This window comes from Ascaphus truei, unplaced genomic scaffold, assembly GCF_040206685.1.
Source record: "Ascaphus truei isolate aAscTru1 unplaced genomic scaffold, aAscTru1.hap1 HAP1_SCAFFOLD_338, whole genome shotgun sequence".
In the NCBI taxonomy this organism is placed as follows: Eukaryota; Metazoa; Chordata; class Amphibia; order Anura; family Ascaphidae; genus Ascaphus; species Ascaphus truei.
Window position 1 is genome coordinate 76,208 of NW_027456377.1, and position 72,089 is coordinate 148,296.

A 72,089-nucleotide genomic window follows, 5' to 3' on the forward strand; every position below is an offset into this window, starting at 1 on the left:
GCACAGATGATGCCTTGGAATGTGTTGTTTTGTTTGGCTTTTTAGAATGGTTTTGTGCCTTTGGGTTGGTTTTTGTCTTGGCAATATAAGGATTGTATAGTGATGTTTTCGGTTTATTATTTTCTGTAAAATGATACTAAATGGTTGTTAATATGTGAACCGTAAAAAAAAAAAAATGTCTGTGAGTGGGTTTAATGGCTTTGCATCTCATCCCAGCCTCTGTCTAAAAGCTGTGTTTAAAACAGCATGCATTGGCTTGAAGATTGGCTTGTGTAATACGAGCTTGAGACAAAAGGTGGCACTGAGTGCTCATTTGCATGTCATTTCCCAGAATCCCTTGCTGCAGTGGAAGCGCTGTATGCTGGGTGATAATGGGGAAAGACAGGGTTGCAGACCTGTCTAAGACATGCAAATGAACATACAGTAATATTTACAGTTGCTATATATATATACATATATATGTACCCCTCAGTTTTATACAGTCATGGTGTTCATCATGTGTGGGACGCAGAGCCCAGAACCTAATGTCATGTTAGCATCAGAGAGTCACAGTAATAACTCAGCACTCACCCATGTAACACCTTCTCTGGTAGCTCTCTGTCTGTGTCTCTATCTACCTTTCTGTCTCCTGCATGACCAGGGAGGCTGCGAGGGACCCCCTCCCCCTCCCACTTGGAACCGGTACCCACATATAACAGACGAGTAATGACAGACTCAGTTTGGAGGTATAAAAGGCCGCGGCTTTGTTTATTAACAATCATAATACTGGAGTAAGCGCTAGTCCAAGCCAGAGTGGGGTCAGAGGGTCAGCCAGGCCTTGGCCTTCTGCCCCCGTACCCGGCCGACCCCTAAAGAGCCGGCCGTTGTCGCGAGTGGGTTCCCGGGTGTCACGTTAGCTTGACCCCGCCCAATCGTTCCTACCCCCGGGCGACGCCCGCCCCGAGCCCATCTGGCAAGGACAAGCACTTACCCCCGAACTGCCGCCGCGACAGTGGTAAAATGACCAACTGGAGCCTCCTGAAGGAACTTCAGTCCTTTGTTTCTCGGGAGATCTTCGGACACTGCCCTGTAAAATATGATGGTACATGTTACAGCTTACAGGTAGTGCAGACAGCTTATCACCAAGGGAATTGTAAATACTCCACGGAGTGGCCGGGGGCAAGCGTCTGCCCCCGACTGTCTTGCTAATGGGGTGGGTGGGTTGGATACTTCGCAGCAGACCGGGAGCAGAATGGAAGATTCAGCTCCCGGCTGTCTCTTTTGTACTGCCCTAGGCCTGTCCCCTCCCCCCCCCAGGGGGGGCCGCGACGGCGGCCCAGAGATCCCAGCGAGGTGAGGGGGGAGGGGGGCTTGCCCCCTGGTCATGGGCTTCCCTTGCCTAATTGGCTGGAGGGATTGCTTGACCAGGGAGGCTGCGAGGGACCCCCTCCCACTTGGAAACGGTACCCACATATAACAGACAAGTAATGACAGACTCAGTTTGGAGGTATAAAAGGCTGCGGCTTTGTTTATTAACAATCATAATACTGGAGTAAGCGCTAGTCCAAGCCAGAGTGGGGTCAGAGGGTCAGCCAGGCCTTGGCCTGCCACCCCCGTACCCGGCCGACCCCTAAAGAGCCGGCCGTTGTCGCGAGTGGGTTCCCGGGTGTCACGTTAGCTTGACCCCGCCCAATCGCTCCTACCCCCGGGCGACGCCCGCCCCGAGCCCATCTGGCAAGGACAAGCACTTACCCCCGAACTGCCGCCACTCACGGCTCTATTTAAACCTCCTTAAATTAGACCGTGCCGCCAACCCCGCAAGGACCCTCTCCAGCCCCTCCTGCAATTCGTTATTGAACAAGTCCGCCCCTATCTCGGATAAGTGTGTGCCGTCGGCCGGGAACAGGCCAGTTGACTTGTTGTCGAACTCGGGATGGGTGATCTGCCATCCCCCACACTGCGTCACAAACTTCCCCACCATCTTGTTCAGTTTGACCCGCGCTCAGTCGATGGCGCCCGGTGCCCTTGCGCCCCTCCACACTCTCCTGCACAATATGTCCGACCAAACGATCTGTACTTCTGGCCAACGGGCGAGCATGAGGGCTAGGTCGTGTTTTATTGAATTAACCAGCTCGAAGTAGCGTCGAGCGGCCAGGTCGTTGCCCCCGACGTGGAGGAGCAAGATCTGCGGCGCCCTCCTATCCCTGCCCATCACCATTAGCCGCGGGAGCAACTGAGCCCACCGCAGCCCCCTACCTCCCCCCCATACCACATTTGCCTCCTCCGTTCGCAACCCGAGGTTAGCCCCGCATGGGCGTTTGACGGCCCGCTTCTCTGCCCAGTGTATAAGCGAGTCTCCGATTATCCAAGTGGGTGCGGCGTCTGTGAAGGCATAAAGAGGATGAGGGGGTTTATCCAAGCACGCTAAATCCCAGATAATGCGGGCCTGATATAGGACCGGTATCTGTTAGACTTCCTTCGCCCTATCTTTTGTACAAAAAATGTAATGACCCGGCGCTTCAGGCTACAACAATACCCCAGTCCAATGATTAGTCCATATAGATATGGAAAGTTCTTTTCAATATTCCAGCTGATGGAGCGATGGTGATCCAATTGCTGGCTGCTGGTTCCGAACTCCTCCTAGTATGTAATGGACAAAAAGGAAAAGACCATTGCGCAGCCACAAGAATCCATAAATAACTCCACAACAGATTAAAGTAATGAACTTACAGACTTGCTGTGTTATTGTTCCTTTGAGACAATCTGTGCTTTTAACCTCTTCTCTTCCAGATATCACGAATGCCACGTGTTGTATGTCTATCCTCCAGGTTTTCTGTCTGTTCACAGCATTACCACTTGGTCATAGTTCCCATGTGTTCCCAGAAAGGAAATAACATGGAAGATGATGGTGCAGATTGATAAAAATTTATTACAATAAAAATAAAAAACAGCCAAGGGCTTACTCACATAAACCAGGCTGTGTAAAAACAGCTGACAACGTGCTGTCCGCAGCTTGATACAATCAGGTAGGCAGGCTTCTGGGAGGATGGCGCTATTGTTGTTTGCAAACCCTGAAGTGGCGTCTAACTCTCAGTAGTTACTCTGCGAGATTCGCCCCCTCTATTTGCTATAGCTTCCTCTATCTCAGCTTGAGGTGGCCAGCACTGCAGAATGTGCTCTGCTCACCTCTCTGGGTAACTGCCGTCAGCCCGCGCTACGCCTCGTGATGTCACACTCTGATGTCACACTCTGGCGTCTCTCCTGATCGCTATGCTCCTGCTTCTGAAGACCGTGTCAGTTCTAGCTCCTCCCTCTCCATACGCGTTTCGTGACGCAATGTGGTCACTTCATCAGTGGATGAGGGGGGATAAGTATATACACCATATAATCCAAACCCGTCATGTAACCGCGCATGTGGTCTATAAACATTATATTCAGAACCCAGCACGTAACCATGATCGCAGTGTATACCATATAATCCAAATACAGCACGCCACCACCACTGCGGTACCGTATACACCCCTGTAACCCAAATACCGCACATTATAACCCTGACTGTAGCATATATACCCGTTATAATCCAATACGGCGCGTAACCTTGAATGCAGTATATCCACTATACCCGCCATGTAACCCACTTAAAGCACATTATAACACTGAATGCAGCATATATACACCTTATACTCCACATGCCGCACGTAACCGTGAATGCAGTATATACTCTATAAACGACTTTATAACCCTGAATGAAGCATATATACACTTTATAATCCACATACAGCACTTACCCTGAATGCGGTATATACACTATGTACGCCATGTAACCCAATTACAGCACATTACAACACTGAATGCAGCATAAATACATAGGGTGACCAGATTTCGAAAATGAAAAACCGGGACACCTTAAAAAATAATTTATTAAACAAATTACATCACGTGACACCCCCCGTTGCCATGACAATGAGACACTTTGATGCCCCTGCAGTGTTAGTGTGTATAGAGGTGGGGGCTTTGCTTGGGCCCTTCAACTCTTACAGCCAGGGCATTATTGGCCAGGAATGCCCAGTTCGGAGGGGATTACTACTTCAAAATGTACTTGATTCGTAACAACATCAAAAAACTCTAATACCAATAACTAACAACCACAGACAATGGTAATCTAAACCATCAAATAAAATGTCTACGGCCCTAAATACCAGATAAATCAGTGCCTGCAATCCACGACTGTATCCGCCTCTCCGAGCGTCTGAAAGCAATCCAGCGTTCCTGGTGTGTGGCTGAAGAGGTGAGGGACTCCCTCCTCTCAAACGGAAAAGAAGAGCAAAAAATAGAGTTGGAACATACCTATCATACAGGGATGAGAGAGAGAGACAGAGAATGAGAGAGAGACAGAGAATGAGAGAGAGACAGAGAATGAGAGAGAGACAGACAATGAGAGAGACACAGAGAATGAGAGAGACACAGAGAATGAGAGAGACACAGAGAATGAGAGAGAGACAGACACAGAGGGCCTCATGCAGAGAGCATAGAATTTTCAAATTGGCGAATTTCATAAAAAGTAGCTTTTTTGGAGAGTTTTATTCTCCATATGCAGAAAAGTGCGAATTCTGCTATGTTTAACATGGATGCGTGTGGCGAGTTTGAATGGGAAAGATGCGCGCTTCAGAAATGTGTAAAAAAAAAATCGCGGCTTTTTCCCCCCCTTTGCTATAGGCGGCGAGCGCCATTTTATTGCCAACTTTTCCTGGCGCGGCAAAAATGAGAAAATCGCGCCATTTCCCTGGCGCGAACAGCCGCTACATGCCGTTCGTACCTCTCTGCATTCGGAGAGTTTTAAAAATGGCGAGACGGAGGTTCTCGCCAGCCGCGAGGCGAGTTTTAGCAATAGAAAAAACAAAATGGCGCGTTTTTCGTAACTCGCCATTTTCTGCCGGTTTCTGCGCGAAATTGTACAAAAAATGGCGAATTTTGAAATAACGATGCTCTCTGCATGAGGCCCAGAGAGAGAGAGACAAAAGTAATGTACTGTAACCATTATACCGTACCCCCTAGTATTCGTGTAATCATTGTCCCACACCCCCTATTACTCACGCTTTGGCAATACTGAAATGTTCTTTTGACATGCCAATCAAGCTGATTTGATTTGAGAGACACAGAGACACACACAGAGACACAGAGAGAGACAGAGATACAGAGACACACACAGAGACACACAGAGAGAAACAGAGACACACAGAGACACACACAGAGACACAGAGACACACAGAGAGAGACAGAGACACACAGAGAGAGACAGAGACACACAGAGAGAGACAGAGACACAGAGAGAGAGAGAGAGACACAGAGAGACACACAGAGAGAGACAGACAGAGAGAGACAGAGACACACAGAGAGAGACAGAGACACACAGAGAGAGACAGAGACACAGAGAGACACAGAGAGAGAGAGAGACACGGGCCTATTTAGTAAGCGTCGATAAGGCTGCGTCTATAGTATTTCAGACGGAGGGAAGGCGCACACGCTGCAATACACTTGCTGAAGTCTGAGCTTTTTTATGGCTTTGCAGGGTATGCTTCGGGCGCGATTTGGGGGTGTGGCAATGAATATTTGGAGGCGTGGCAATAACGTTCCGGCGCGGACGTCACTTCCCTACCTCACATCCCGATCCACCGGCATTTTTTCAGATGCAGCATCTGAAGCACTGTGCAGGCAAGAAGAAAAATGCACACAATGCGCACCAGAGATTAAAATATAGTAAATTATTTATTAATAAAACAAGAAATAACCGTGGGGGATCCAACCCCACCTCAGTACATATGCGTCACAGATCCGGGTTCGGTTACAGAGTGACCTGACGTGTCACGACAGGTCACTCTGCGCGTATTCTGACAGGCTAAGACGGCGTTTGCAGGTAGGAATTTATATATACACTATATCTTCATCTCCTTCATAGTAATGACATTAAAAACACATTTATTCACAGAATTAAGTAGTCACTGTGTGGGATTAGTTTAAGATTTATTTATTAGATAATTTATCACTATGTAACACACTTTAAATCACAAATAAATAGGTATCACATTATTGCAATGTATTCAGTTGTAAGATATTAATGTTATTTGTAACACACAGTAGATTAGAAACATCACAATAATTAAGTATTAAATGTAATATTTATTGATCCCTGTAGCACTATTACAATTTGTTGGCATGGTAATCTATAACAGGGGAGCGCAAACTTCTGAAGCTGCGTCCCCCTGCCTGGCCTCCCCCGGTCTTGCGCCCCCTCTCCTACCTGCCAGCACACTCCGGGGTCGAGTGACGTCACATGACCGCGGTGTCATTTGATGCCACGTTGCCATGGAGACGTGTCTGAATCCCGGTCAGTGTTACTGTTGCAGAGGCCTCACGTGATCCCCGGCATTTCATTTAAATGCCTTGGGGAGGAGCGCGGGACCTATGCACCCGCCCGCGCACCCCCAGACAAATCTCCCGCCCCCCAGTTCACGCACCGCTAACCTATAACATTATGTGTGTGTATATGTGTGTGTAAATATATATATACACATATACACACACATATATATATGTATATATATATATATATATACATATATATATCTTCTTCTCTCCGAAGAAGACCGTTTTATATGTATGTATGTATGTGTGTGTGTGTAAATAGATGTATGTGTGTGTGTATATATATATATATATATATATTATATATATATATATATATATATACATACATACGTATGTGTGTATATATATATATATATGTGTGTGTGTGTGTGTCATACAAGAATCTATTACTGTATTATCTAAAATCAGTAACACATGTGATCTATTATGCCATTACCAATTGGACTGTAGGACTATAAAACCATTACGAGTGAGTTGTAGCATTATCCCCTGATGAAATCGGCCGTGTGCTGAAGAAACGCGTAGGTACTTTGTTCTCGTTATTGCCACACTATCCGTCTTGACGCCGGGAAGGGAAGTTGGTACGCAACCAAGACGAGACACCGGAATTACAGAGTGGAATCACAACTGCATACTACAGATTGCCGGAGGACCACACTGCGAGGGGCGCAGCCTATCGAGTTTCCCGGTCATCGTCCAAAGTCTGGAGCTGCGGATTGACCACCGGATTACCACGGAGCCCGAGCCTGTCTCACACAATGCTTTTACCAAACGGGCGTTTGTGAGTTTGTTATTTTTATCTTGTCCAGGAAATGAAATTGTTAAACCAAATTTACACATGGAGCGGGCGCTTTCTCTTCTTTTTGTTTTGTTTAGATATCTATCGAGGAGGTGGTTGTTTCCCTGAAGAGAGCTGCCAGGGCTCCAGAGGACGCCCGAATTGGATCCTTTTATGATTGAGTTATAACATAGCTATTAGAGCTAGGTTTCTGGACTTTTATTGTGTTTAGGCATAGTGTTTATTATTATTTTATTACAACTACTTTTTAGTAATTGCACTGTTATTAATTCTGGCCACTATTTCTCACTGCCATTATAATCTCTCTCTAGCGACAACCAGATTGCTATATCAGCTATATTATTTATTGGTTATACCAGGGGAGCACAAACTTTTGCAGCTCGCCCCCCTGCCTTCCCTCTGTTGGTGCTCGCGCCCCCCCCCCCTTACCTTGATGCGGCGTTACGTGACCTGCAGCGGCATTTGACGAGGGTGACGTCACATGACCCCGCGGCGTAATTTAACACCGCGTTGCCATGGACACGAGTGACGCCGGCAGAGTCAAGGTAAGTAATAGCATTGCAGAGGCCTCACGTGATCCCCCGGCATTTAATTTTAATGCCTCGAGGAAGTGCGCGGGGCCTCTGCAACCGCCCGCGCCACCCCCCCCCGAAAAATCTCCCCCTCCCCACTTTGCGCACCTCTGGGTTATACCATATATATATATATATATATATATATATATATACACACACACACATATACACACACACACACACACAATTGTTATTAATTCTGGCCACTATTTCTCACTGCCATTATAATCTCTCTCTAGACTATATATATACATTTAGGGGCCTATGCAGAGAGCAGCGAATTTTAAAATTGGCGAATTTATTAAAAAGTAGCTTTTTTGGAGAGTTTTAATCTCCATATGCAGAAAAGTGCGAATTCTGCTATGTTTAACATGGATGCGTGTGGCGAGTTTAAATTGGCGAGATGCGCGCTTCAGAAATGTGTTAAAACAAATTCGCACCTTTTTTTTCCCCTTTGCAATGGCCGCGAGCGGCAGTTTTTTTTGGCGAGGCAAAACGGAGACAATCGCGCCTTTTTATTGGCGCGAACAGCCGCTAGATGCCGTTCGCGCCTCTCTGCATACGGATATTTTTTAAACTGGCGAGATTGAGGTTCTCGCCAGCCGCGAGGCGAGTTTTACAAATAGAAAAGAAAAATTGGCACGTTTTTCGGAACTCGCCATTTTCTGCTGCTTTCTGCGCGATTTTCTCCAAAAAATGGCGAATTTCGAAATAGCGCTGCTCTCTGCATAGGCCCCATAGTATGATATATATATATACATACTATATGTGTATGTATATATATATATAAATATATATATATATGTATATATATATATACTGTATGTATATATATATATATATATATATATATATACGACTATTAAGGTTAAAGATAATGGTGAAAGACAGGGTTGCAGACCTGTCTAAGACATGCAAATGAATATACAGGAATATTTACAGTATATATATATATATATATATATATATATATATATATATATATGTTCAAATAACGGGGGAAAAAAGGGGGGGAAGGTGGGGAAAAAAACCCTGCATCTACTTTTGCAATATTAATGCCACCATAAACCAATAAATAACATCAGTAAGATGTAAGAACAGTAAGGCATTGAACTACACTGTGAGGGGAAAGTGAAGCACCCAACAGCAGCCTGCTTCTATCGGCGGTTCTCTCCACCACCCACTTTATTATGGAAAATGTGAGTTTCCTAATTACCTGTGCGTAATACATTTGTATAGTTCATACTATTTGCACTATTTGTGGTTTTCTTTATTTTCATATCATCCACTTCACTGAGAGGATACAGACTCCAGTAACATAAAGGGCTCCAGTCAGAGAGAGAAGGATCTCTGACATGCAGTGATTTTATACGTTTTTTGTGAGTTCATTTCTTATGTTTTACATCTTTTAAAGCAGTGAATTACCATCTGCACTATATATATTTATATTTTTTCACATATCACGAGATCCAGCGCTCCTCCTCAACCCCAAGAAAAGAATACAGGAATATTTACAGTATATATATATATATATATATATATATATATATATATATATAAATATATATGTTCAAATAACAAGGGGAAAAGGGGGGGGAAGGTGGGGAAAAAAACCTCGCATCTACTTTTGCAATATTAATGCCACCATAAGCCAATAAATAACTTTACATCAGTAAGAATTGGCGGTGCTCACGGGTTGTAAATAGTATGAGTGAAAAGAGAAAAAAGTAACCCGTATGGGAGCACTCAGGTATGCAGATTAACATATAGTATTTTATTTATTTGACACAGTGCAAAAAAGGATAAGTAAACAGTACATGATTAAAAACACTTAAAAAAGGCTAGGACCCCTGTCACGGGTACTACCCATAGACACAAGTGGGCAAAACTAGGGAATGACTCAAATTGTCAACCCTTAACATGAAAATGGATAGTGACTCAAGAAACACTTGGATCGGTCAGAATAAATCACAACAGGTTAATGGGTTCACAGGCACCTATACAAAGCTAAAGATAATACGTACTACACACCAATGAAGTGACTAGTCAAAATATAAATGACAATCTTAAACCATCATGAATCTGCTTGAGCATACAATTATGTAACCAATACCAACAGCACAAATAAATCACTTGAAGGAAAAAGGTGGCATGATGGGATGAAGTCACTAGATGTGTAGAGCAATGAAGTGTGTGAATAGCATGGACGCGTTTCGTCCAGAGACTTAGACTTGGAGTGGGGGTGCGTCGGAGTGGGGGTGCTAGGCAGGACCCCTGACAGATGTTCACGTAACTATGCTACCCAGCACTGGTGCAACTAATCTTTGGACTGTGACACTCTATTTTTTCATTATGGATACTGACAACACACACAAGGTTATCTAATAGGTGTTCATCAGGTAATTTTCCATACATGCTATTCACACACTTCATTGCTCTACACATCTAGTGACTTCATCCCATCATGCCACCTTTTTCCTTCAAGTGATTTATTTGTGCTGTTGGTATTGGTTACATAATTGTATGCTCAAGCAGATTCATGATGGTTTAAGATTGTCATTTATATTTTGACTAGTCACTTCATTGGTGTGTAGTACGTATTATCTTTAGCTTTGTATAGGTGCCTGTGAACCCATTAAGCTGTTGTGATTTATTCTGACCTATCCAAGTGTTTCTTGAGTCACTATCCATTTTCATGTTAAGGGTTGACAATTTGAGTCATTCCCTAGTTTTGCCCACTTGTGTCTATGGGTAGTACCCGTGACAGGGGTCCTAGCCTTTTTTAAGTGTTTTTAATCATGTACTGTTTACTTATCCTTTTTTGCACTGTGTCAAATAAATAAAATACTATATGTTAATCTGCATACCTGAGTGCTCCCATACGGGTTACTTTTTTCTCTTTTCACTCATATATATATATATATATATATATTGCGCGCGCACACACACATATAACGTTTTATCCAACTTTTTCATTTATCATTTGTAGAGAAAATGAACATTGTCGCCAGAAGCGCTATTTTTTCAAAATGTAACATCTCTACTAGTGTAAAATGATACTTCATATAAAGCAGGTTATGGGACCCAGTATAAAATGACTATAATGTCTCTTATCACATCCCAGTATATGGATACTTTCTATTATCACAAGCTGCTAACATGTGACAGGGCTCAGTGTCTGAGCCCAGAATGTGACATACTGAACATTCTCATTCTAAATTTCAAAAAATATTGTGTTGATTTCTGACCTGACTGCCGTGGTTACAGCTCAACCACTCTGTTCTACTGCATGTCACCACTTTCTGCCACAACCAGCTGACGGTGGATCTGCAAGGAGTTCAACGCTCATTGGCATCACATCTGTGGCTTGGTTAACGTATCATTTCTCCAGCTTTTTATTGTATTGTTTTGAAGTAGATTATATTTATTTAGTTGAATAGATATTTATTTAGTTTAATAGATATTTATTTAGTTAAATAGATTATATTTGTAAGTTTAATAAGTTATATTTCTTAGTTTAATAAGTTATATTTCTTAGTTTAATAAATTATATTTCTTAGTTTAATAAGATATATTTGTTAGTTTAATAAGTTATATTTCTTAGTTTAATAAATTATATTTCTTAGTTTAATAAGTTATATTTCTTAGTTTAATAAATTATATTTCTTAGTTTAATAAGTTATATTTCTTAGTTTAATAAGTTATATTTGTTAGTTAATAGATTATATTTGTTAGCACAGTAGATTATATTTACTAGTATTTAAGTCTCCCCCTCAGTGCCCCATTAGGACCCTTGGGCATATTTCACATCTTTTCGGAGTCGCTTATTTTTTAGACCCTCGAAGCCGAAACCTAAAGGGGTCAGCTAAGAAAGTCCGGATCAAGAGGAGCCGCACAGTTTAAAGACAGAACATTTCCAAGGGAGATGGAGACAATTTGGGTAAGATCTGATTAAATGACAACCTTTGGGGAAGGAAAGGGTGACGCGGGAGTGTAAGAGGGGGGTGAGAGAGCAAGGTGCTGTGTCAGATTGGGGCAGAGCAAGAGAACGCAAAAATGATGGGGATTTGCTGCACACTAAAAAAAACAATTAGTCATACTTTTACCGGTGCCCCTTAGTCTCAGGGAAGACCGGCATTTCGTCCAATGGATACAATATGATTGATGGAAAAGGGCACACGGATTTGAATAAAAAAAGATAATTTATTGTGCCACAGACTACAATGTTTCGGCTGCTGGCCTTTCTTTATTGGCTTTAGTGGGTTTAGCCACTTTACCTGAGAAAGGCCAGCAGGCTGAAATGTTGTTGTCTATGGCAATGCAAGAGAAAACAGGTTGGGGGGGTGGGTTCTCGCAAGGTCGCCGACCCATGGGTGAGTGTCCCCGGTGGCAACTAGTCCTGGACCCCGGGAAAGCTGTCTGTGGCCCATACAAGCTGAGTAACATGTAGAAAGGACACATGTATGTTCAGAATGAGTTAGCATGGTATTTTGAGAGGCATCATAGCAGGTCAGTGCAAGTCAGTGCAGAGCACTGCAAGGTCAGTCAATATGAGGAAGGGTCCGATGGAGGAGTTGGAGGGTCCCAGAATATCTCTTAAAGCAGGGGTGCGCAAATCGAGGGGTGCGACATTTTCTTGGGGAGGGGCTCGGCGCTTACAGTGGCCCCTCGCTCTTCCCCACAGCATTTAAATTAAATGCCGGAAATCGCGCGCAAGGCCTCTGTAAGTTCCCTTTCCTTGTCTCCGGCGGCTTCTGGAGACAGCAACGTGGCGTCACATGATGTGGCATTGCCATAGCAACGTGATATCACATGACGTCGTTACATCAGAACGTCGGAGACAAGGTGGGGAGGGTGGAGGGGGGAGCAGGGGAAAAAGGTTGCGCAACCCTGTCTTAAAGCATTGTCTTGCATACAGATCAGAGGCGAAGAATGGATATGGATATCCGATGTTAAGGAGGAAATAATACTGAGATCACTACCGCTAAGACCGATTCGATGGAAGAAGGTGAGTGATGAAATAGCCGTCACTGTGTAACTCTTCCAATTACCTGCAACTTCATGCAAAGAAATAGCAACGCTTGTTTTTAACGCATTAAGCGCCTAATGGGGAATTCAACTGCTGAGAGTTTAAGGGAGTTACTCACCAAACTCAGCGACGTTTCTGTGTCTCTGTGATAACTCCCCCAGGACATGCTTGAAAACCAGAGGTAACTCAATGTATTTTTGATAAATAGAAACATGACCTTCTGGGGAAGGGTATATAATGGGTACTGGGCCTGGTGAGGTGGGTATAACGGGTTCTGGGCCTGGTGAGGTGGGTATAACGGGTACTGGGCCTGGGGAGGGGCGTATAGCAGGGTACTGGGCCTTGGGAGGGTTGTATAACTGGGTACTGAGCCTGGGGAGGGTTGTATAACTGGGTACTGGGCTTGGGGAGGTGGGTATAACGGGTATTTGCCCTGTGGAGGGCGGTATAATGTGGTATTGGGGAGGGGGTATAAGTGGCACAGGAGCTCTTGTGATACAGAGTATCACTGTCCCTGGTTACAAACACTTCATGTCTCCTGCAGATCAGGACACGCACGAAGGTGGTGCCCTTTGTGCCACCAGACGACGAGGCGGGCTACGAGGCGGACGACGAGGCATACGATAAAGCGGGCGTCAAGTGGTGCGAAGAGGTGGGCTACAAGGCGGCCGATGAGGCAGACGACGAAGCGGATGTCAAGTCTGGCGACGTGGTGGACGATGGCCTAGGAGAATACGAGAGGTGTGGACGGATCTGCTGCTTCACCTTTTTTAGGCGGAGGAGAAGACCCCGGGAGCAGGTAGCAGAATACGAGAGGTGCGGACAGATCTGCTGCTTCACCTTTTTTAGGCGGAGCAGCAGACCCCGGGAGCAGGTAGCAGAGGAGCCAGGGCGTAGATCCAGGGGTATTCTAGGGGCCCTGAGAAGTTGGTTTGACCGCAGGAGAGGCAGATAAGATCAGGAAGGCTGCGGGAGGGGCAGGTACTAGAGGGAGATTGGGATATTGGGCGTGAGAGGGTGAGAGAGAACAAGGAGCAGGGCCGGAGCACGGGTTTCATGCGCCCCAGGCGAAACTTAAAATTTGTGCCCCAGTTGTATAAAAAATAATAAGATAAATAAAATAATAAAATAAACAGTGGCGTAGCTATCGGGGCTGCAGGGGGTGCGACCGCACCCCAGCGCGACGCAAAATAAAAATAAAAGGGCGCCAAAATACTGGATAAAAAAAAGAATAATAATTTTTAAAAAAAGATAAATAAATTAGAAATAATAAGAGGAAAAAATAATAATGATTATTAATGCGCCCCTAGGACCTTTGCGCGCTAGGCGACCGCCTAATGGCCGGCCGGCCCTGCGAGGTATGCGGGAGGAAAAGGGGTGAATGGGATAGATATGTAGGGGCATGGGGGAGCAGGTGAGTTATACACAGGGGCACAAGGGCCCCATCACCCGCATCTCTATATACTGAGTGTGCCCCTGTGTATAACAACGCTGATCTGTGCTGCTCCATCTGATCTCACTGCGCAGTGATCCAGGGACCATCCGATCGCCATTTAATGGGGTCAGGAAGGAATTTTTTTCCCCCATTGCACAGCAGGGGTTATGTTTCGCCTTCCTCTGGATCACAGCAACAAACAGCCCTTTGTGCATGAATTATCAGTGAGATCTTTATACACCCTGCATTGGTCTTCACTCCTTTGCTGCCGGAGGGGCCTGCAGTGCATTGCTCTGCATGTTACTATATCGCTCTGCAATGTGCTGCAGGCCCCTCCCAGCAAAGAGATTAATTATTTCAATAAAATACTCTCTTTAATCCAACCTATGTGTAGTGTCTTTTCTATCCGTTGTATCTATTGCTAACAGCTCAGTGATTCTTCCCCAGGTCGCTGCACTAGTGTCACACTGCCAAGCCGGGTGTGAGGGAGATTTATAGGGTCACATATACACTTCTGCCAAAACACGAGTGCAAACAGGGAGCCCCTCTGATCTCATATCTTTTATTACACAAAACGGTATCTAAAAAGGTAAAAAGAACATACATGGGATTCTGCTACAAATATCTCTCTAATTACAAACCAATTAGCAAATCATTCAGATTAGAGTCGAGCGAAAAGAAAGGGTTAAGTATCTCATGTACAGTATATGCAGTGCAGGCTGTTCTGCGCATTACATGCAGGGGGCAAAGGTTAGGAGATATAAGTAATGCTGATCTCAGAGCTGACCGGCTGACCTGCTCTACCGGCTGACCGGCTGATCTGCTCTACTGGCTGACCGGCTGACCTGCTCTTCTGGCTGACCGGCTGACCGGCTCTACCGGCTGACCGGCTTCCCTTCTTCCAGCTAACTGACCTGAATTGTGGCCCCTGTATCTCCCAATTAAACGTTTTATTGGCATATTCTTGTTTGACTCGTTCTATACAGACATTTTCTATACATTCATTGTGGGATTTGATAACATCTGTAAGATCTCTCAGAACATCACATTCTGTACGTTTGTGCTGAATATTTTTCCATTCTCAATTTACTTAGGGGCCTTTGCAGAGAGCAGCGCTGGAAATAATTGGAATTGGTAATAAATTGTACCTGTAATGGCGTGATTTTATCTCCATATGCAGAAAGGTCAGAAAACTGCATTTAAAATCATGCTTGATTATGGAGAGTTTCAACCGGCGAGATGCGCGCTGGTGAAACATGTTTGAAAAAAAGAGCGTTTTTTTTTTTTCTTTTCACTCTCGCCGGTGAGCTCCAGTTTCCTGCCAACTTTTGTTGGCGGAGCTAATTGTAGAATTTCTCTCCATTTTAATGGCGCGAACAGCCCCTAGATGGCGATCATACCTTTCTGCATACGGCCCTTTTCAAAACGGGCGAGATTTTGGTTCTCGCCAGCCGTGCGGCGAGTTCTACTAAAAAAAAATAAAAAATGGCGCTTTTTACTCAACTCGCCATTTCCAACCTTATTATAGCCATATAGCGCTAAAAAACGCCGAAATTTCCGTTCGCGCTGCTCTCTGCATAGGCCCCTTAATATTAGTTTTTGGCTTCAATTATTTATATCGAGCCCAAAATACCTTTATACAGAATGCTGATCCCTTTATCCCACAAATGCTGCTTCATTAAAGCCCAGGGGTGGCACTTTGTGCATTCTCAAACTTTTAGGCAACATCCCTAATTTCCAAAAGTGGGATAAAATCTGTGCATATTTAAATGGTTAATTTTTCCATTGTGACAAAATATCAATTTTCTCACTCAGACTACAAAATCCCTCCCCAAATATATCCGTTTCACATAAAAGTGTGTGCGCTTCTCCTTCCGCCTAACTGGCACGTCGTCCTTACGGGCGCCACTCCGTGTAACTCCACGCTGCCCTCCAGTGGCAAAAGAAATAAGATACATTTACTACTGCACCGACACACTTTATTCGAGCAAATACCCAGTATGTACCTGGCAGATACCTGGAATGCGCCGCTCCTCACCTCTGACAAGCCCCGTTCCGTTTGCCTTCCCAGCCTGGGTTCATGCCTGGCTGACGGGCGGCTGATCTGTTAAATGATAATGATTAGGATTTAATAGGCTGCAATGCTTCGCGTGTCTACCAGATGGCATAAATTCATGAATTGTAATGCAGCATATATATATATACTGTGCAGTATTGCAGCCAGCGGGAATAAAATGCTTCAATCCCTGTCTGGAAAATAACCCAATGCACTCGGGCAGAAAACAGTCACAAACCTCAATACACCCGGGTATACCCGAGTTCGTGGGACTAGCCGAGCTCGAATAAAGTGTGTCGCCAGTGTATACTCGTCTGGCAGCTGCTCCCGTATAAGGTGGGTAACTCTGTATTAGGGGTCTAGGTAGAGTATATTTTATACTTATGTCGGATAGATGAGGAATTTATATTCCTAACGGGTTATTGTGAGAGGCCTTAGATCTTATCCTATATGCACGCAGCCCTCGCCTCTCTGACCTTGAACACATACTTCAATCTGATTTTTTGAGACTTGAAACTGGATTTCCCAAAACAAACTGATTTTAAACACTGACAAGACTGTAACAATGGTATTTGGGACCAGAGCTAAATTGCTAAAGCTACCAATGACAGAGCTTCAGATAAAAACCAGCTCTAATACCATCCTAGCCCCTGTTACTGGTTTGAAATATCTGGGCATATAGTTCAACTCCCATTTAACATTTGGGTTGCACATTGATACCCTGACATCCAAATCCTATGCCAAACTAGGTGTACTTTACAGGAACAAATCCTCCCTAAGGCCCTCATGCAGTAATCGCCTACAGCGATTCAGTAAGCCCAGAGAAGCTGGCGATTAGAGCAAAAATAACCGTTTTTTTTTTTGCCGGAAAATAAATAAATAAATAAAATCTGCAGATGCGCGGTGATAAGCCACTTTTCGGCACTGATCGCCAGTTTTTCAAACACGCTCAATTCTATAAGCCCTGATCAGCTTATTGCGGCTGATCGCCACTTTAAAATTGCTGTTTCTTCTCCAAATTGTCCAGCCACAAAAGTAGGCAAGAAGGTGGGGTGAAGCTGCGATGAAAATAAAATGCATGTATCCCGGAGCTGATATCCATTAATATCAGCATCAGAGACCCCCGGCATGAATCCCATGCATAAAAAATGCATTTACAGGCAACTTCATTACCGCCAAGGCAATGAAGGGGTTATACACCCGTGCCAGGCTTATTGTGGGTAGCGGGGGTGGGAGAAGGTGGTATTTGGCCCTGGCTGGGTGTTTAGGCCTTGCCAGGGGGTTGGGGGATGACTTAACCTCTTCTTTAACTTAGCGGTTAATACCGCTAAGGTAATGAAGGGGTTAACCCCTCCCACTACCCCCCCACCCGGTAGGCCTAAACACCCATCCTTGGGGCCAATACCCGGTTCACCCACCCCCGCTACCCACAATAAACACAAATACACATAACAGCCCCACTGGCCACCTCCTAGGTCCCTAATAAACCATTACAATATTCATAAAACCATTATTTTGTTTACACCCAGGATTATTACATGGGGTTAGGGCTATGTTATTCAGTGAGGGGTTGTATGTTTGTATTCGTAGGGACAGGCAAGGCCGGAGCCAGATGGGGTTCTCCTGCCTCTGTCCTCCCTGTCTCCTGACCCTTCCTGTAGCCGGACAAAGAAGAAGAAGCAGGCACACGGTCTTACTCAAAGGAGGTTTAATATGCCATAAAGTCCAACGTTTCGGCAGTCAAATACAGCCTTTCTCAAGGTGAAGGCTACCAAACACAAGAAAACAGTCACAATATATACCACCCCCCCTGATACTCACCCCTCCCGGCTCTGCCACATAACCAGGATGCTGACGCCCACCTGATGACGTCAGAGCTACCACATGGCGCCCCCTAGTGACGTCAGACGTCTAAATCCCTGGCAATACAGCATAGAGCTGTCTTGGAGGACTGCAGCCTCAGCCACACCTCTCCCCAGACTGAACACTCCCCCATGTGTGGCTGTGGCTGCAGTCCTCCAAGGCAGCTCTATGCTGTATTGCCAGGGATTTAGACCTAGACGTCTGACGTCACTAGGGGGCGCCATATGGTAGCACTGACGTCATCAGGTGGGTGTCAGCATCCTGGTTATGTGGCAGAGTGGGGTGGGGTTGCATCCCTTGTTTTTATGACTTTCTAATAAAGATAGATTTTTGCCAGACCTGCCTCTTCTCTGGATCATGGTGCGCTGCACTTTCTCTAGGGCAGGCCTGCACAACTCCAGTCCTCGAGGGCCGCACACAGGCCAGGTTTTTAGGATATCCCTACTTCAGCACAGCTGGCTCAATTAGTGGCTCAGTACGACTGCCTGAAACTTGGGGGGGTGGGTGGGAGACTGCCTGACACTTGGGTGGGTGACTGCCTGACACTTGGGTTGACTGCCTGACACGTGGGTGACTGACTGCCTGACACGTGGGTGGGTGACTGACTGACACGTGGGTGGGTGACTGACTGACAAGTTAGACTGCCTGACACGTGGGTGGGTGGGTGACTGACTGCCTGACATATGGGTGGGTGACTGACTGACACGTGGGTGACTGACTGACACGTGGGTGAGTGGGTGAGTGGGTTGGTGTCTGTATACATTCTGTCACTGATACACACAGACACTGGGAGGGGGCAGTCACACACACACTGGGGGGGGGGCAGTCACACACAAACACAGAATGGGAGGGGGGCAGACACACACACACACAGAATGGGAGGGGGGCAGACACACACACACACAGAGAATGGGAGGGGGCAGACACACACACACACAGACTTGGAGGGGGCACTTACACACACTGGGAGAGGGGCATCACACAGTGGCAGGGGGCAGACAGACACACACACAGACTGGGAGGGGGCAGTCACACATACACACAGACTGGGAGGGGGGCAGTCAAACATACACTGGGAGGGGGGCAGTCACACACACACAGACTGGGAGGGGGCAGTCACACATACACACAGACTGGGAGGGGGGCAGTCAAACATACACTGGGAGGGGGGCAGTCACACACACACAGACTGGGAGAGGGGCAGTCACACACACACAGACTGGGAGGGGGGAGGGCAGTCACACACACACAGACTGGGAGGGGGAGGGCAGTCACACACACAAACAGACTGGGAGGGGGGGCAGTCACACATACACTGGGAGGGAGGGGCAGTCACACATACACACAGACTGGGAGCGGGGCAGTCAAACATACACTGGGAGGGGGGGCAGTCACACACACACAGACTGGGAGAGGGGCAGTCACACACACACAGACTGGGAGGGGGAGGGCAGTCACACACGCACAGACTGGGAGGGGGGGCAGTCACACACACATAGACTGGGAGGGGGGGCAGTCACACACACACACAGACTGGGAGGGGGGTAGTCACACACACACTGGGAGGGGGGCAGTCACACACACACTGGGAGGGAGGGGCAGTCACACACACACAGACTGGGAGGGGGCAGTCACACACACACACACACACTGGGTGCGGGGGCAGTCACACACACACTGCGAGGGGGGCAGTCACACACCCACACTGGGTGGGGGGCAGTCACACACCCACACTGGGTGGGGGGGCAGTCACACACACACTGGGAGGGGAGGCAGTCACACACACTGGGAGTGGGGCAGTCACACACACACTGGGAGGGAGGCAGTCACACACACTGGGAGGGGGGGCAGTCACACACACACTGGGAGGGGGCAGTCACACACACACTGGGAGGGGGGGCAGTCACACACACACTGGGAGGGGGGCAGTCACACACACTGGGAGGTGGGGCAGTCATACACACACAGACTGGGAGGGGGGCAGTCATACACACACAAACTGGGAGGGGAGGGAGTCACACACACAGACTGGGAGGCAGGCAGTCATACACACACAAACTGGGAGGGGGGGCAGTCACACACACAGACTGGGAGGCGGGCAGTCACACTTGCACAGACTGGAAAGGGGAGCAGTCACACACACACAGACTGGGAGGGGGGCAGTCACACTTGCACAGACTGGAAAGGGGAGCAGTCACACACACACAGACTGGGAGGCGGGCAGTCACACACACAGACTGGGAGGGGAGGCAGTCACACACACTGGGAGGGGGGGAAGTCACACACACAGACTGGGAGGGGGGCAGTCACACACACAGACTGGGAGGGGGGCAGACACACACACACAGACTGGGAAGGGGGCAGACACACACACACAGACTGGGAAGGGGGCAGTCACACACACAGACTGGGAAGGGGGCAGTCACACACACAGGCGACATGGGGCTTACCTGTAATGCCACTGTAGGGAGCCAGAAGTAGTGAGGCTTTTTTCCAGTCTGCCGGCAGTTTCAGTTGCCAGCTGTGAGCCTTCCTTCTGGTGAACACACACACACACACACACACACACACACACACACACACACACACACACACACACACACACACACACACACACACACACACACACACACACACACACACACACACTACATCCGTCCCCAATACTAAGCCCCGCCCCCGGCAAATCCTGACCTCCAACCAATCCCCTGCTTCTACTCTAAAGCCCCGCCCCCGGCATCCTGCTATTGGGGGAAAAAAAATAATACGGCCGCATCCTCCTCATGCTGCCGCCTCCGCGCACCGCCGCATCCTCCTCACGCTGCCGCCTCCGCGCACCGCCGCATCCTCCTCACGCTGCCGCCTCCGCGCACCGCCGCATCCTCCTCACGCTGCCGCCTCCGCGCACCGCCGCATCCTCCTCACGCTGCCGCCTCCGCGCACCGCCGCATCCTCCTCACGCTGCCGCCTCCGCGCACCGCCGCATCCTCCTCACGCTGCCGCCTCCGCGCACTGCCGCATCCTCCTCACGCTGCCGCCTCCGCGCACCGCCGCCTCCTCCTCACGCTGCCGCCTCCGCGCACCGCCGCATCCTCCTCACGCTGCCGCCTCCGCGCACCGCCGCATCCTCCTCACGCTGCCGCCTCCGCGCACCGCCGCATCCTCCTCACGCTGCCGCCTCCGCGCACCGCCGCATCCTCCTCACGCTGCCGCCTCCGCGCACCGCCGCATCCTCCTCACGCTGCCGCCTCCGCGCACCGCCGCATCCTCCTCCCGCTGCCGCCTCCGCGCACCGCCGCATCCTCCTCACGCTGCCGCCTCCGCGCACCGCCGCATCCTCCTCACGCTGCCGCCTCCGCGCACCGCCGCATCCTCCTCATGCTGCCGCCTCCGCGCACCGCCGCATCCTCCTCACGCTGCCGCCTCCGCGCACCGCCGCATCCTCCTCACGCTGCCGCCTCCGCGCACCGCCGCATCCTCCTCACGCTGCCGCCTCCGCGCACCGCCACATCCTCCTCACGCTGCCGCCTCCGCGCACCGCCGCATCCTCCTCATGCTGCCGCCTCCGCGCACCGCCGCATCCTCCTCACGCTGCCGCCTCCGCGCACCGCCGCATCCTCCTCACGCTGCCGCCTCCGCGCACCGCCGCATCCTCATGCTGCCGCCTCCGCGCACCGCCGCATCCTCCTCACGCTGCCGCCTCCGCGCACCGCCGCCGCCTCGCGCACGGTACCAGTCACCAGGGGCAAAACCCGGGACATTTCCGGGACGGACTGTCAACCGGGACAGCACAGAAAAAAACGGGACTGTGCCGGCAAAACCGGGACAAATGGTCACTCTATAAATACACCTTATACTCCACATGCAGCACGTAACCGTGAATGCAGTATATACTCTATATACGCCATGTACCCCAATTACGACACCTTATAACCCTGCATGCAGCAAATGTACACCTTATAATCCACATACCGCACTTAACCCTGACTGCGGTATATACACTATACCCGCCATGTAACCCAATTACAGCACATTACAACACTGAATGCAGCATAAATACACCTTATACTCCACATGCAGCACGTAACCGTGAATGCAGTATATACACTATATACGCTATGTAACCCAGTTACAGTACATTGTAACGGCGAATGCAGCACCTATACACACCCTAGCGTACAACAGAACGTAACTACGAGTGCAGTATACACACTATATACACCATGTCACCCCATTACAGCCCATTGTAACTTCGGATGCGGTATATATACACCCCCTATAATCCAAATACAATATACGCCATGTAACCCAATTACAGCCAATTGTACCTCGAATGCAGCTCGTATGCCTTATACCCCAAATACAACGCATTATAACCATACCCCGAATACAACGCATTATAACCACACTGAGGTGTATACACTTTATTCCCCACATACAGCCCGCTATCACTACGAATGCGGTATGCAGCGATACCCACGGCTATTCTAGCATTGATCATAACTTTATCCAATGTTGAAAGAAATCAATTACAGCACATTATACCACTGCCATGTAACCCCACTGAGTGTCCTGTGCTCCAACCCCGGGGGGGGGGGGGGTTGGGGGATACCCACGGCCATTCTGTTGGGGGAACCGTCGTGGCAAAAAAACGTGGGGGGTTGTTGTGCCTCTCCTCGTCCTCCCTCTGGCCCCCCCCCTCCCCAGCCGCAGAGGCTGATGGAGGGCGAGCCACGTGGCAAGGGAATCCCCCCTGGCTCAAGCTCGTATTACACAAGCCAATCCTCAAGCCAATGCACACTGTTTTAAACACAGCTTTTAGACAGAGGCTGGGATGAGATGCAAAGCCATTAAACCCACTCACAGACATGTTTCAACCTTTTTTTTTTAAACTTTTTTATTCAACAACTTTTTTAAGTTTACAGACTTTTTTGGAAACCAAAAAAACACACCATAGTGACAACAGTCACCCAACATTAGAAAGACACCAAAACATAATATATTTACATTTTCTTCCTTCATCCTTCAGATATATACAAACACAAAGATAAACTTTTCAGAAGGGAAAAAAAAAACATAACTTTACGAAAAAACCCTATAACCAAAACATCATACAAAGATAAGAACCATATACTTCAAGATTCTTTCATTTTAAAACAAAAACCCTTTCTCTATTCTCAAGTGATGCGATCATATGTTTTAATTCTTTCTCCATACGTTCCAAACCTCTCTTACTTTCCTCTAACTGGAATCCAGACATCACACTTTTTTCATACCCGTCCCTTGCCTCTTTCACATCCCAATATCTCCGCCCAAATCCCCTCGCAAGTTGATTGTGCAAAACCTCTTCCTTTGTAAGCCCTACTTCATCCTTTCCCGTTGAACATGCCATATGGGTTTTTAAGTTCTTCACCTCCTCTGATCATTTCACAGTACCGTTTCAAAAAAGTCACAATCTCCTCTTTCCTTGCATACGGATTGTACATGTGAAGTACAAGTGGTCTCTCCTCCAGCATAAAACTTGGAATTACCTTGATGCCATGTAAGATCGGGTCACCAGACTTCTCCTTGCACTTTTCAAAAGTGCACCAAACATCCGCTTCTTGATGACAGGTCAGGTCATAAATCCCCTGTGCAGGGAAATCCTGAAGGCAGAAGATCCTCTCAGTGTCCAGACCGATCAATTGCTTCAGCACCTTCTCCACTATCCACAGCAGGTTCACTCGACTTCTCTCGGTCTCCTCGATCAGGAACCGAATGGAATTGCGCATTCCAGCTTGTGACGTCATCTCTGCTCTCTCAAGCTCAGGTGCGGCACCCCAAAAGCAGCAAGGGACTTTAGCCAGTAAAGGCGATGTCCCAGGGCAAAGGTGCCGGCCCCTCACTTCCGCATCCGCTCGCTCAGAACCGCTCGCTCAGGATCACTCCTCTTAGCTCGAGATGGCGTGCCCCCCCAAAAGCAGCAGGAGTCTTTAGTCCCCGAAGGGACGATGACTCAAGGCCAAGGGGACACAGGCTCAGCTACACAGCTGTTTCGACCTTAATGGGTCTCATCAGTGTGGGGTTGGTCTTAATGGCAAAGCAGGTTTGAGACTAGACTAGGTAATCACCACTACTATTAAGGTTATGGTGGGTAAAAAAGTGACAAAAACCCTCCACAGTAAAGCATAAAGCAACTGTAAATATTACTGTATGTTCATTTGCATGTAAAGGTAATCCCAAGTTTTATGCTGGAGAGACCACTTGTACTTCACATGTACACTCCGTATGCAAGGAAAGAGGAGATTGTGTGTTTTTTGAAACGGTATTGTGAAATGATTAGAGGTGAAGAACTAAAAAATCCGTATGGCATGTTCAACGGGAAGAGACGTTTCTGGGTACGGTTCAGACGGGATCCATCATGTGTGGGAGGAGTGACACACCCACCGGCCATGTTCAATAGTAGAGGAGACAGAGGATTTTTGTTTTACCCGGGACAGCCTCTATATTGCAGGCATTGCCACACTTATGGACATACAAAGGAGGGTTGCACGAAAACGGGAATTGTGTGCCGTAATTGCGGGGAAGAGGGACATACTGCAGCCAACTGTGGTGTCCCTAAGAGATGCCATCTTTGCGGAGAGGAAGGACACTTGGCACGGCAGTGCACTAAAAGGACATATGCCCAGACAGCTAAAGGGGACAGTGTGCTAGAAGAAGAGGAAGAGACAGTTGAGGGTCAGGGAATTTTTGAGATGGAGAGTTCCCAAGAGGGAGGGCTTGATCCGGCTGTAACAGCAATGTATGAGGAGGATTTAAGAAGAGAAGAAATGCTAGCAAGTGGCCCAATAGAGGGTTTGGCGGGTTCTATAAGTGATATCGTGGAGAAAAAAGAGGAAGATTTCTTCCTGGACTCCTTGGCCCAGAAACTGGAGGTGGGGGGAGGGGAGGAGACGGGAACAGTGCATCAGAAAGATGCGGGGGAGGGGGAAATACGGTCATTGAGTGTGGTGGAACCTAGCTGGGCAGAAAGTATGGAGTTTCAAGATGCACAGAGGGGGAGGGAAGGTCCCCAAGATGTCTTGGAGGAGGAAATGGAAATAGGAGGGAAAAAAGCTCAAAAGCGTAAAAATCTGCAAGGGATAGAAACAAAGGAAGATAAGGATAGCCAGAGTAAAGGGGAGCCTAGAGAGGAAGGTGTAGAGGGTAAAGTTGTAAAAGTATCAGGGAAAGTAACCCTAAAAGTGAAGATGGAACATTTTGAAGACGCAGTGGGAGATGTTCTGTTTTGGGTTGGTATTTTTCGGAAGCAGCATGGGGGGAGTAGTGAGGAACAGATAATAGAAAGATTAGAAAAACTGATGTACCAAAGAAAACAGCTGACAAAAGAGCAGTATGAAGAATTAAAAAAGGAGCATGTACAGTGGGTTAAAATAAAAGAGGCTAGGGGAGAGGTGAGAGAGAAGGATAAGTGAGGGCAATAGCTCGTCCTCACAAAGCCAGATAAGCGTGGAGGGAACTAAAATACAGAGAAGTGTAAGTGCAGTAAGTGGGAATGAAAGTGATGGAAAGGCAGGCCAACAGAGTGGGGGTGAAGGGGGAGAGATTAGGGAAAGTAAAGGTGGAAAAGGAGAAAAGGCAGGCCTTAGTGGAAGAACAAAAGTAAGTTATGAAAGCGAGAGAGAAAGGAAGGCGAGGGAGTGGCATGTAAAAGAGGTGATAAATAATATAAATAAAGAGGCAGGTGACTTAGGGTTAAATGTTTCAAAAACGGAATGGCTGAAAGTACAGTTCCCAAAAGCAGAGGTGTCTAAAGAGGAAGTAAGAAAATTAGGAATACAATGTAGTACGTATCATATCCGTGAGGCGTTAGAGAAATTGCTGGGACACGTGAAGTAATTAGATGCAATGTTAAATGTCCTGTGGAAAGTACGAAAAGTCGCTTGTAGAAATGGGAAGTAACCATATTTTTTTGTATTGAGTGTGTTTGGTAGTAGATGCACAGATGATGCCTTGGAATGTGTTGTTTTGTTTGGCTTTTTAGAATGGTTTTGTGCCTTTGGGTTGGTTTTTGTCTTGGCAATATAAGGATTGTATAGTGATGTTTTCGGTTTATTATTTTCTGTAAAATGATACTAAATGGTTGTTAATATGTGAACCGTAAAAAAAAAAAAAAAAATGTCTGTGAGTGGGTTTAATGGCTTTGCATCTCATCCCAGCCTCTGTCTAAAAGCTGTGTTTAAAACAGCATGCATTGGCTTGAGGATTGGCTTGTGTAATACGAGCTTGAGACAAAAGGTGGCACTGAGTGCTCATTTGCATGTCATTTCCCAGAATCCCTTGCTGCAGTGGAAGCGCTGTATGCTGGGTGACAATGGGGAAAGACAGGGTTGCAGACCTGTCTAAGACATGCAAATGAACATACAGTAATATTTACAGTTGCTATATATATATACATATATGTACCCCTCAGTTTTATACAGTCATGGTGTTCATCATGTGTGGGACGCAGAGCCCAGAACCTAATGTCATGTTAGCATCAGAAAGTCACAGTAATAACTCAGCACTCACCCATGTAACACCTTCTCTGGTAGCTCTCTGTCTGTGTCTCTATCTACCTTTCTGTCTCCTGCATGACCAGGGAGGCTGCGAGGGACCCCCTCCCCCTCCGAACCGGTACCCACATATAACAGACGAGTAATGACAGACTCAGTTTGGAGGTATAAAAGGCCGCGGCTTTGTTTATTAACAATCATAATACTGGAGTAAGCGCTAGTCCAAGCCAGAGTGGGGTCAGGGGGTCAGCCAGGCCTTGGCCTTCTGCCCCCGTACCCGGCCGACCCCTAAAGAGCCGGCCGTTGTCGCGAGTGGGTTCCCGGGTGTCACGTTAGCTTGACCCCGCCCCATTGGTCCTACCCCCGGGCGACGCCCGCCCCGAGCCCATCTGGCAAGGACAAGCACTTACCCCCGAACTGCCGCCGCGACAGTGGCAAAATGACCAACTGGAGCCTCCTGAAGGAACTTCAGTCCTTTGTTTCTCGGGAGGTCATCGGACACTGCCCTGTAAAATATGATGGTACATGTTACAGCTTACAGGTAGTACAGACAGCTTATCACCAAGGGAATTGAAAATACTCCACGGAGTGGCCGGGTGCAAGCGTCTGCCCCCGACTGTCTTGCTAATGGGGTGGGTGGGTGGGAACTTCGCAGCAGACCGGGAGCAGAATGGAAGATTCAGCTCCCGGCTGCCTCTTTTGTACTGCCCTAGGCCTGTCCCCCCCCCCCCCCAGGGGGGGGCCGCGACGGCGGCCCAGAGATCCCAGCGAGGTGAGGGGGGAGGGGGGCTTGCCCCCTTGTCATGGGCTTCCCTCGCCTAATTGGCTGGAGGGATTGCTTGACCAGGGAGGCTGCGAGGGACCCCCTCCCACTTGGAAATAGTACCCACATATAACAGACAAGTAATGACAGACTCAGTTTGGAGGTATAAAAGGCCGCGGCTTTGTTTATTAACAATCATAATACTGGAGTAAGCGCTAGTCCAAGCCAGAGTGGGGTCAGAGGTTCAGCCAGGCCTTGGCCTGCTGCCCCCGTACCCGGCCGACCCCTAAAGAGCCGGCCGTTGTCGCGAGTGGGTTCCCGGGTGTCACGTTAGCTTGACCCCGCCCAATCGCTCCTACCCCCGGGCGACGCCCGCCCCGAGCCCATCTGGCAAGGACAAGCACTTACCCCCGAACAGCCGCCACTCACGGCTCTATTTAAACCTCCTTAAATTAGACCGTGCCGCCAACCCCGCAAGGACCCTCTCCAGCCCCTCCTGCAAATCGTTATTGAACAAGTCCGCCCCTATCTCGGATAAGTGTGTGCCGTCGGCCCGGAACAGGCCGGTTGACTTGTAGTCAAACTCGTGATGGGTGATCTGCCATCCCCCACACTGCATCACAAACTTCCCCACCATCTTGTTCAGTTTGACCCGCGGTCGGTCGATAGCCCCTCCACACTCTCCTGCACAATATGTCCGACCAAACGATCTGTACTTCTGGCCAACTGGTGAGTATGAGGGCCAGGTCGTGTTTTATTGAATTAACCAGCTTGAAGTAGCGTCGAGCGGCCAGGTCGTTGCCCCCGACGTGGAGGAGCAAGATCTGCGGCGCCCTCCTATCCCTGCCCATCACCATTAGCCGCGGGAGCAACTGAGCCCACCGCAGCCCCCAACCTCCCCCCCATACCACATTTGCCTCCTCCGTTCGCAACCCGAGGTTAGCCCCGCATGGGCGTTTGACAGCCCGCTTCTCTGCCCAGTGTATAAGCGAGTCTCCGATTATCCAAGTGGGTGCGGCGTCTGTGAAGGTATAAAGAGGATGAGGGGGTTTATCCAAGCACGCTAAATCCCAGATAATGCGGGCCTGATATAGGACCGGTATCTGTTAGACTTCCATCGCCCTATCTTTTGTATCGCAGCTACTGACAGCCCCGCGCGTGATGCCTCCGTTGCCGCCCCAATCCGGAACGAATGTGTCCCGTATTGTGCCTCTTCGAGGCCCTGGTGTCTTAGGCACATGCGGAAAACCCGCATGTACTGGAATCTAGATAACGGTACCCCGTCTGCGTGAAGGAGCAGGGGACCCTGACCGTCTGGCCTGCATGCCAAGTATTCCCTGAGCGTGCTCACTGGGCAAAATTTAGTCCCTGGTAGCCCTAGCAAAGATATCCACGCTCCCCTCCCCCGCTGGTCTGTTTTTGACCTTTTCACGTGTAGTTTTACCCACCCTTCCCCTAAGACTATGTCCTCAAACTGCATCCCTCCCTCGCCCTTGCGCGACGCGCACACCAACTCCCCAGCTCGCAGTGCTGCGAAGAAAGCCAATGCAAACGTCAGCCGGAAAAGTTTCGCCTCGAACCCCGATAGGCACACTCTGTCTGTGGCCTGCATTAAACCTTCTAATATCGCTGGTGTCACTGGCCGTCTGCTGTCATTTGTCGCCGTCCCCTTTGTTAACCCCGCTAGGACCCTTTTGATGATAAATGCCTTCGTTGGGTCCCCCTTGCCCTCTAGCTGCAAAAAGAAGGAGACCCCTGTCACTTTTTTCCCTATGGATCCTCCCGCTAAACCCCTTGCCCTTAAGTTTAGGACAAATGATAGCAAGGTCCCGAATCCCAATACGTCGAGACCCAATTCCCCTGCCAGACTTTGATAATCGCGCCACGCTGCCGAATAGGCCCGCCACGTACCCGGAGCCAGCGATGATCGTACCAACGAGGTCACTGGGTCGTCGCCAGCACCCAAAGGTCTGCAGGGCATGGACTGCCGATTAGGTCCGCCCCGGGGGCCAGTCTCCGAAACAGCGCCATCTGTAACCGGGATAAGGCATCAGCAATGTTATTCGCCACCTCCGGGACATGTCGAGCCTTGAACGCTATGTTCAATTGCAAGCATGCCAGTACGAAACAGCGCAGAAGGGACAGCACCGGCGGGGAGCGTGAGCCGAAATTGTTCACGGCTTCCACTATACCCATGTTGTCTGTCCAAAAAATTACTTGCTTATTCGCGAATAAGTGACCCCACAGGCGCACTGCGACGAGCAAGGGAAATAGTTCCAAGAACGCCAAGTTCTTAATGAGCGGCGTCCCCCGCCAGTGGGGAGGCCACCGCTCCGCGCACCATGCCCCACCAAGTAGGCCCCAAAACCGACTGACCTTGAGGCGTCTGTAAACAACTGCAACTCTGTGTTGTTGGATGGGGGACCTCGCCACAAGGTTCTGCCGTTATAATCCTTTAAAAAACGCAGCCACACCGTCAAGTCCTTTCGGATTTCGGCGGTGATGCGGATGAAGTGGTTGGGTCGTCTCACCCCGACCGTTGCTGCGGAGAGGCGCCTGGCGAAAACCCTCCCAGCCGGCATTACGCGCGCAGCAAATACTAAGTGGCCTAGCAGCGCCTGGAAGTGCCTCAATGATGTTTTCTTGAGAGCTATGAATTCGCGGAGAAGCCTGCTTAGGGCGACCAGCTTCTCCGGAGGGAGCCTGTACTCCATCGCCTCAGAGTCGATATCTATGCCCAAAAACGTAAGAGTGGTTGTTGGCCGCACCGTCTTCTCGTCGGCCAAAGGAACGCCGAACTCACGCGCCAGGGCTGAAAATTCGAACAGCCACCTAGCGCATAAGTCCGAACCCCTGGGGCCAACAAAAAGGAAGTCGTCCAAGTAGTGCATGACCCCCGCTGCCTGCACCCTCTTCCGGGCCACCCATTCTAGGAAGGTGCTAAATGTCTCGAAATAAAAACAAGAAAGCGCACATCCCATTGGTAAGCATAAGTCTATGTAGTACTGACCTTCGAGCATGCAGCCTAGCAAATGAAAGCACTCGGGGTGGACTGGCAAGTGTCTGAAGGCCGATTTGATGTCAGCTTTTGACATTAGAGCCCCTTCTCCCATCCTTTCCACCAGCGCTGCGGCTTGATCGAAGTTCGCGTAAGACACCGAACACAACTCCCTGTCAATGCCGTCGTTTACCGACGACCCCTCGGGGTAGGATAGGTGTTGTATCAACCTATACTCCCCAGCCTCTTTTTTTGGGGACCACTCCCAATGGGGAAATCCTGAGATTAGGCAAGGGAGGGGACTCGAAGGGGCCAGCCATCCTTCCCAATTGGACTTCCTTCCAGACCTTTTCCCTAGCTACGTCACCGTGTGTCCTGACCAATTTCAAGTTCCGACTAAACTCAGATCCCGCTTGATATTCAAACGGGATCCTAAACCCCTCCTTAAACCCAGCTAAGAGTAGCTGGGCTGCTTCCCTATTGGGATACCTTGCTAGCCACGGTGCCAAATTGGCGACGATTATTGGTGTCGCTGCCCTCGCGTCCAAACTTCCGCCCTTCGCTCCTCCCCCTGCGACCGCCCTTCTTAAAACACTTTGCCTGGGCGTGGCGGCCGCCGCAAAAGGAGCAGATGTGTTGGAAACGGCAGTTGTCGTACGTGCAGTTGGACTGGTTAAACGGCCAACAGACGCCCGAGTTGGTGCGCAGCGACTGGCTAGTCCCTGGTACGTTATTCCGCCATGTCCCCCTACCTCCGGTGCCGCACCCTTGAAAGGAATCTGCCCCGCCCCCAGACACAAACTGCAGATACAGGTTGACGTCCTTGACGTTCCATGGTATCACCACCTCTTGGGCCTTTATTGATTGCCTAAAGCACTGGTCATATGTCCACCAACCCGTTCCCCCGTAAGCGTGGTGTGCTTCCTCGATCATGTCGTGATACGTAAAGAGCGAGGCGCACGCCTGGGGATCCTTCTCCCCAATTACTCCAGCCAGGATAACAAATGCCTTCGACCAATTGCGAAAGGTGTGTGGGAAAAGCCTCTTTTCCACATCCACCTTCTTCGCTTCCCCCGTCTTTGAGGACGCGGCCAACGCCTCCCTGTAGCCTGGTAGCAGAGATAATATATCTACGTACTCCCCGGCCCATATCTTGTCCTTCACCTCTTTCAGCAAGTGCAAGCCCACTGAGCTAGGTCTGGATGTATAAGAGACCTTATATGCCGCATCGGGCATCCTCTTATCCTTGGCTAGCTCCTCTGAGGCGGGTGCCGCCTGAGGGAGGGGGAGCATGGAGGATGGTGAGTCCACTAGCCCGGCCTGCCCACCGGCCCCTAGAGGTGTGTTGTTAACCGCCTGCGGGGGAACCGCGGCCACTGCCGCTGCTGGAACTACAGGTGTCGCTACCGCTGGCGCCGCCCCCAATGCTGGCGCTACGACTGTCGCTATAGCTGGAGCTATCGCCGCTGCTGATGCGATTAGCGTTGCTAGAACTGGCGCTGCGCTTATCGCTGGTGTCACTACTGCTGGTGACTCTGCCGGTGCATGAGCATCAACAGCTGCCTCTGGAAGCAGCCTTCTTCCTTGCTTCGCGCGTCAGCCTGCAGTTGTATGATTTTGTCTACGAAGTACATTCTGATTGATGCGCTATGTGTCGCGGGAGTGTGATTTCAATTTGCGTGATTTAACTATGTGTTCCGTCTACTGGGTTTTTCTGTGAGTATGGGAAGTATCGAGGGTCGACGGAGGCGGATCCGATCCGGATGAAAACTGAATTGCTACTCGCACGAGGTACCGAAACTGACTGAAAGAAACATGAATTGATATGTTATCATCGATACATGGGACCTCCTGCTAACCGAAGAAGGGGCGTTAGGCCTGCTATTTGCAACCGCCCCTTTACCCCCTTCCCGCATGCATATTTGCTATACCAGCATAGTTTCCTGATCGTGCCCAGTCAGGGAGTGGGATTACCCGCACCATCCCTGGCCATGCGCTGAACAGGAAGTGGGATTACCCACACCAAACCAGAGGCATGCGGCCCTGTGCTGAACAGGGAGTGGGGGGTTACCCGTCCATAGCAGGGCCATGTGCTGAACAGGAAGTGGGGTTACCCATACAATAGCAGGGCCGTATATTAAACAGGAAATGGGATTACCCATACGATAGAGGGAGCCAAGTGCTGAACAGGAAGAGGGATTACCCATGCCCTACCAGGGCCTGCGCTGAACAGGAAGTGAAATTAACCCCTACACGCGTTATACCTCTGCCTGCAGCATAACGCACCGTATACCCCACGTCGTCCTGAATGTAGCATGTAACGCTGGACCAATACAGCACATGACCCCCAAAGGCAGTATATACACACACCATATGCTCCACGCAATGGCCCGAAGCCAAGCATGCAGCATATACGCCATATAATCCAAACCCGTCATGTAACCGCGCATGTGGTCTATAAACATTATATTCAGAACCCAGCACGTAACCATGATTGCAGTGTATACCATATAATCCAAATACAGCACGCCACCACCACTGCGGTACCGTATACACCCCTGTAACCCAAATACCGCACATTATAACACTGACTGTAGCATATATACCCGTTATAATCCAATACGGCGCGTAACCTTGAATGCAGTATATCCACTATACCCGCCATGTAACCCACTTAAAGCACATTATAACACTGAATGCAGCATATATACACCTTATACTCCACATGCCGCACGTAACCGTGAATGCAGTATATACTCTATAAACGACCTTATAACCCTGAATGCAGCATATATACACTTTATAATCCACATACAGCACTTACCCTGAATGCGGTATATACACTATGTACGCCATGTAACCCAATTACAGCACATTACAACACTGAATGCAGCATAAATACATAGGGTGACCAGATTTCGAAAATGAAAAACCAGGACACCTTAAAAAATAATTTATTAAACAAATGACATCACATGACACCCCCGGTTGCCATGACAACAAGACACTCTGATGCCCCTGCAGTGTTAGTGTGTATAGAGGTGGGGGTTTTGCTTGGGCCCTTCAACTCTTACAGCCAGGGCATTATTGGCCAGGAATGGCCAGTTCGGAGGGGATTACTACTTCAAAATGTGTTTGATTCGTAACAACATCAAAAAACTCTAATACCAATAACTAACAACCACAGACAATGATAATCTAAACCAGGGGGGCGCAAACTTTTTTCCCTGCGCCCCCCTGATGGCTGTCCCCTCGCTCCCGCGCCCCCCCCAACCCCAACTTACCCGCGCTCCGGCGTAATGACGTCACGTTGCCATAGCAACGTGACGTCACATGACCTCGCAGCGTCATTTTGACGCCGCGTTGCCATGGCGCCGTAGGGAGGAAGCCGCCGGAGCCACGGTAAGTTAGGTTTACAGAGGCCCTGCAGCTCCCCCGGCACTTAATTTAAGTGCCTTCGGGAAGCGCGCGGGGCCTCTGTAAACCCCGCGCCCCCCGTCGGCAGTGTCGCGCCCCCCCTGGGGGTCGCGCCCCACAGTTTGCGCACCGCTGATCTAAACCATCAAATAAAATGTCTACGGCCCTTGTTCAAGCATGTTTGCGGTACTTACCAGATAAATCAGTGCCTGCAATCCACGACTGTATCCGCCTCTCCGAGTGTCTGAAAGCAATCCAGCGTTCCTGGTGTGTGGCTGAAGAGGTGAGGTACTCCCTCCTCTGAAACGGAAAAGAAGAGCAAAAAATAGAGTTGGAACATACCTATCATACAGGGATGAGAGAGAGAGACAGAGAATGAGAGAGAGACAGAGAATGAGAGAGAGACAGAGAATGAGAGAGAGAGACAGAGAATGAGAGACACAGAGAGAGAGAGAGAGACACAAAAGTAATGTACTGTATAACAATTATATCGTACCCCCTAGTATTCGTGTAATCATTGTCCTACACCCCCTATAACTCACGCTTTGGCAATACTGAAATGTTCTTTTGACATGCCAATCAAGCTGATTTGATTTGAGAGACAGAGACACAGAGACACAGAGAGAGACAGAGATACAGAGACACACACAGAGACACACAGAGAGAGACAGAGATACAGAGACACACACAGAGACACACAGAGAGAAACAGAGACACACAGAGAGAGACAGAGACACAGAGAGAGACACAGAGACACACACAGAGACACAGAGACACACAGAGAGAGACAGAGACACACAGAGAGAGACAGAGACCCAGAGAGAGAGAGAGAGAGACACAGAGAGAGAGAGAGAGACACAGAGACACACAGAGAGACACAGAGACACACAGAGAGAGACAGAGACACACAGAGAGAGACAGAGACACACAGAGAGAGACAGAGACACAGAGAGAGAGAGAGAGAGACACGGGCCTATTTAGTAAGCGTTGATAACTCTGCGTCTATAGTATTTCAGACGGAGGGAAGGCACACACGCTGCAATACACTTGCTGAAGCCTGAGCTTTTTTATGGCTTTGCAGGGTATGCTTCGGGCGCGATTTGGGGGCGTGGCAATGAATATTTGGAGGCGTGGCAATAACGTTCCGGCGCGGACGTCACTTCCCTACCTCACATCCCGATCCACCGGCATTTTTTCAGATGCAGCATCTGAAGCACTGTGCAGACAAGAAGAAAAATGCACACAATGCGCACCAGAGATTAAAATATAGTAAATTATTTATTAATAAAACAAGAAATAACCGTGGGGGATCCAACCCCACCTCAGTACATATGCGTCACAGAGTTTGTGAGTTTGTTATTTTTATCTTGTCCAGGAAATGAAATTGTTAAACCAAATTTACACATGGAGCGGGCGCTTTCTCTTCTTTTTTTTGTTTAGATATCTATCGAGGAGGTGGTTGTTTCCCTGAAGAGAGCTGCCAGGGCTCCAGAGGACGCCCGAATTGGATCCTTTTATGATTGAGTTATAACATAGCTATTAGAGCTAGGTTTCTGGACTTTTATTGTGTTTAGGCATAGTGTTTATTATTATTTTATTACAGCTACTTTTTAGTAATTGCACTGTTATTAATTCTGGCCACTATTTCTGACTGCCATTATAATCTCTCTCTAGCGACAACCAGATTGCTATATCAGCTATATTATTTATTGGTTATACCAGGGGAGCACAAACTTTTGCAGCTCGCCCCCCTGCCTTCCCTCTGTTGGTGCTCGCGCCCCCCCCCCCTTACCTTGATGCGGCGTTACGTGACCTGCAGCGGCATTTGACGAGGGTGACGTCACATGACCCCGCGGTGTAATTTAACACCGCGTTGCCATGGACACGAGTGACACCGGCAGAGTCAAGGTAAGTAATAGCATTGCAGAGGCCTCACGTGATCCCCCGGCATTTAATTTTAATGCCTCAAGGAAGTGCGCGGGGCCTCTGCAACCGCCCGCGCCACCCCCCCCCCCCGAAAAATCTCCCCCCCCCCTTTGCGCACCTCTGGGTTATACCATATATATATATATATATAATATATATATATACACACACACACACATATAAACACACACACACGTGTATGTGTGTATAAAACAGACTATATATATACATATAGTATGATATATATATATACATACTATATGTGTATGTATATAAATATATAAATATATATATATATATACGACTATTAAGGTTAAAGATAATGGTGAAAGACAGGGTTGCAGACCTGTCTAAGACATGCAAATGAATATACAGGAATATTTACAATATATATATATATATATATATATATATATATATATATATATATATATATATTGCGCGCGCACACACACATATAACGTTTTATCCAACTTTTTCATTTATCATTTGTAGAGAAAATGAACATTGTCGCCAGAAGCGCTATTTTTTCAAAATGTAACATCTCTACTAGTGTAAAATGATACTTCATATAAAGCAGGTTATGGGACCCAGTATAAAATGACTATAATGTCTCTTATCACATCCCAGTATATGGATACTTTCTATTATCACAAGCTGCTAACATGTGACAGGGCTCAGTGTCTGAGCCCAGAATGTGACATACTGAACATTCTCATTCTAAATTTCAAAAAATATTGTGTTGATTTCTGACCTGACTGCCGTGGTTACAGCTCAACCACTCTGTTCTACTGCATGTCACCACTTTCTGCCACAACCAGCTGACGGTGGATCTGCAAGGAGTTCAACGCTCATTGGCATCACATCTGTGGCTTGGTTAACGTATCATTTCTCCAGCTTTTTATTGTATTGTTTTGAAGTAGATTATATTTATTTAGTTGAATAGATATTTATTTAGTTTAATAGATATTTATTTAGTTAAATAGATTATATTTGTAAGTTTAATAAGTTATATTTCTTAGTTTAATAAGTTATATTTCTTAGTTTAATAAATTATATTTCTTAGTTTAATAAGATATATTTGTTAGTTTAATAAGTTATATTTCTTAGTTTAATAAATTATATTTCTTAGTTTAATAAGTTATATTTCTTAGTTTAATAAATTATATTTCTTAGTTTAATAAGTTATATTTCTTAGTTTAATAAGTTATATTTGTTAGTTAATAGATTATATTTGTTAGCACAGTAGATTATATTTACTAGTATTTAAGTCTCCCCCTCAGTGCCCCATTAGGACCCGTGTGCATATTTCACATCTTTTCGGAGTCGCTTATTTTTTAGACCCTCGGAGCCGAAACCTAAAGGGGTCAGCTAAGAAAGTTTGGATCAAGAGGAGCCGCACAGTTTAAAGACAGAACATTTCCAAGGGAGATGGAGACAATTTGGGTAAGATCTGATTAAAGGACAACCTTTGGGGAAGGAAAGGGTGACGCGGGAGTGTAAGAGGGGGGTGAGAGAGCAAGGTGGTGTGTCAGATTGGGGCAGAGCAAGAGAACGCAAAAATGATGGGGATTTGCTGCACACCAAAAAAAACAATTAGTCATACTTTTACCGGTGCCCCTTAGTCTCAGGGAAGACCGGCATTTCGTCCAATGTATACAATATGATTGATGGAAAAGGGCACACGGATTTGAATAAAAAAAGATAATTTATTGTGCCACAGACTACAATGTTTCGGCTGCTGGCCTTTCTTTGCTGGATTTAGTGGGTTTAGCCACTTTACCGAGAAAGGCAGCAGGCTGAAATGTTGTTGTCTATGGCAATGCAAGAGAAAACAGGTTGGGGGGGTGGGTTCTCGCAAGGTCGCCGACCCATGGGTGAGTGTCCCCGGTGGCAACTAGTCCTGGACCCCGGGAAAGCTGTCTGTGGCCCATACAAGCTGAGTAACATGTAGAAAGGACACATGTATGTTCAGAATGAGTTAGCATGGTATTTTGAGAGGCATCATAGCAGGTCAGTGCAAGTCAGTGCAGAGCACTGCAAGGTCAGTCAATATGAGGAAGGGTCCGATGGAGGAGTTGGAGGGTCCCAGAATATCTCTTAAAGCAAGGGTGTGCAAATCGAGGGGTGCAACATTTTCTTGGGGAGGAGGGGCTCGGCGCTTACAGTGGCCCCTCGCTCTTCCCCACAGCATTTAAATTAAATGCCGGAAATCGCGCGCAAGGCCTCTGTAAGTTCCCTTTCCTTGTCTCCGGCGGCTTCTGGAGACAGCAACGTGGTGTCACATGATGTGGCATTACCATAGCAACGTGATATCACATGACGTCGTTACATCAGAACGTCGGAGACAAGGTGGGGAGGGTGGAGGGGGGAGCAGGGGAAAAAGGTTGCGCAACCCTGTCTTAAAGCATTGTCTTGCATACAGATCAGAGGCGAAGAATGGATATGGATATCCGATGTGAAGGAGGAAATAATACTGAGATCACTACCGCTAAGACCGATTCGATGGAAGAAGGTGAGTGATGAAATAGCCGTCACTGTGTAACTCTTCCAATTACCTGCAACTTCATGCAAAGAAATAGCAACGCTTGTTTTTAACGCATTAAGCGCCTAATGGGGAATTCAACTGCTGAGAGTTTAAGGGAGTTACTCACCAAACTCAGCGACGTTTCTGTGTCTCTGTGATAACTCCCCCAGGACATGCTTGAAAACCAGAGGTAACTCAATGTATTTTTGATAAATAGAAACATGACCTTCTGGGGAGGGGTATATAATGGGTACTGGGCCTGGTGAGGTGGGTATAACGGGTTCTGGGCCTGGTGAGGTGGGTATAACGGGTACTGGGCCTGGGGAGGGGCATATAGCAGGGTACTGGGCCTTGGGAGGGTTGTATAACTGGGTACTGGGCCTTGGGAGGGTTGTATAACTGGGTACTAAGCCTGGGGAGGTGGGTATAACGGGTATTTGCCCTGTGGAGGGCGGTATAACGTGGTATTGGGGAGGGGGTATAAGTGGCACAGGAGCTCTTGCGATACAGAGTATCACTGTCCCTGGTTACAAACACTTCATGTCTCCTGCAGATCAGGACACGCACGAAGGTGGTGCCCTTTGTGCCACCAGACGACGAGGCGGGCTACGAGGCGGACGACGAGGCATACGATAAAGCGGGCGTCAAGTGGTGCGAAGAGGTGGGCTACAAGGCGGCCGATGAGGCAGACGACGAAGCGGATGTCAAGTCTGGCGACGTGGTGGACGATGGCCTAGGAGAATACGAGCGGTGTGGACGGATCTGCTGCTTCACCTTTTTTAGGCGGAGGAGAAGACCCCGGGAGCAGGTAGCAGAATACGAGAGGTGCGGACAGATCTGCTGCTTCACCTTTTTTAGGCGGAGCAGCAGACCCCGGGAGCAGGTAACAGAGGAGCCAGGGCGTAGATCCAGGGGTATTCTAGGGGCCCTGAGAAGTTGGTTTGACCGCAGGAGAGGCAGATAAGATCAGGAAGGCTGCGGGAGGGGCAGGTACTAGAGGGAGATTGGGATATTGGGCGTGAGAGGGTGAGAGAGAACAAGGAGCAGGGCCGGAGCACGGGTTTCATGCGCCCCAGGCGAAACTTAAAATTTGTGCCCCAGTTGTATAAAAAATAATAAGATAAATAAAATAATAAAATAAACAGTGGCGTAGCTATCGGGGCTGCAGGGGGTGCGACCGCACCCCAGCGCGACGCAAAATAAAAATAAAAGGGCGCCAAAATACTGGATAAAAAAAAGAATAATAATTTTTAAAAAAAGATAAATAAATTAGAAATAATAAGAGGAAAAAATAATAATGATTATTAATGCGCCCCTAGGACCTTTGCGCGCTAGGCGACCGCCTAATGGCCGGCCGGCCCTGCGAGGTATGCGGGAGGAAAAGGGGTGATTGGGATAGATATGCAGGGGGATGGGGGAGCAGGTGAGTTATACACAGGGGCACAAGGGCCCCATCACCCGCATCTCTATATACTGAGTGTGCCCCTGTGTATAACAACGCTGATCTGTGCTGTTCCATCTGATCTCACTGTGCAGTGATCCAGGGACCATCCGATCGCCATTTAATGGGGTCAGGAAGGAATTTTTTTCCCCCATTGCACAGCAGGGGTTATGTTTCGCCTTCCTCTGGATCACAGCAACAAACTGCCCTTTGTGCATGAATTATCAGTGAGATCTTTATACACCCTGCATTGGTCTTCACCCCTTTGCTGCCGGAGGGGCCTGCAGTGCATTGCTCTGCGTGTTACTATATCGCTCTGCAATGTGCTGCAGGCCCCTCCCAGCAAAGAGATTAATTATTTAAATAAAATACTCTCTTTAATCCAACCTATGTGTAGTGTCTTTTCTATCCGTTGTATCTATTGCTAACAGCTCAGTGATTCTTCCCCAGGTCGCTGCACTAGTGTCACACTGCCAAGCCGGGTGTGATGGAGATTTATAGGGTCACATATACACTTCTGCCAAAACACGAGTGCAAACAGGAACCCCTCTGATCTGTCATATCTTTTATAACACAAAACGGTATCTAAAAAGGTAAAAAGAACATACATGGGATTCTGCTACAAATATCTCTCTAATTACAAACCAATTAGCAAATCATTCAGATTAGAGTCGAGCGAAAAGAAAGGGTTAAGTATCTCATGTACAGTATATGCAGTGTAGGCTGTTCTGCGCATTACATGCAGGGGACAACTTTTAGGGGATATAAGTAATGCTGATCTCAGAGCTGACCGGCTGACCTGCTCTACCGGCTGATCTGCTCTACTGGCTGACCGGCTGACCTGCTCTTCTGGCTGACCGGCTGACCTGCTCTACTGGCTGACAGGCTGACCGGCTCTACCGGCTGACCGGCTTCCCTTCTTCCAGCTAACTGACCTGAATTGTGGCCCCTGTATCTCCCAATTAAACGTTTTATTGGCATATTCTTGTTTGATTCGTTCTATACAGACATTTTCTATACATTCATTGTGGGATTTGATAACATCTGTAAGATCTCTCAGAACATCACATTCTGTACGTTTGTGCTGAATATTTTTCCATTCTCAATTTACTTAGGGGCCTATGCAGAGAGCAGCGCTGGAAATAATGGGAATTGGTAATAAATTGTACCTGTAATGGCGTGATTTTATCTCCATATGCAGAAAGGTCAGAAAACTGCATTTAAAATCATGCTTGATTATGGAGAGTTTCAACCGGCGAGATTCGCGCTGGTGAAACATGTTGTAAAAAAGGCGCGTTTTTTTTTTCTTTTCACTCTCGCCGGTGAGCTCCAGTTTCCTGCCAACTTTTGTTGGCGGAGCTAATTGTAGAATTTCTCTCCATTTTAATGGCGCGAACAGCCCCTAGATGGCGATCATACCTTTCTGCATACGGCCCTTTTCAAAACTGGCGAGATTTTGGTTCTCGCCAGCCGTGCGGCGAGTTCTACTAAAAAAAAAAAAAAAATGGCGCTTTTTACTCAACTCGCCATTTCCAACCTTATTATAGCCATATAGCGCTAAAAAACGCCGAAATTTCCGTTCGCGCTGCTCTCTGCATAGGCCCCTTAATATTAGTTTTTGGCTTCAATTATTTATATCGAGCCCAAAATACCTTTATACAGAATGCTGATCCCTTTATCCCACAAATGCTGCTTCATTAAAGCCCAGGGGTGGCACTTTGTGCATTCTCAAACTTTTAGGCAACATCCCTAATTTCCAAAAGTGGGATAAAATCTGTGCATATTTAAATGGTTAATTTTTCCATTTTTCCATTGTGACAAAATATAAATTTTCTCACTCAGACTCCTAAATCCCTCCCCAAATATATCCGTTTCACATAAAAGTGTGTGCGCGTCTCCTTCCGCCTAACTGGCACGTCGTCCTTACGGGCGCCACTCCATGTAACTCCACGCTGCCCTCCAGTGGCAAAAGAAATAAGATACATTTACTATACTCGTCTGGCAGCTGCTCCCGTATAAGGTGGGTAACTCTGTATTAGGGGTCTTGGTTAGAGTATATTTTATACTTATGTCGGATAGATGAGGAATTAATATTCCTAACGGGTTATTGTGAGAGGCCTTAGATCTTATCCTATATGCACGCAGCCCTCGCCTCTCTGACCTTGAACACGTACTTCAATCTGATTTTTTGAGACTTGAAACTGGATTTCCCAAAACAAACTGATTTTAAACACTGACAAGACTGTAACAATGGTATTTGGGACCAGAGCTAAATTGCTAAAGCTACCAATGACAGAGCTTCAGATAAAAACCAACTCTAATACCATCCTAGCCCCTGTTACTGGTTTGAAATATCTGGGCATATAGTTCAACTCCCATTTAACATTTGGGTTGCACATTGATACCCTGACATCCAAATCCTATGCCAAACTAGGTGTACTTTACAGGAACAAATCCTCCCTAAGGCCCTCATGCAGTAATCGCCTACAGCGATTCAGTAAGCCCAGAGAACCTGGCGATTAGAGCAAAAATAACCGTTTTTTGTTTTGCCGGAAAATAAATAAATAAATAAAATCTGCAGACGCGCGGTGATAAGCCACTTTTCGGCACTGATCGCCAGTTTTTCAAACACGCTCAATTCTATAAGCCCTGATCAGCTTATTGCGGCTGATCGCCACTTAAAAATTGCTGTTTCTTCTCCAAATTGTCCCGCCACAAAAGTTGGCAAGAAGGTGGGGTGAAGCTGCGATGCAAATAACATGCATGTGTCCCAGAGCTGATATCCATTAATATCAGCACCAGAGACCCCCGGCATGAATCCCATGCATAAAAAATGCATTTACAGGCAACTTCATTACCGCCAAGGCAATGAAGGGGTTATACACCCGTGCCAGGCTTATTGTGGGTAGCGGGGGTGGCAGAAGGTGGTATTTGGCCCTGGCTGGGTGTTTAGGCCTTGCCAGGGGGTTGGGGGATGACTTAACCTCTTCTTTAACTTAGCGGTTAATACCGCTAAGGTAATGAAGGGGTTAACCCCTCCCACTACCCCCCCACCCGGTAGGCCTAAACACCCATCCTTGGGGCCAATACCCGGTTCACCCACCCCCGCTACCCTCAATAAACACAAATACACATAACAGCCCCACTGGCCACCTCCTAGGTCCCTATTAAACCATTACAATATTCATAAAACCATTATTTTGTTTACACCCAGGATTATTACATGGGGTTAGGGCTATGTTATTCAGTGAGGGGTTGTATGTTTGTATTCGTAGGGACAGGCAAGGCCGGAGCCAGATGGGGTTCTCCTGCCTCTGTCCTCCCTGTCTCCTGACCCTTCCTGTAGCCGGACAAAGAAGAAGAAGCAGGCACACGGTCTTACTCAAAGGAGGTTTAATATGCCATAAAGTCCAACGTTTCGGCAGTCAAGGTGAAGGCTACAAACACAAGAAACAGTCACAATATATACCACCCCCCTGATACTCACCCCTCCCGGCTCTGCCACATAACCAGGATGCTGACGCCCACCTGATGACGTCAGAGCTACCATATGGCGCCCCCTAGTGACGTCAGACGTCTAAATCCCTGGCAATACAGCATAGAGCTGTCTTGGAGGACTGCAGCCACAGCCACACATGGGGGAGTGTTCAGTCTGGGGAGAGGTGTGGCTGTGGCTGCAGTCCTCCAAGGCAGCTCTATGCTGTATTGCCAGGGATTTAGACCTAGACGTCTGACGTCACTAGGGGGCGCCATATGGTAGCTCTGATGTCATCAGGTGGGCGTCAGCATCCTGGTTATGTGGCAGAGTGGGGTGGGGTTGCATCCCTTGTTTTTATGACTTTCTAATAAAGATAGATTTCTGCCAGACCTGCCTCTTCTCTGGATCATGGTGCGCTGCACTTTCTCTAGGGTATGGGAGACTGCCTGATGGGTGGCTGGGTTATGGGAGACTGCCTGACACTTTTATGGGAGACTGCTGACACTTGGGTGGGTGGGTGGGTTATGGGAGTCTGCCTGACACTTGGGTGGGTGGGAGACTGTCTGACACTTGGGTTGACTGCCTGACACTTTGACTGCCTGACACTTTGACTGCCTGACACTTGGGTGGGTGGGTGGGAGACTGCCTGACACTTGGGTGGGTGGGTGGGAGACTGCCTGACACTTGTGTGGGTGGGTGGGAGACTGCCTGACACTTGGGTGGGTGGGTGGGAGACTGCCTGACACTTGGGTGGGTGGGTGGGTGGGAGACTGCCTGACACTTGGGTGGGTGGGTGGGAGACTGCCTGACACTTGGGTGGGTGGGTGGGAGACTGCCTGACACTTGGGTGGGTGGGTGGGAGACTGCCTGACACTTGGGTGGGTGGGTGGGAGACTGCCTGACACTTGGGTGGGTGGGAGACTGCCTTAAACTTGGGGGGGTGGGTGGTAGACTGCCTGACACTTGGTGGGTGACTGCCTGACACTTGGGTTGACTGCCTGACACGTGGGTGGGTGACTGACTGCCTGACACGTGGGTGGGTGACTGACTGCCTGACACTTGGGTGGGTGGGAGGGAGACTGCCTGACACTTGGGTGGGTGGGAGGGCGACTGCCTGACACTTGGGTGGGTGGGAGACTGCCTGAAACTTGGGGGGGTGGGTGGTAGACTGCCTGACACTTGGTGGGTGACTGCCTGACACTTGGGTTGACTGCCTGACACGTGGGTGGGTGACTGACTGCCTGACACTTGGGTGGGTGACTGACTGCCTGACACTTGGGTGGGTGGGAGACTGCCTGACTCTTGGGTGGGTGGGAGGGAGACTGCCTGACACTTGGGTGGGTGGGAGGGAGACTGCCTGAAACTTGGGGGGGTGGGTGGGAGACTGCCTGACACTTGGGTGGGTGACTGCCTGACACTTGGGTTGACTGCCTGACACGTGGGTGGGTGACTGACTGCCTGACACGTGGGTGGGTGGGAGACTGACTGACACGTGGGTGGGTGACTGACTGACACGTTAGACTGCCTGGCACGTGGGTGGGTGGGTGACTGACTGCCTGACATATGGGTGGGTGACTGACTGACACGTGGGTGAGTGGGTGAGTGGGTTGGTGTCTGTATACATTCTGTCACTGATACACACAGACACTGGGAGGGGGCAGTCACACACACACTGGGGGGGCAGTCACACACAAACACAGAATGGGAGGGGGGCAGACACACACACACAGAATGGGAGGGGGGCAGACACACAAACACACAGAATGGGAGGGGGGCAGACACACACACACACAGAATGGGAGGGGGGCAGACACACACACACAGAATGGGAGGGGGGCAGACACACACACACAGAGAATGGGAGGGGGGCAGACACACACACACACACACAGACTTGGAGGGGGCACTTACACACACTGGGAGAGGGGCATCACACAGTGGCAGGGGGCAGACAGACACACACACAGACTGGGAGGGGGCAGTCACACATACACACAGACTGGGAGGGGGGCAGTCAAACATACACTGGGAGGGGGGCAGTCACACACACACAGACTGGGAGAGGGGCAGTCACACACACACAGACTGGGAGGGGGAGGGCAGTCACACACACAAACAGACTGGGAGGGGGGACAGTCACACACACACACTGGGCATCACACAGTGGCAGGGGGCAGACAGACACACACACAGACTGGGAGGGGGCAGTCACACATACACACAGACTGGGAGCGGGGCAGTCAAACATACACTGGGAGGGGGGGCAGTCACACACACACAGACTGGGAGAGGGGCAGTCACACACACACAGACTGGGAGGGGGAGGGCAGTCACACACACAAACAGACTGGGAGGGGGGGCAGTCACACACACACAGACTGGGAGGGGGGGCAGTGACACACACACAGACTGGGAGGGGGGTAGACACACACACACACTGGGAGGGGGGCAGTCACACACACACTGGGAGGGAGGGGCAGTCACACACACACAGACTTTGAGGGGGCAGTCACACACACACACACACACACACACACACACACACACACACACTGGGTGCGGGGGCAGTCACACACACACTGGGAGGGGGGCAGTCACACACCCACACTGGGTGGGGTGCAGTCACACACCCACACTGGGTGGGGGGGCAGTCACACACACACTGGGAGGGGAGGCAGTCACACACACTGGGAGGGGGGCAGTCACACACACTGGGAGGGGGGGCAGTCACACACACACTGGGAGGGGGCAGTCACACACACACTGGGAGGGGGGGCAGTCACACACACACTGGGAGGGGGCAGTCACACACACACTGGGAGGGGGGGCAGTCATACACACACTGGGAGGGGGGCAGTCACACACACTGGGAGGGGGGCAGTCACACACACTGGGAGGGGGGCAGTCACACACACACACACAGACTGGGAGGGGAGGCAGTCACCCACACAGACTGGGAGGCGGGCAGTCATACCCACACACACTGGGAGGTGGGGCAGTCACACTTGCACAGACTGGGAGGGGGGCAGTCATACACACACACACAGACTGGGAGGGGGGCAGACACACACACACAGACTGGGAAGGGGGCAGTCACACACACACAGACTGGGAAGGGGGCAGTCACACACACAGGCGACATGGGGCTTACCTGTAGTGCCACTGTAGGGAGCCAGAAGTAGTGAGGCTTTTTTCCAGTCTGCGGGCAGTTTCAGTTGCCAGCTGTGAGCCTTCCTTCTGGTGAAAACACACACACACACACACACACACACACACACACACACACACACACACACACACACACACACACACACACACACTACATCCGTCCCTGATACTAAGCCCCGCCCCCGGCATATCCTAACCTCCAACCAATCCCCTGCTTCTACTCTAAAGCCCCGCCCCCGGCATCCTGCTATTGGGGAAAAAAAAAAATACGGCCGCCGCATCCTCCTCACGCTGCCGCCTCCGAGCACCGCCGCATCCTCCTCACGCTGCCGCCTCCGCGCACCGCCGCATCCTCCTCATGCTGCCGCCTCCGCGCACCGCCGCCGACTCGCGCTCGGTACCAGTCACCAGGGGCAAAACCCGGGACATTTCCGGGACGGACTGTCAACCGGGACAGCACAGAAAAAAACGGGACTGTGCCGGCAAAACCGGGACGAATGGTCACTATAAATACACCTTATACTCCACATGCAGCACGTAACCGTGAATGCAGTATATACTCTATATACGCCATGTACCCCAATTACGACACCTTATAACCCTGCATGCAGCAAATGTACACCTTATAATCCACATACCGCACTTAACCCCGACTGCGGTATATACACTATACCCGCCATGTAACCCAATTACAGCACATTACAACACTGAATGCAGCATAAATACACCTTATACTCCACATGCAGCACGTAACCGTGAATGCAGTATATACACTATATACGCCATGTACCCCAATTACAGTACATTGTAACGGCGAATGCAGCACCTATACACACCCTATCGTACAGAACGTAACTACGAGTGCAGTATACACACTATATACACCATGTCACCCCATTAAAGCCCATTGTAACTTCGGATGCGGTATATACACACCCCCTATAATCCAAATACAATATACGCCATGTAACCCAATTACAGCCAATTGTACCTCGAATGCAGCTCGTATGCCTTATACCCCGAATACAACGCATTATAACCATACCCCGAATACAACGCATTATAACCATACCCCGAATACAACGCATTATAACCACACTGAGGTGTACTGTATACACTTTATTCCCCACATACAGCCCGCTATCACTACGAATGCGGTATGCAGCGATACCCACGGCCATTCTAGCATTGATCATAACTTTATCCAATGTTGAAAGAAATCAATTACAGCACATTATACCACTGCCATGTAACCCCACTGAGTGTCCCGTGCTCCAACCCCGGGGGGGGGGGGTTGGGGGATACCCACGGCCATTCTGTTGGGGGAACCGTCGTGGCAAAAAAACGTGGGGGGTTGTTGTGCCTCCCTCTGGCCCCCCCCCCCCTCCCCAGCCGCAGAGGCTGATGGAGGGCGAGCCACGTGGCAAGGGAAACCCCCCTGGCTATTCCCTGGTACCGGCAAGGGGATCCCCCCGTTCCCCGGAGGCCCCCCCTCCCCGCCCGCCAGCTACCAAGGCTGATGGAGGGAGAGCCACGCGGTAAGGGGGATCCCCACTAGCTATCCCTTGGTCCGGCAGGCAGATCCCCCCCTTCGCCGGAGGCCCCCCCCTCCCCGCCCGCCGAGCAGGCCAGCCACGGGGGCTGAGGGAGGGAGAGCCGCGCGGTAGGGGGATCCCCCGTGGCAGCACTCCCCGGCTGCCTCGCAACTATCCCCTGGACAGCCATAGCGGAGGCGGAGGGGGGGGATGCTGCGATCGGGCCCAAAGGGAGACTACAAACTCACCTGGAGGAGAGGAGAGGACACTAAACTTCGCAGCAGACCGGGAGCAGAATGGAAGATTCAGCTCCCGGCTGCCTCTTTTGTACTGACCTAGGCCTAATGGGGGGGGCCGCGATGGCGGCCCAGAGATCCCAGGGAGGTGAGGGGGGAGGGGGCTTGCCCCCTGGTCATGGGCTTCCCTTGCCTAATTGGCTGGAGGGATTGCTTCTGCAGGGGGCCAAGCTTTATATATTATGTGTATAGACTCTACCGCGCTGGGAGTCCGTCCCCGGACCTGATAATCAGCCCTTCCCCGCTCACCATTTGTCCCGGCACTTAGCTGCTCCCAGCCCTTTGTCACGACCCTGCATTTCTCTGCAGACAACGCAGGTAAGTGAATTACTGTGCCTGCATGCAAAGAAATGCTAAAACACACATTACATTACTGGCTGCCTTTCTAAGGCCGTGTTCGGGGTGGCTGCTACGCGCCGCGTGCGTGCGCACGTCCGTCGCAATTTTAGATTGTTTGGTGGGAGTGTTCAAACTGAAAACTCCACCGGCGGTAAAGTGCAGCGTTGACGCCGCTGTAACCAGAAATGATATTTGGGGCTGCAGTCGCATCACGTGAGCTGGTTCAGCGAACCAGCTCCGTGACACGTTCCCCCCGCCAAGCCCCCAAATGCCGCGACCCGACTCCTGCAGCCTGAACACAGATCGCCAGGCTGCAGGAGCACGCGGGGGAGGTGCGCGTGGACGCACGCTGCCGCAGCAGCCACGCTGAACTCAGCCTTACTGTATGGGGAAAAGGCTACACTCTAACATGGGGCATAAAGTGCTTTTCTACATATATATAGCCTGGCCTTCGGCATCTATTGCTAATTCTGGGCCTTTCCTCTGTCAGTCCTGTTAGAACAGGCAGTGGAAAGGTTAATTCCTTCAGTTAGCCTGTTTGCATTTCAGCTCTGAGTATAGTAGCAATATTCAGGGGCAGGCCTAAGCAACCTTTGAGCATGTTAATCCAAAGGGTGGATATGGGTTGGAACACCCCCTGATGTGTGTGAGCCAATCGGAATCCAGCTTTGAGTTGTAATGATTCAAAGCTAGAGACACTCCCGGAGCGGAGGGGGGGAGGAAAGGGGAGCGGAGGAGGGGGGGGGAAAGGGGAGCGGAGGAGGGGGGGGAAAGGGGAGCGTTGGAGGGGGGGGAAAGGGGAGCGGAGGGGGGGGAAAGGGGAGCGGGGGGGGGGGAAAGGGGAGCGGAGGAGGGGGGGAAAGGGGAGTGGAGGGGGGGGAAAGGGGAGCGGAGGGGGGGGGAAAGGGGAGCAGAGGGGGGGGGAAAGGGGAGCGGAGGGGGTGGTGGAAAGGGGAGCGGGGGGAGAAAGGGGAGCGGGGGGAGAAAGGGGAGCGGGAGGGGGGAGAAAGGGGAGCGGGAGGGGGGAGAAAGGGGAGGGGGGAGAAAGGGGAGCGGGAGGGGGGAGAAAGGGGAGGGGGGGGAGAAAGGGGAGGGGGGGAGAAAGGGGAGGGGGGGGAGAAAGGGGAGGGGGGGGAGAAAGGGGAGGGGGGGGATCGACACACTGCTTGGACAGTTAAGGCAGGTGTCATTACGTCCCTCATAACGCACACACAAAAAACGTCTGCTACAGCCGTGTATAACGCGGGGGAACTCTTCCCTAACTCCTCCTGTTGTCACCCTTCAAATCCCGGCACCAAACTTGGGCGCAAAGACCTTGCAACAATTTGCCTCGCTACATCACCCCCTTGGCCTAATAAACATGCTATTACTATTAGTTCACAATAGCCCAAGGAAGGGGGGTTACATTTGTTGGGCGATCTGATTGAAAAACACAAAGCCCCCCCCCCGTTCCCCGTGACTTGCGGCTCGCCCCCCCACTCGTTCCCCGTGACTCGCGGCTCGCCCCCCCACCCGTTCCCCGTGACTCGTGGCTCGCCCCCCCCCTCAGTTCCCCGTGACTCGCGGCTCGCCCCCCCCCCCCGTTCCCCGTGACTCGCGTCCCCCCCCGTTTCCCGTGACTCGCGGCTCACCCCCCCCGTTCCCCATGACTCGCCCCCCCCCCGTTCCCCGTGACTCGCGCTCCCCCCCGCCGGCGCCCACTTGTCCCCCGATGTGCCGTCCGGCTGAGTGAGGCGTGCAGCCGGCGGCAGGAAGCACCCTGTGTGGGCCTGTGTGGGCCTGTGTGGGCCTGTGTGGGCCTGAGGCGCGAGGCTGCGCGCCTGAAATGGGAGAGTTACTGGCGCCATAAGCTGAGGCGGGACGCGCAGTTACTTACCTGAGGGGGAGGTAGCGCCGGGGAGGTAAGGAAGCGGCTGGGGTAGGAGGGCCGTGCTTCCCCTCCGTCTGGAGCCGGTGCAGGGCGGCGCACGTGATGGGGGGGATGTACAGAGGGGGGGGTGGTGTGTGTGTGTGTGTGTGTGTGTGTGTGTCCTGTCTGTATATGTGTATGTGTCCTGTCTGTCTATCTGTGTCCTGTCTGTGTATCTCAGTGTGTGTGTGTGTATCTGTATGTGTCTCAGTGTGTGTGTATCTCAGTGTGTGTGTGTGTGTGTGTGAGTATCTGTGTGTGTCTCAGTGTGTGTATCGCAGTGTGTGTGTGTGTGTGTGTATCTGTATGTGTCTCAGTGTGTGTGTATCTTTGTGTGTGTCTCAGTGTCCTGCCTGTGTGTGTCTCCGTGTCCTGCCTGTGTGTGTCTCCGTGTGTGTGTGTATCTCTGTGTGAGTGTATGTGTGTGTCCGGCCAATGAGAGGTGTGCGGGGGCGGGCCAAGGGAGCCAATGGGATTGCCGCTAGGGACACAGGGAGACACATACAGACACGGCCACAGAACACTTTCACAAATAGATAGATAGATAGATAGATAGATAGATAGATAGATAGATAGATAGATAGATATACACACACTATTACGGTTATGGTGGGTAAAAAAGTGACAAAAACCCTCCACAGTAAAGCATAAAGCAACTGTAAATATTACTGTATGTTCATTTGCATGTCTTAGACAGGTCTGCAACCCTGTCTTTCCCCATTGTCACCCAGCATACAGCGCTTCCACTGCAGCAAGGGATTCTGGGAAATGACATGCAAATGAGCACTCAGTGCCACCTTTTGTCTCAAGCTCGTATTACACAAGCCAATCCTCAAGCCAATGCACACTGTTTTAAACACAGCTTTTAGACAGAGGCTGGGATGAGATGCAAAGCCATTAAACCCACTCACAGACATGTTTCAACCTTTTTTTTTTTAACTTTTTTATTCAACAACTTTTTTAAGTTTACAGACTTTTTGGGAAACCAAAAAAACACACCATAGTGACAACAGTCACCCAACATTAGAAAGACACCAAAACATAATATATTTACATTTTCTTCCTTCATCCTTCAGATATATACAAACACAAAGATAAACTTTTCAGAAGGATAAAAAAAAACATAACTTTACGAAAAAACCCTATAACCAAAACATCATACAAAGATAAGAACCATATACTTCAAGATTCTTTCATTTAAAAACAAAAACCCTTTCTCTATTCTCATGTGATGCGATCATCTGTTTTAATTCTTTCTCCATACGTTCCAAACCTCTCTTACTTTCCACTAACTGGAATCCAGATATCACACTTTTTTCATACCCGTCCCTTGCCTCTTTTACATCCCAATATCTCCGCCCAAATCCCCTCGCAAGTTGATTGTGCAAAACCTCTTCCTTTGTAAGCCCTACTTCATCCTTTCCCTGGGTGCTCTTCCCCTTACTATCTCCCGCAGAATTTGCCTCTTTTGCCTGTACAATCCCTTTTTTGCCTGCCTTTTCTTCACTTTCGTTCCCACTTACTCCACTTACACTTCTCTGTATTTTAGTTCCCTCCACGCTTATCTGACTTTTTTGTGAGGACGAGCTGTTGCTCTCGCTACTCTCTTTCTCCCTCACCTCTCCCCTAGCCTCTTTTATTTTAACCCACTGTACATGCTCCTTTTTTAATTCTTCATATTGCTCTTTTGTCAGATGTTTTCTTTGGTACATCATTTTTTCCAATCTTTCTATTATCTGTTCATCACTACTACCCCCATGCTGCTTCCGGAAAATACCCACCCAAAACAGAACATCTCCCACTGCGTTCTCAAATTGTTCCATTTTCTCTTTTAGGGTTACCTTCCCTGATACTTTTTTAACTTTACCCTCTACACCCTTCTCTCTAGGCTCCACTTTACTCTGGCAATCCTTATCATCCTTTGTTTCTATCCCTTGCGAAGACTCGTTTTTGCTTCCACTAACAACAAACCCTTTACACTTACTCTTTCCCTCTTTACCTTTTCCACTCGCACCACCAGGGCCTGCCTTCTCCTCAGTCTCTTGCGCTTCCCTATCTAACTTCTTATTTTCCTCTTTTCCTTTACTTACGGTCTGTTCCTCTTCCCCACTCCCGTCAATACTGGACAAATCCAGCGCACAAAACTTTGACTTCGTCACCTTATCTTGCCGTAGCTCACTCTTCCCCTCCCCATCAACTGTACAAACATCATTGTCACTTTGTAAACTTCGTTTTTGTGCCCCTTTCTTGTGTCCGGTCGTGTCCATTATTTCCACTTCCACCTCCCCCTCTATTGGGCCACTCTCTACCATTTCTTCCCTTCTTAAATCCTCCTCATACATTGCTGTTATAGCCGGATCAAGCCCTCCCTCTTGGGAACTCTCCATCTCACAAATTCCCAGACCCTCCACTGTCTCTTCCTCTTCTTCTAGCACACTGCCCCCTTTTGCTGCCTGGGCATATGTCCTTTTAGTGCACTGCCGTGCCAAGTGTCCTTCCTCTCCGCAAAGATGGCATCTCTTAGGGACTCCACAGTTGGCTGCAGTATGTCCCTCTTCCCCGCAATTACGGCACACAATTCCCGTTTTCCTGCAACCCTCCTTTGTATGTCCATAAGTGTGGCAATGCCTGCAATATAGAGGCTGTCCCGAATAAAACAAAAATCCTCTGTCTCCTCTGATATTGAACATGGCCGGTGGGTGTGTCACTCCTCCCGCACATGATGGATCCCGTATCAACCGTACCCAGAAACGTCTCTTCCCGTTGAACATGCCATATGGGGTTTTAAGTTCTTCACCTCCTCTGATCATTTCACAGTACCGTTTCAAAAAAGTCACAATCTCCTCTTTCCTTGCATACGGATTGTACATGTGAAGTACAAGTGGTCTCTCCTCCAGCATAAAACTTGGAATTACCTTGATGCCATGTAAGATCGGGTCACCAGACTTCTCCTTGCACTTTTCAAAAGTGCACCAAACATCCGCTTCTTGATGACAGGTCAGGTCATAAATCCCCTGTGCAGGGAAATCCTGAAGGCAGAAGATCCTCTCAGTGTCCAGACCGATCAATTGCTTCAGCACCTTCTCCACTATCCACAGCAGGTTCACTCGACTTCTCTCGGTCTCCTCGATCAGGAACCGAATGGAATTGCGCATTCCAGCTTGTGACGTCATCTCTGCTCTCTCAAGCTCAGGTGCGGCACCCCAAAAGCAGCAAGGGACTTTAGCCAGTAAAGGCGATGTCCCAGGGCAAAGGTGCCGGCCCCTCACTTCCGCATCCGCTCGCTCAGAACCGCTCGCTCAGGATCACTCCTCTTAGCTCGAGATGGCGTGCCCCCCCAAAAGCAGCAGGAGTCTTTAGTCCCCGAAGGGACGATGACTCAAGGCCAAGGGGACACAGGCTCAGCTACACAGCTGTTTCGACCTTAATGGGTCTCATCAGTGTGGGGTTGGTCTTAATGGCAAAGCAGGTTTGAGACTAGACTAGGTAATCACCACTACTATTAAGGTTATGGTGGGTAAAAAAGTGACAAAAACCCTCCACAGTAAAGCATAAAGCAACTGTAAATATTACTGTATGTTCATTTGCATGTAAAGGTAATCCCAAGTTTTATGCTGGAGGAGAGACCACTTGTACTTCACATGTACACTCCGTATGCAAGGAAAGAGGAGATTGTGTGTTTTTTGAAACGGTATTGTGAAATGATTAGAGGAGGTGAAGAACTAAAAAATCCGTATGGCATGTTCAACGGGAAGAGACGTTTCTGGGTACGGTTCAGACGGGATCCATCATGTGTGGGAGGAGTTACACACCCACCGGCCATGTTCAATAGTAGAGGAGACAGAGGATTTTTGTTTTACCCGGGACAGCCTCTATATTGCAGGCATTGCCACACTTATGGACATACAAAGGAGGGTTGCACGAAAACGGGAATTGTGTGCCGTAATTGCGGGGAAGAGGGACATACTGCAGCCAACTGTGGTGTCCCTAAGAGATGCCATCTTTGCGGAGAGGAAGGACACTTGGCACGGCAGTGCACTAAAAGGACATATGCCCAGACAGCTAAAGGGGACAGTGTGCTAGAAGAAGAGGAAGAGACAGTTGAGGGTCAGGGAATTTTTGAGATGGAGAGTTCCCAAGAGGGAGGGCTTGATCCGGCTATAACAGCAATGTATGAGGAGGATTTAAGAAGAGAAGAAATGCTAGCAAGTGGCCCAATAGAGGGTTTGGCGGGTTCTATAAGTGATATCATGGAGAAAAAAGAGGAAGATTTCTTCCTGGACTCCTTGGCCCAGAAACTGGAGGTGGGGGGAGGGGAGGAGACGGGAACAGTGCATCAGAAAGATGCGGGGGAGGGGGAAATACGGTCATTGAGTGTGGTGGAACCTAGCTGGGCAGAAAGTATGGAGTTTCAAGATGCACAGAGGGGGAGGGAAGGTCCCCAAGATGTCTTGGAGGAGGAAATGGAAATAGGAGGGAAAAAAGCTCAAAAGCGTAAAAATCTGCAAGGGATAGAAACAAAGGAAGATAAGGATAGCCAGAGTAAAGGGGAGCCTAGAGAGGAAGGTGTAGAGGGTAAAGTTGTAAAAGTATCAGGGAAAGTAACCCTAAAAGTGAAGATGGAACATTTTGAAGACGCAGTGGGAGATGTTCTGTTTTGGGTTGGTATTTTTCGGAAGCAGCATGGGGGGAGTAGTGAGGAACAGATAATAGAAAGATTAGAAAAACTGATGTACCAAAGAAAACAGCTGACAAAAGAGCAGTATGAAGAATTAAAAAAGGAGCATGTACAGTGGGTTAAAATAAAAGAGGCTAGGGGAGAGGTGAGAGAGAAGGAGAGAAGTGAGGGCAATAGCTCGTCCTCACAAAGCCAGATAAGCGTGGAGGGAACTAAAATACAGAGAAGTGTAAGTGCAGTAAGTGGGAATGAAAGTGATGGAAAGGCAGGCCAACAGAGTGGGGTTGAAGGGGGAGAGATTAGGGAAAGTAAAGGGGGAAAAGGAGAAAAGGCAGGCCTTAGTGGAAGAACAAAAGTAAGTTATGAAAGCGAGAGAGAAAGGAAGGCGAGGGAGTGGCATGTAAAAGAGGTGATAAATAATATAAATAAAGAGGCAGGTGACTTAGGGTTAAATGTTTCAAAAACGGAATGGCTGAAAGTACAGTTCCCAAAAGCAGAGGTGTCTAAAGAGGAAGTAAGAAAATTAGGAATACAATGTAGTACGTATCATATCCGTGAGGCGTTAGAGAAATTGCTGGGACACGTGAAGTAATTAGATGCAATGTTAAATGTCCTGTGGAAAGTACGAAAAGTCGCGAGTAGAAATGGGAAGTAACCATATTTTTTTGTATTGAGTGTGTTTGGTAGTAGATGCACAGATGATGCCTTGGAATGTGTTGTTTTGTTTAGCTTTTTAGAATGGTTTTGTGCCTTTGGGTTGGTTTTTGTCTTGGCAATATAAGGATTGTATAGTGATGTTTTCGGTTTATTATTTTCTGTAAAATGATACTAAATGGTTGTTAATATGTGAACCGTAAAAAAAAAAAAAAAAAATGTCTGTGAGTGGGTTTAATGGCTTTGCATCTCATCCCAGCCTCTGTCTAAAAGCTGTGTTTAAAACAGCATGCATTGGCTTGAGGATTGGCTTGTGTAATACGAGCTTGAGACAAAAGGTGGCACTGAGTGCTCATTTGCATGTCATTTCCCAGAATCCCTTGCTGCAGTGGAAGCGCTGTATGCTGGGTGACAATGGGGAAAGACAGGGTTGCAGACCTGTCTAAGACATGCAAATGAACATACAGTAATATTTACAGTTGCTATATATATATACATATATGTACCCCTCAGTTTTATACAGTCATGGTGTTCATCATGTGTGGGACGCAGAGCCCAGAACCTAATGTCATGTTAGCATCAGAAAGTCACAGTAATAACTCAGCACTCACCCATGTAACACCTTCTCTGGTAGCTCTCTGTCTGTGTCTCTATCTACCTTTCTGTCTCCTGCATGACCAGGGAGGCTGCGAGGGACCCCCTCCCCCTCCGAACCGGTACCCACATATAACAGACGAGTAATGACAGACTCAGTTTGGAGGTATAAAAGGCCGCGGCTTTGTTTATTAACAATCATAATACTGGAGTAAGCGCTAGTCCAAGCCAGAGTGGGGTCAGAGGGTCAGCCAGGCCTTGGCCTGCTGCCCCCGTACCCGGCCGACCCCTAAAGAGCCGGCCGTTGTCGCGAGTGGGTTCCCGGGTGTCACGTTAGCTTGACCCCGCCCAATCGCTCCTACCCCCGGGCGACGCCCGCCCCGAGCCCATCTGGCAAGGACAAGCACTTACCCCCGAACTGCCGCCACTCACGGCTCTATTTAAACCTCCTTAAATTAGACCGTGCCGCCAACCCCGCAAGGACCCTCTCCAGCCCCTCCTGCAAATCGTTATTGAACAAGTCCGCCCCTATCTCGGATAAGTGTGTGCCGTCGGCCCGGAACAGGCCGGTTGACTTGTAGTCAAACTCGTGATGGGTGATCTGCCATCCCCCACACTGCATCACAAACTTCCCCACCATCTTGTTCAGTTTGACCCACGGTCGGTCGATGGCCCCTCCACACTCTCCTGCACAATATGTCCGACCAAACGATCTGTACTTCTGGCCAACTGGTGAGTATGAGGGCCAGGTCGTGTTTTATTGAATTAACCAGCTTGAAGTAGCGTCGAGCGGCCAGGTCGTTGCCCCCGACGTGGAGGAGCAAGATCTGCGGCGCCCTCCTATCCCTGCCCATCACCATTAGCCGCGGGAGCAACTGAGCCCACCGCAGCCCCCAACCTCCCCCCCATACCACATTTGCCTCCTCCGTTCGCAACCCGAGGTTAGCCCTGCATGGGCGTTTGACAGCCCGCTTCTCTGCCCAGTGTATAAGCGAGTCTCCGATTATCCAAGTGGGTGCGGCGTCTGTGAAGGTATAAAGAGGATGAGGGGGTTTATCCAAGCATGCTAAATCCCAGATAATGCGGGCCTGATATAGGACCGGTATCTGTTAGACTTCCATCGCCCTATCTTTTGTATCGCAGCTACTGACAGCCCCGCGCGTGATGCCTCCGTTGCCGCCCCAATCCGGAACGAATGTGTCCCGTATTGTGCCTCTTCGAGGCCCTGGTGTCTTAGGCACATGCGGAAAACCCGCATGTACTGGAATCTAGATAACGGTACCCCGTCTGCGTGAAGGAGCAGGGGACCCTGACCGTCTGGCCTGCATGCCAAGTATTCCCTGAGCGTGCTCACTGGGCAAAATTTAGTCCCTGGTAGCCCTAGCAAAGATATCCACGCTCCCCTCCCCCGCTGGTCTGTTTTTGACCTTTTCACGTGTAGTTTGACCCACCCTTCCCCTAAGACTATGTCCTCAAACTGCATCCCTCCCTCGCCCTTGCGCGACGCGCACACCAACTCCCCAGCTCGCAGTGCTGCGAAGAAAGCCAATGCAAACGTCAGCCGGAAAAGTTTCGCCTCGAACCCCGATAGGCACACTCTGTCTGTGGCCTGCATTAAACCTTCTAATATCGCTGGTGTCACTGGCCGTCTGCTGTCATTTGTCGCCGTCCCCTTTGTTAAACCCGCTAGGACCCTTTTGAGGATAAACGCCTTCGTTGGGTCCCCCTTGCCCTCTAGCTGCAAAAAGAAGGAGACTCCTGTCACTTTTTTCCCTATGGATCCTCCCGCTAAAACCCTTGCCCTTAAGTTTAGGACAAATGATAGCAAGGTCCCGACTCCCAATACGTCGAGACCCAATTCCCCTGCCAGACTTTGATAATCGTGCCACGCTGCCGAATAGGCCCGCCACGTACCCGGAGCCAGCGATGATCGTACCAACGAGGTCACTGGGTCGTCGCCAGCACCCAAAGGTCTGCAGGGCATGGACTGCCGATTAGGTCCGCCCCGGGGGCCAGTCTCCGAAACAGCGCCATCTGTAACCGGGATAAGGCATCAGCAATGTTATTCGCCACCCCCGGGACATGTCGAGCCTTGAACGCTATGTTCAATTGCAAGCATGCCAGTACGAAACAGCGCAGAAGGGACAGCACCGGCGGGGAGCGTGAGCCGAAATTGTTCACGGCTTCCACTACACCCATGTTGTTGTCTGTCCAAAAAATTACTTGCTTATTCGCGAATAAGTGACCCCACAGGCGCACTGCGACGAGCAAGGGAAATAGTTCCAAGAACGCCAAGTTCTTAATGAGCGGCGTCCCCCGCCAGTGGGGAGGCCACCGCTCCGCGCACCATGCCCCACCGAAGTAGGCCCCAAAACCGACTGACCCTGAGGCGTCTGTAAACAACTGCAACTCTGTGTTGTTGGATGGGGGACCTCGCCACAAGGTTCTGCCGTTATAATCCTTTAAAAAACGCAGCCACACCGTCAAGTCCTTTCGGATTTCGGCGGTGAGGCGGATGAAGTGGTTGGGTCGTCTCACCCCGACCGTTGCTGCGGAGAGGCGCCTGGCGAAAACCCTCCCAGCCGGCATTACGCGCGCAGCAAATACTAAGTGGCCTAGCAGCGCCTGGAAGTGCCTCAATGATGTTTTCTTGAGAGCTATGAATTCGCGGAGAAGCCTGCTTAGGGCGACCAGCTTCTCCGGAGGGAGCCTGTACTCCATCGCCTCAGAGTCGATTTCTATGCCCAAAAAGGTAAGAGTGGTTGTTGGCCGCACCGTCTTCTCGTCGGTCAAAGGAACGCCGAACTCACGCGCCAGGGCTGAAAATTCAAACAGCCACCTAGCGCATAAGTCCGAACCCCTGGGGCCAACAAAAAGGAAGTCGTCCAAGTAGTGCATGACCCCCGCTGCCTGCACCCTCTTCCGGGCCACCCATTCTAGGAAGGTGCTAAATGTCTCGAAATAAAAACAAGAAAGCGCACATCCCATTGGTAAGCATAAGTCTATGTAGTACTGACCTTCGAGCATGCAGCCTAGCAAATGAAAGCACTCGGGGTGGACTGGCAAGTGTCTGAAGGCCGATTTGATGTCAGCTTTTGACATTAGAGCCCCTTCTCCCATCCTTTCCACCAGCGCTGCGGCTTGATCGAAGTTCGCGTAAGACACCGAACACAACTCCCTGTCAATGCCGTCGTTTACCGACGACCCCTCGGGGTAGGATAGGTGTTGTATCAACCTATACTCCCCAGCCTCTTTTTTTGGGGACCACTCCCAATGGGGAAATCCTGAGATTAGTCAAGGGAGGGGACTCGAAGGGGCCAGCCATCCTTCCCAATTGGACTTCCTTCCAGACCTTTTCCCTAGCTACGTCACCGTGTGTCCTGACCGATTTCAAGTTTCGACTAAACTCAGATCCCGCTTGATATTCAAACGGGATCCTAAACCCCTCCTTAAACCCAGCTAGGAGTAGCTGGGCCGCTTCCCTATTGGGATACCTTGCTAGCCACGGTGCCAAATTGGCGACGATTATTGGTGTCGCTGCCCTCGCGTCCAAACGTCCGCCCTGCGCCCCTCCCCCTGCGACCGCCCTTCTTAAAACACTTTGCCTGGGCGTGGCGGCCGCCGCAAAAGGAGCAGATGTGTTGGAAACGGCAGTTGTCGTACGTGCAGTTGGACTGGTTAAACGGCCAACAGACGCCCGAGTTGGTGTGCAGCGACTGGCTAGTCCCTGGTACGTTATTCCGCCATGCCCCCCTACCTCCGGTGCCGCACCCTCGAAAGGAATCTGCCCCGCCCCCAGACACAAACTGCAGATACAGGTTGACATCCTTGACGTTCCATGGTATCACCACCTCTTGGGCCTTCATTGATTGCCTAAAGCACCGGTCATATGTCCACCAACCCGTTCCCCCGTAAGTGTGGTGTGCTTCCTCGATCATGTTGTGATACGTAAAGAGCGATGCGCACGCCTGGGGATCCTTCTCCCCAATTACTCCAGCCAGGATAACAAATGCCTTCGACCAATTGCGAAAGGTGTGTGGGAAAAGCCTCTTTTCCACATCCACCTTCTTCGCTTCCCCCGTCTTTGAGGACGCGGCCAACGCCTCCCTGTAGCCTGGTAGCAGAGATAATATATCTACGTACTCCCCGGCCCATATCTTGTCCTTCACCTCTTTCAGCAAGTGCAAGCCCACTGAGCTAGGTCTGTTTGTAAGAGACCTTATATGCCGCATCGGGCATCCTCTTATCCTTGGCTAGCTCCTCTGAGGCGGGTGCCGCCTGAGGGAGGGGGAGCGTGGAGGATGGTGATTCCACTTGCCCGGCCTGCCCACCAGCCCCTAGAGGTGTGTTGTTAACCGCCTGCGGGCGGGAACAGCGGCCACTGCCGCTGCTGGAACTACAGGTGTCGCTACCGCTGGCGCCGCCCCCAATGCTGGCGCTACGACTGTCGCTATAGCTGGAGCTATCGCCGCTGCTGATGCGATTAGCGTTGCTAGAACTGGCGCTGCGCTTATCGCTGGTGTCACTACTGCTGGTGACTCTGCCGGTGCATGAGCATCAACAGCTGCCTCTGGAACCAGCCTTCTTCCTTGCTTCGCGTGTCAGCCTGCAGTTGTATGATTTTGTCTACGAAGTACATTCTGATTGATGCGCTAAGTGTCGCGGGAGTGTGATTTCAATTTGCGTGATTTAACTATGTGTTCCGTCTACTGGGTTTTTCTGTGAGTATGGGAAGTATCGAGGGTCGACGGAGGCGGATCCGATCCGGATGAAAACTGAATTGCTACTCGCACGAGGTACCGAAACTGACTGAAAGAAACATGAATTGATATGTTATCATCGATACATGGGACCTTCTGCTAACCGAAGAAGGGGCGTTAGGCCTGCTATTTGCAACCGCCCCTTTACCCCCTTCCCGCATGCATATTTGCTATACCAGCATATTTTCCTGATCGTGCCCAGTCAGGGAGTGGGATTACCCGCACCATCCCTGGCCATGCGCTGAACAGGAAGTGGGATTACCCACACCAAACCAGAGGCATGCGGCCCTGTGCTGAACAGGGAGTGGGGGGTTACCCGTCCATAGCAGGGCCATGTGCTGAACAGGAAGTGGGGTTACCCATACAATAGCAGGGCCGTGTGTTAAACAGGAACTGGGATTACCCATACAACCGCAGGGCCGTATATTAAACAGGAACTGGGATTACCCATACAATAGCGGGAGCCAAGTGCTGAACAGGAAGAGGGATTACCCATATGATAGAGGGAGCCAAGTGCTGAACAGGAAGAGGGATTACCCATACGATAGAGGGAGCCAAGTGCTGAACTGGAAGAGGGATTACCCATGCCCTACCATGGCCTGCGCTGAACAGGAAGTGAGATTAACCCCTACACGCGTTATACCTCTGCCTGCAGCATAACGCACCGTATACCCCACGTCGTCCTGAATGTAGCATGTAACGCTGGACCAATACAGCACATGACCCCCAAAGGCAGTATATACACACACCATATGCTCCACGCAATGGCCCGAAGCCAAGCATGCAGCATATACACCATATAATCCAAACCCGTCATGTAACCGCGCATGTGGTCTATAAACATTATATTCAGAACCCAGCACGTAACCATGATTGCAGTGTATACCATATAATCCAAATACAGCACGCCACCACCACTGCGGTACCGTATACACCCCTGTAACCCAAATACCGCACATTATAACACTGACTGTAGCATATATACCCGTTATAATCCAATACGGCGCGTAACCTTGAATGCAGTATATCCACTATACCCGCCATGTAACCCACTTAAAGCACATTATAACACTGAATGCAGCATATATACACCTTATACTCCACATGCCGCACGTAACCGTGAATGCAGTATATACTCTATAAACGACTTTATAACCCTGAATGCAGCATATATACACTTTATAATCCACATACAGCACTTACCCTGAATGCGGTATATACACTATGTACGCCATGTAACCCAATTACAGCACATTACAACACTGAATGCAGCATAAATACATAGGGTGACCAGATTTCGAAAATGAAAAACCAGGACACCTTAAAAAATAATTTATTAAACAAATGACATCACGTGACACCCCCCGTTGCCATGACAACAAGACACTCTGATGCCCCTGCAGTGTTAGTGTGTATAGAGGTGGGGGCTTTGCTTGGGCCCTTCAACTCTTACAGCCAGGGCATTATTGGCCAGGAATGCCCAGTTCGGAGGGGATTACTACTTCAAAATGTATTTGATTCGTAACAACATCAAAAAACTCTAATACCAATAACTAACAACCACAGACAATGATAATCTAAACCATCAAATAAAATGTCTACGGCCCTTGTTCAAGCATGTTTGCGGTACTTACCAGATAAATCAGTGCCTGCAATCCACGACTGTATCCGCCTCTCCGAGCGTCTGAAAGCAATCCAGCGTTCCTGGTGTGTGGCTGAAGAGGTGAGGGACTCCCTCCACTCAAACGGAAAAGAAGAGCAAAAAATAGAGTTGGAACAAACCTATCATACAGGGATGAGAGAGAGAGACAGAGAATGAGAGAGAGACAGAGAATGAGAGAGAGACAGAGAATGAGAGAGAGACAGAGAATGAGAGAGAGACAGAGAGAGGGACATAGGGAGAGAGAGACACAGAGAGAGAGAGAGAGACAAAAGTAATGTACTGTATAACCATTATACCGTACCCCCTAGTATTCGTGTAATCATTGTCCCACACCCCCTATAACTCACGCTTTGGCAATACTGAAATGTTCTTTTGTCATGCCAATAAAGCTGATTTGATTTGAGAGACAGAGACACAGAGACACACACAGAGACACAGAGAGAGACAGAGATACAGAGAGAGAGAGAGAGAGAGACACACAGAGAGAGACAGAGACACACAGAGAGAGACAGAGACACAGAGAGAGAGAGAGAGACACGGGCCTATTTAGTAAGCGTTGATAAGGCTGCGTCTATAGTATTTCAGACGGAGGGAAGGCACACACGCTGCAATACACTTGCTGAAGTCTGAGCTTTTTATGGCTTTGCAGGGTATGCAGCGGGTGCGATTGGGGGCGTGGCAATGAATATTTGGAGGCGTGGCAATAACGTTCCGGCGCGGACGTCACTTCCCTACCTCACATCCCGATCCACCGGCATTTTTTCAGATGCAGCATCTGAAGCACTGTGCAGACAAGAAGAAAAATGCACACAATGCGCACCAGAGATTAAAATATAGTAAATTATTTATTAATAAAACAAGAAATAACCGTGGGGGATCCAACCCCACCTCAGTACATATGCGTCACAGATCCGGGTTCGGTTACAGAGTGACCTGACGTGTCACGACAGGTCACTCTGCGCGTATTCTGACAGGCTGAGACGGCGTTTGCAGGTAGGAATTTATATATACACTATATCTTCATCTCCTTCATAGTAATGACATTAAAAACACATTTATTCACAGAATTAAGTAGTCACTGTGTGGGATTAGTTTAAGATTTATTTATTAGATAATATATCACTATGTAACACACTTTAAATCACAAATAAATAGGTATCACATTATTGCAATGTATTTAGTTGTAAGATATTAATGTTATTTGTAACACACAGTAGATTAGAAACATCACAATAATTAAGTATTAAATGTAATATTTATTGATCCCTGTAGCACTATTACAATTTGTTGGCATGGTAATCTATAACAGGGGAGCGCAAACTTCTGAAGCTGCGTCCCCCTGCCTGGCCTCCCCCGGTCTTGCGCCCCCTCTCCTACCTGCCAGCACACTCCGGGGTCGAGTGACGTCACATGACCCCGCGGTGTCATTTGATGCCGCGTTGCCATGGAGACGTGTCTGAATCCCGGTCAGTGTTACTGTTGCAGAGGCCTCACGTGATCCCCGGCATTTCATTTAAATGCCTTGGGGAGGAGCGCGGGACCTCTGCACCCGCCCCCGCGCCCCCCCAGACAAATCTCCCGCCCCCCAGTTCACGCACCGCTAACCTATAACATTATGTGTGTGTATATGTGTGTGTAAATATATATATACACATATACACACACATATATATATATGTATATATATATATTTATATATACTGTGACAAACGGCTTACTCCGGGGCTCCGCCGTCTGTCCGGGACTGTTAGAACACGGTCTTTTAGGGTAGGTTAAATGATGAGACGTCACGTACTGTTCCTTTAAACAGGCTATGCCTGGTTTATTCAGTCCCAGGCACTGAGACTGCCACAGTTTAAACAGAAAACAAAGCCAAACAAAAAGCTGCTCGTCTGAGCGATAACTTAAACTTAGATGTCCCTGACTCAGAGTTGGAAGTGGCTTGTCCACTTCCACCAACAAAATAAGTACCTTTGCAGTCTTTAGACAAACTAACAGAATGAATGAAGCGATTTGGGAAAGAGGCTTTCTCACCCCTCTGCAGTTCAGCAGCCTTCCAGGCTCTTGGGCGGGGCTCAGAGGAAACAGGAAACAGGTCTTATATACCTGAACTCTAATCAGCATGACAGGTGACAGAAAACAGGCAGCAGACAAACTGTGTAATGGAGTGCCTGTACCACGAGGCTGCCCTGTTCAGCTAAGACAGGACAGAAACTGTTCAGTATCCTGGGAGCCCTGTATATGGAGTTTATTACCAACCCCTGGTTTCTGTCACATATCCTCCCCCCCAGCTCAGACCTCGAGGGGTGAGCGACCATGGATATTAGGGAGTGCATCCTTGACAACCCGTCGGCATTGCCATGTTTGTGCCCCGACCTGTGTTCCACAGAAAATTTAAAGGGCTGTAGGCTTAGGAACCACCTGGTCACCCTAGCGTTCTTCTCCCTATTTTGACACATCCAGGTAAGGGGTGCATGATCTGTGACCAATCGGAACTTTCTCCCCAACAGATAATACTTGAGTGTCTCTACAGCCCACTTTATTGCGAGACACTCTTTCTCGACTATGGAGTAATTTTTCTCCTGGGGATTTAGTTTCCTACTTAAATAAAGGATGGGGTGCTCCTCCCCTTGAGACTCCTGGGAGAGTACCGCCCCCAGCCCTACCTCAGATGCGTCGGTTTGGACTACGAACTCTTTGGAGAAGTCAGGTGTGACCAACACTGGTTGGGCACAGAGAGCTTCTTTCAGGCTTCTAAAGGCCTGTTCGGCTTCGGGGGACCACTTTACCATTAGCGGTCCTCTTGCTTTTGTGAGGTCGGTTAGTGGGGTTGCCTTAGTTGCAAAATTGGGAATAAACCTCCTATAGTAGCCAATTAACCCCAAAAAGGTCCTTACTTGTTTTTTTGTGACTGGCCTTGGCCAATTTTGTATCGCCTCTACTTTGAGTGTTTGTGGTTTGAGTAACCCTCTACCAATAGAATACCCCAGATACTTGGCCTCCTCCAGACCAATAGTGCATTTAGCGGGGTTAGCAGTTAGTCCAGCAGACCGAACTGCGTCGAGCACAGCTTGGACCTTTGGAAGGTGGGACTGCCAATCTTCACTATGGATTACCACATCATCCAGGTAGGCGGCAGCGTACCGAACATGTGGTTTTAAAATTTTATCCATCATTCTTTGGAATGTGGCGGGAGCTCCATGTAAGCCAAAAGGCAGAACCTTATATTGAAAGAGGCCGTCTGGGGTTGAGAAGGCTGTTTTTTCTTTTGCCCTTTCTGTGAGGGGAACCTGCCAGTACCCTTTTGTTAGGTCTAGGGTTGTGAGATATCGGGCTTTGCCCAGTCTCTCTACAAGTTCATCCACCCTGGGCATAGGATAAGTATCAAATTTTGACACCGCGTTTAGTTTCCGGTAGTCATTACAAAACCTTGTTGTACCGTCTGGCTTTGGGACTAAAACTATAGGGCTGTTCCACCCACTTTGGGATTCCTCAATTACGCCTAGTTTTAGCATTTTTTTAACCTCTAAACTTATAGCCTCTCTCTTGGCCTCTGGGATTCGGTACGGTTTAAGGTTAACTCGGACCCCCGGTTCAGAGACTATGTCATGTTTAATTACGTTAGTTTTACCTGGCTGTGTAGAGAAGATTTCTTTGTTCCTTCTCACTAAACTCTGGACCTCTCGTTTCTGATGCACGGACAGTGTTTCAGCTATGCTAACCTCTGGGTCAGTTTCTTGATTCTCTGACGGACCTGGGGGTACTAGGGTTAACAAGACCTCTCTATCTTTCCAGGGCTTGAGTAGGTTTATATGGTAAATTTGCTCAGGTTTCCTCCTACCTGGCTGTCTTACCCTATAATTTACTTCTCCCACTCTTTCCAAGACCTCATATGGCCCATGCCATTTAGCAAGGAATTTACTCTCCACGGTGGGAACCAGAACTAGTACCCTATCACCTGGAAAAAAAATTCTGACCCTAGCACCCTTATTATACGTATTCCTTTGTGCTTCTTGAGCTTTCTCCATGTGTTCCCTCACTATGGGTAGGACTGCAGCAATGCGGTCCTGCATTTGGGCAACATGCTCTATTACACTTCTGTAAGGGGTAACCTCGTGTTCCCAAGTTTCTTTGGCTATATCCAGTAAGCCCCTTGGATGTCGGCCATACAATAGTTCAAACGGGGAGAAGCCTGTGGATGACTGGGGAACTTCCCTAATGGCAAATAACAGGTATGGTAACAAACAGTCCCAGTTTTTCCCATCCTTATCGACCGCCCGGCGTAACATGCTCTTTAAGGTTTTATTGAACCTTTCCACTAAACCATCTGTTTGTGGATGATAGACTGAGGTTCTGAGATGCTTGATTTTTAGGAGTTTACATAGCTCTTTTGTTACTTGGGACATAAATGGTGTTCCCTGGTCAGATAAGATCTCTTTAGGAATTCCGACCCGGGAAAACAGAAGTACTAACTCTTTTGCTATGTTTTTAGCAGAGGTGCTACGTAGGGGAACTGCCTCCGGATATCGGGTAGCATAATCTAATATTACCAATATATGCTGATGTCCCCTAGCAGACTTTATTAGGGGTCCTACTAGATCCATAGCAATCCGGTCAAATGGTACCTCTATTATGGGAAGGGGTACCAATGGGCTGCGGTATGCTTTGAACGGGGCGGTGATCTGACATTCTGGGCATGAGGAACAATAGTTTGTAATTTCTGCCAGAACCCCAGGCCAATAAAAGCTTCGGAGAACCTTTTCTTTTGTCTTTTCCACCCCTAGGTGTCCCCCCAATGGATGACTATGTGCGAGGTGTAATACTACGTTACGGAATGTCCGTGGTACCAACAATTGTTTAGTTGTAACTGATTTTCTTTTATCAACCCGATATACTAGGTCGTTCTCTACCTCGAAGTAGGGGTAAGCAAGTGACCTATCTGGTTGGCCATGAGTACTATTCTGGTCCCGTATATTTCCCCTTGCTACCGCTAATGTGGGGTCCTCCCACTGGGCCTTCTTAAAACTCCCAGGACTGACCTCTAGGTCAGCGAGGGTCTTATCCTGTACTGGGGTGGTAAGTGCCTGATCAACATCTTGATTTGGGGTATTCCCTACCAAAGTAGTGATGGGGAAGGGAATTTCACAGCACTCCTCCTTTTCCCCCTTCTTATTTGGGCCCTCGTCAACCTCCATTTCTGAAAAAGGGAAAGGATTTGTTTCTTCTAACACTTCGTTATGGTCTGCTATTGAACTCTGGGCGCTATTCTGAGCTGGGGACCACATTTTTAGAAAATGGGGAAAGTCGGTCCCTATTAACACATCATGTGCCAGTTTGGGTACAACACCCACCTTGAAATCTAAAGAACCAAATTCTGTTTCAAAAAAAACATCAACAGTGGAATATTCATGATTATCCCCATGTATACAACAAATTGCCACTCTTTGTGAACTGTTTACCTGTTTCTTCTTAATGGGCAATAGGTATTCGGACACTAGTGTGACCATACTCCCAGAGTCAAGAAGTGCCCGAACCCTCTTACCATTAACCTTTACAAATGCCCACAGATGGTTATTCAAGGGGTCCTCTGGGCTAGGGCCCATACATTGGGACAACAGCGAATAAGGTTCCACGCTGTTGCATTGCATGGGCTCATCATTTAGTGGGCAGATTTTTGCTGTGTGGCCCCTCTCATGACAATTTACACATTTAGGTACATAGTCTGTGTCCCACTTAGAGCCTTTTCCCGGCTCCCCATGTTGGCTATTGCCCTTAGTGTGCGAACCACTGTTGCTGGAGCGGCGTGAAGGTGGTCGCCGCTCTTCAGCGCCCCTTAACCCCGGTACCCTTTTACCGTCTCTGGAAGAGTCCTGGAACCTCGGATAGTGGGGTTGCTCCACGACTGTGGGTTGCGGGTGCTCTTCTGCTGCACTGTACCTTTCTACAAGGGCCACAAGCTCATCCGCATTGTGGGGGTCACTCCGACTGACCCAACGGCGTAAGGCAGAGGGAAGTTTCCTCAAGAACTGGTCCATGACCAACCGTTCCACGATGTGGCTTGCTGAGTTGATCTCGGGTTGTAGCCACTTCCGGGCGAGGTGGATGAGGTCATACATCTGGCTTCGGGTGGCTTTATCCATCGTGAAGGACCATGCGTGAAACCTTTGGGCACGAACAGCCGTGGTTACGCCGAGGCGGGCGAGGATCTCGAACTTCAATTTTGCATAGACGTTAGCTTCGGCTGGCTCTAGATCAAAGTAAGCCTTCTGGGGTTCGCCGCTTAGGAAGGGTGCGATTAGACCAGCCCACTCAGCTTCTGGCCATCCCTCTCTCTGTGCCGTGCGTTCAAACGTGAGAAGATAGGCTTCCACATCATCCGAGGGTCCCATCTTCTGAAGGTAGTGGCTTGCCCTGGTCATTTTCGGAACTGGGGCTGCCTCTGCCAGTGGAAGGTTACTGATAGTCCCCCTCAGGATCTCGAGTTCCTGCTGTAAGCCCTGAGCGAACCGCTTTTGCTCCTCTCTCAGCAGGCGGTTTGTCTCTTGCTGGTTTGCATTAGTCTCTTGCTGGGCTATTAACAGCTGTCGCTGGGTTTCACTCGCCTGTTGCTGGGCTTCATTCGCGTCTTTCTGGACAGCGACATTGCGTACCAGCGCACTCACCACGTCTTCCATCTTGTTTGGAGAGAGAGAAAAAAAAACCTTCTTTTTTTTTTTTTTTTTTTTTTAAAGTTCTTTAACCCCCAGACCTTTCAGTGTTCTGCCCGCATTCTCCACCATATGTGACAAACGGCTTACTCCGGGGCTCCGCCGTCTGTCCGGGACTGTTAGAACACGGTCTTTTAGGGTAGGTTAAATGATGAGACGTCACGTACTGTTCCTTTAAACAGGCTATGCCTGGTTTATTCAGTCCCAGGCACTGAGACTGCCACAGTTTAAACAGAAAACAAAGCCAAACAAAAAGCTGCTCGTCTGAGCGATAACTTAAACTTAGATGTCCCTGACTCAGAGTTGGAAGTGGCTTGTCCACTTCCACCAACAAAATAAGTACCTTTGCAGTCTTTAGACAAACTAACAGAATGAATGAAGCGATTTGGGAAAGAGGCTTTCTCACCCCTCTGCAGTTCAGCAGCCTTCCAGGCTCTTGGGCGGGGCTCAGAGGAAACAGGAAACAGGTCTTATATACCTGAACTCTAATCAGCATGACAGGTGACAGAAAACAGGCAGCAGACAAACTGTGTAATGGAGGGCCTGTACCACGAGGCTGCCCTGTTCAGCTAAGACAGGACAGAAACTGTTCAGTATCCTGGGAGCCCTGTATATGGAGTTTATTACCAACCCCTGGTTTCTGTCACAATACATATATATATCTTCTCTCCGAAGAAGACCGTTTTATATGTATGTATGTATGTGTGTGTGTGTATATATATATATGTATGTGTGTGTATATATATATATATATATATATATATACACATACGTATGTGTGTATATATATATATATATGTGTGTGTGTGTGTCATACAAGAATCTATTACTGTATTATCTAAAATCAGTAACACATGTGATCTATTATGCCATTACCAATTGGACTGTAGGACTATAAAACCATTACGAGTGAGTTGTAGCATTATCCCCTGATGAAATCGGCCGTGTGCTGAAGAAACGCGTAGGTACTTTCTTCTCGTTATTGCCACACTATCCGTCTTGACGCCGGAAGGGAAGTTGGTACGCAACCAAGACGAGACACCGGAATTACAGAGTGGAATCACAACTGCATACTACAGATTGCCGGAGGACCACACTGCGAGGGGCGCAGCCTATCGAGTTTCCCGGTCATCGTCCAAAGTCTGGAGCTGCGGATTGACCACCGGATTACCACGGAGCCCGAGCTTGTCTCATACAATGCTTTTACCAAACGGGCGTTTGTGAGTTTGTTATTTTTATCTTGTCCAGGAAATGAAATTGTTAAACCAAATTTACACATGGAGCGGGCGCTTTCTCTTCTTTTTGTTTTGTTTAGATATCTATCGAGGAGGTGGTTGTTTCCCCGAAGAGAGCTGCCAGGGCTCCAGAGGACGCCCGAATTGGATCCTTTTATGATTGAGTTATAACATAGCTATTAGAGCTAGTTTTCTGGACTTTTATTGTGTTTAGGCATAGTGTTTATTATTATTTTATTACAGCTACTTTTTAGTAATTGCACTGTTATTAATTCTGGCCACTATTTCTCACTGCCATTATAATCTCTCTCTAGCGACAACCAGATTGCTATATCAGCTATATTATTTATTGGTTATACCAGGGGAGCACAAACTTTTGCAGCTCGCCCCCCTGCCTTCCCTCTGTTGGTGCTCGCGCCCCCCCCCCCCTTACCTTGATGCGGCGTTACGTGACCTGCAGCGGCATTTGACGAGGGTGACGTCACATGACCCCGCGGCGTAATTTAACACCGCGTTGCCATGGACACGAGTGACGCCGGCAGAGTCAAGGTAAGTAATAGCATTGCAGAGGCCTCACGTGATCCCCCGGCATTTAATTTTAATGCCTCGAGGAAGTGCGCGGGGCCTCTGCAACCGCCCGCGCCAACCCCCCCCCCCGAAAATTCTCCCCCCCCCCCACTTTGCGCACCTCTGGGTTATACCATATATATATATATATATATATATATATATATATATTGTGACAGAAACCAGGGGATGGTAATAAATTCCGTATATAGGGCTCCCAGGATACTAGACAGTTTCTATCCTGTTTGGCCTGGGAGTGCAGCCTTATAATACATACACTCCATCCCACAGTTTGGCAAGCGCTGGAACTGAGGGATGAGAGATCCAGACCAGAGTTTGTCTGCTGCCTGATTTCTGTCACCTGTCATGCTAATTAGGAATCAGGTATGAAAGACTGATTTCCTGTTTGCTCTGGGCTCCCCACAAGAGCCAGGAGGCTGGAAGGCTGCTGAACTACAGAGGGGAGAAGCCTCTTCCCCAAACAGGTTCAATCTTTCTGTTCATTTGTGTAAGACTGCAAAAGTACCGTGTTTTGATGTTGGAAGTGGAAAAGCCACTTCCAACCCTGAGTCAGGGATATCTAAGTTAAGTTATCGCTCAGGTGAGCAGCTTTTGTTTTGATCTGTTTTCTGTTGTATGCACTGTGGCAGTCTCAGTGCCTGGGACTGAATAAACCAGGCATAGCCTGTTTAAAGGAACAGTACGTGACGCCTCATCATTTAACCTACCCTAAAAGAC

At 49.1% G+C, this 72,089-nt stretch overlaps 1 long non-coding RNA gene across 1 annotated transcript; it reads right to left on the reverse strand.

The window, feature by feature from the left end:
• Nucleotides 1-3,160: 3,160 nt before the first annotated feature.
• Nucleotides 3,161-34,158, reverse strand: LOC142483585 (uncharacterized). Its single transcript, XR_012797391.1, has 3 exons — nucleotides 34,069-34,158; nucleotides 4,179-4,282; nucleotides 3,161-3,324 (listed from the first exon to the last, which is right to left on the reverse strand). It is a non-coding gene; the product is annotated as an uncharacterized LOC142483585 (long non-coding RNA).
• Between the last annotated feature and the right edge of the window lie 37,931 nt (nucleotides 34,159-72,089).